This window comes from Dasypus novemcinctus, chromosome 13, assembly GCF_030445035.2.
Source record: "Dasypus novemcinctus isolate mDasNov1 chromosome 13, mDasNov1.1.hap2, whole genome shotgun sequence".
In the NCBI taxonomy this organism is placed as follows: Eukaryota; Metazoa; Chordata; class Mammalia; order Cingulata; family Dasypodidae; genus Dasypus; species Dasypus novemcinctus.
This window is the reverse complement of record NC_080685.1, coordinates 88,910,750-88,982,680: the sequence shown is the minus strand read 5'-3', so window position 1 is coordinate 88,982,680 and position 71,931 is coordinate 88,910,750.

Here is a 71,931-nt window from a genome sequence, read left to right as displayed (position 1 = left end):
ACCAGAAACAGAAAGAGGGCAATAACTGAGATATGTTGCATTTTAAGACATTTATACCCCATTCCAGACTGACATTTGTGACTAAAAGTTCTACCTTAGAGGCACATTTGTCCACTGGAACTGAATGAGGGTGGTAAAAAGAGGGTGCCTGGCCAAAGAGGAGGAGGTGGCTAGGGCAGATTGCCTCCCTGGGTTGCTCAGGTCTGGTTTCATCTACCTTCTGGGATTTGGTGGTTGGGGCAGGGGGAGAACGTCTGTAGGCAGGAAAAAGCAAATCTTGTTTGTGTTGTGGGGAGGGGTGTGGCCTGTCTGACCAATGCTCTTGGCCACATCGGTGTTCCATTTTTGATTTGCTGAATTGTTTTTTGCAAAGTGTTCAACATGTCCTGGCTTCTCTGGGGTCTCCAAATCTGTGGCATTGGGGTATGGAAGGGAGATGCAAAGGTCCACCTTTCCCATGGAGGTATGAAACCTTGCTCACTCATTAGTTTGGGGAGAAGCAAAGGGCAGCACCTTGAGCCAAGATTCTTAGGGTGAGTTGGAAATACAGGGCCAGAATCTGAAACCATGAGTTCCTCTGGCAAGAGGGGCCTCCAGAAATCATTGGTATCTTCAAAAGTCATCTGGCTCTTCCTGTTCATATTCCAGGCAGGAGTAGCCTTGCTGTAACCTGAACAGTAGCTGATCTTGGATCAAGAGAGAGAGATTTCTGGAAAAGTTTTGTATGTATATACTCTTCCCCTCTGGGCCATCACTCCCAATCTCTCTGTGGGGACCAAGCTGCCACCCCTGCATTTTAAAAAAAATTTTATTTACCCCTCCCTCCCCTTCTCAAGATGGTTCTCTCAACTGTCTGCTCATTGTTTGCTCACCTTCTCAAGTGGCGCTGGGAACAGAACCCAGGACCTCCCACATGAGAGGCAAGTGCCCAGTGACCCGAGACACATCTGCTCCCCATGGGCTGTGCACCTGCTGGTTTGTGGCATCAGGGCATTGCAGCAGGGGCAGCATCTAGCTTGTTGTGGCTGGGTGGCATTTGCTTGTCTTCTTTTAGGAGGCACCAGGACCCGAACCTGGGGCCTCCCATGTGGTCGGTGGGTGCCCAACAGATGGAGCCACATCCACTTCCAATCATCCCTGCATTTTTTTATTGAACTTGGAGACTGCAGCAAACCTACCTCTCATCTTGACTGGTCCATCTGCTTCCAGGACCATTAGTCATCCTTTACCTTAGGAAGTCATAATTTACCCTAGTTGTAATCACCCTGTAATCAAAGGCATCCAGCTGTAACTTCTGCTTGGTAATTACCCCAGTGGAGTCAACATGAGACCATCTCCATGCAATGATCAGTCCAACAATAACCAGCCTGTTGTCTTTCTCATGCCATAAAGACTGAAGAACAGTGAACAAAAAAATAACTGTTACTTAGATCTATTTGCTCAGCAATCCCTTAAAAACTCAGTCAAAATGACACTTCAAAGAATTTCCCTGAGTCCCCTCTGCCAAACCCAGGTTAGGTGTCCCTCAGGTCTTCCAAAGTGTTTAGAGTTAACCTGTATTAAGGCACTTATTGGATACTATTGTGATTGCCTATTGCTGTGCTTCACTTCCTCTGGACTCCAGCCTCCTTGAGGACAAAGGCATAATACTTATTTTTGTATTTCCAGCTGCTGGCATGGTGCCTGGCATTCAGGTACCCAGTAATTATTAACAATTATGAAGGAGTGAATCAATGTTTGAATGAATACATGAACGATTGTAAACTGATGCTGGAGGTTTGGGGTAAGCCACAAGAAAGAAGAGCCAGTGGCAGGGAGGCCAAGAAATCTCTTACCTTTTTGCTTTTAAAGCAAGGTACGACATGTCATCTGCCTGGATAGGTTAAACTTGGGCTTTGCCAGGCCTGGGGCAGGGCCAGAAGACCCCACAGACACCAAGCAAGGAAGTGAAGACTACGGTAAATAACTCTCCCTCTAAGAACTCACTGTCTTCTTTCCTCTTCAGTTTCTGAGGCTGCCTGTGGCAGATCAAATGCCAAAATGCTCACAAACCTTTGAAACAGGAGTTCTTGGGTGGAGTCCATACCTACTGTCCTGGTTTGTCATTTGTGGACCCCTGTAAACACAGTGTAGATGGAACCTTTTGATTAGATTCAGTTAAGGAAACTTTGATTAGGTCACTTGATTAGATCACTTTAGGGCCTTTGATTGCATTATGTCGGTGATGTATGACCCAGGTTGGGCCTCTACCCTCTTGCTGGGGTTCTTATATAAACTGAGAACTGGAAGCAGAAACACACAGAAAAAGAGAGCTGCCACCATTTTTAACCCTGCCTTGTGTGAGACAGGACTTCAGGAATAACAGAGATCATCTGCCATCTTGCCTTGCCATGTGGCAGGACACCAGGATCTGCCAGTGGCTATTGATGAGAAAGCATCTCTGGTGGTGCCTTTATTTGGACATTTCACTGGACTCAGAAGTGTAAGCTTTTACCCCAGATAAATTCTCTTTATATAAAATCCAACCGATTTCTTGTATATTGCATTGGCGGCAAATTAAGACACCCTCCATTGAGGTAGTTTCTACCTCTTTGGGAACCCAAGAGAGATAGCTTTTTTTGGCTAAATGTTCTTCGTTTCTACTGAACTCTCAGTTTCTCTAAATGTTTAAGAGTAGTTCAAGTCCAATGCCCTGACCTGTGGCAAGCCCTGTTAGGGGACTGGGCAGAAAAAGGATAACTGAGCCCTGGCTCTTGGGGAGGCAGGAGTTTGTCAGAAGTTCATCGTGTCATCCACCTTAACCCTGACACATATTTTAGTGTTTGATTGGATGTCTTCATATTAAGAGACTATTCACTGATTTGACATAAGATCTATAGTGGTCATTTGCTGTTTTACCTGCTTCCAGTAACAGCACTCTGATTTTTTTTCCCTAAAAATTACTGCTCCTCCATACTTAGAACTTGCAATTTGGGAGCAGTTGACTCCATCTCTGACTTCAGGAATGGGCAAGTCACCCAAACCAGACAATGAGACTCAAATCTGGGGCTTAGGTTGAAACTATTTCCAGTAGAATTGAAGCTAGTAGGGATATACCTAGAGTTGCTGGGGGCCGTCTTGCCAAAGCCTCCCTGAGAGTGGAGCCAACGTGGAGGAAAGTCCAGCTACAAGTCAGAGAGCAATCAGTCCTTACCGCTTCTTGTGCAGCCAGGCCTGGTATGCTTCATGGGTTTTGTCTAGCCAGGTAAAGTTGTGTTTCTTTTAATTGCAATGGAAAAAGTCATGACTAATATTGGACCTGAAGCCCATATTCATTCAAAAAGATGAATGCCTCTTCTCACTCCAGGAGCAAGAGTGAATTTCACTTCCTCTCCACATCTCCTAAGTTATACATTGACCTTTTTTTTGGTTGTTGTTGTAATTCTCGTTCTCTTCAAGATTGTTCCTAGAGTTTGGTTTAACTTGATTTCATAAAGATAAGCATGTTAGAGTGTGCAGATGATGGAGGAAGGGCAAGCTTCCAGTCTTTCTTGATAGTGCAGGTGAGCCTGTCCGGGATCCAGAAGTAAAGCAATGTGCCGAGGGAGCCTTCCGTTTAGGATGGCCTCAGGCTGCATTTAATCCCAGGGACAGCTTTAGGTGGCTAAAATCGGTGAGGGAGCAGCAGTTAATCAATGGCTTGGCTTGTGGGCACTCGCACATCCTCCAGAGGAGGGGTTTCCAACCTTGCATCTTCTAATTCCTGAGTCTGAAGGAGCTATCTTTCCTAACTCCAAACTCTGGGGCACCGGGAGGCCCTGCTCCTATCCTTATTATCACCACTCAGAGGATCAGCTGGGGTGATTTTGTCCACAAGAGCAAAGGGGACAGGAATTTAGCAGGTATTGGTGTCACGCTAAAGTTTACATTTTAAGCAGGTCACATCATTGTGCAGTTTTCTCTACCTTCAAGCCATTGCTCTCAGGCTTTAGGCTAACAGGATCTGACTATTAGGATATATTGCAAATAGATTTTTAGCCTCCTGCCTGGTCCCCAGTTCCTGCACCTTGGCCTCCAGCCAGCCCCAGTTCTCGAGTCACCACTGCGAGGAGCAGAACGTGGGTTAATTACCTCCACAACATTCTTTCCCTCTGGCTGACCTCATCTCCATTTGGAGACACTGAACTTAGATGAGAGGAAGAACATTCTCACCACCAATTACCTGAAGGAGGGAAGCCAAAGAACGTCGCATCCTGGGAATCATGAGGCAGCCGTGCCTGCCAGCCTCTTGTGCCCCCTCTGAGAGCCCTTTCCAATCAGGCAGGGAACCGGCACCTTTCGGTCCCTCGTTTAGCTGTGGCCTAGTCCACAAGTGCCTCCCCAAGGCTGCTGCTCCCTTGAGTGGGGTCCTTCTGCATTTGAACTTCTTCCCAGTGACTGCCACTCCTCATGGACTCCAGAATACTGTCTGCCCCTGATGCTCTGTCCTATTCAGATCAGAAAGCCAGCACCGTCTACTTTCACAATAGCACAGAGACAGTTGTGTTCTCTTGGAGTCAATGCCGAGCCTGTCTGAGAGTTTCCCCAGCTCCAGACTCTGTAGCCACCCCTGCATTGCTGTCTCAGCCTGGTCCCACATGATTATTCCCTTCCTACAAGGCCCATGTCACCTTAAACTAGATCCCCATCATGGAAAGCAGTGAGGTAAAGGAAGAAAAGTCTTCTGGGCCCCCCTTGGGGCATATGCCTTTGTTCCGGATGTGGTTGTGAGACACCAACTTAAGACCTCCCATCCATCCTTGATTGATGAGCAGCAAAGGGCACCATTGCTGGACTGGACTCTAAGAGAAGCGGGACCCTAAGCTCTGATTGCATTAGTCTAATGCTCTAGCTAAGCTAAGTTTACTCATTTATGCAAAATATAAATATCCTTAGCATCGAGTGTATGCCTAGCTTTGTGCTAGCTGCAGGAAGAGTTATGAAAAAGGTAGTTGGGTATAAAAACGTAAACCCATGAAGCCTTAACCAACATCATAAAATAAGAAGTAAAGAGTGAATCAGAAGGGAAGTGCTGGGGGTTTCTAAAGAGTAGAGAGATGGGCACCAAAATTGTCTGGGAAATTCTGTCAGGAGTTGATGTAGGCCTTGAAAGATTTGAGGACCTAGACCAGGCAGGCGTGGTCTCCCAGGGAATGGCTGGAACAAAGGCAAGGAGCCTGAGTTTCGGGGGATTACTCAAGGGGCAGAATAGAGGTCAGCCAAATGTAACAGAAGCAGAGGGTTTTTGTCAGGGGTAGTGGAAATGAGGAGAGCGTGTGACTCTTCTCTCTAGTTTTGGTGAAAATCCAGAACTTGGCTAGCAAAAATAAGAAATAGCATTTCTTGAACCCTTAATATGTGCAAATATCCTTTACACAGATTAATCCTCCCAACAATCCTCTGAAATAGGCATTATTATTATTCCCCCATTTTACAGATTGGGAAACTGAGGCTCAGCATGCTAAAGTCCCAGAACTACATCTCGATTGGAACCAGTGTGTCACCCAAGTACTTGTTTTTCTCACCATGTCCCGCTACCCACCCCACCCCGTCCCTGGCGCGGCTTTCCTGCGGGCCCTGATGACTCATACTCTTTCTTGGCAGACATTGTGGTTTTTGATAACTCAGTAAATGAAGTCATCCCCGATGTCGCTGTTGTTGCCGCTGCTGCTTTTCCCGCCGCACCCGCCGGCCCTTGTGTCCTTGTGCTGCCTCACGGCTCCTGGTTGCTGGAGAGGAACTCTGTGGCTAATGTTGCTTTCTGCTTTGTTAAATCTCTTCTTTGAAAGAACGGAGGCTGGGTTGTACAGGGGCTGAGTCAAGGTGATTTAAGTGATATGCTCAATGTTCTCTAAAAAAGTCTCATGTGCAAGAACCAGTGTTCTTGGATTCCCAGAAGGAGAGCCTTGGGTATAATCTATTGTTCTCATAACCCCTTGCCTCCTGTCGCTTAACAGCTGTTACCCTCTGCTTTGAAGGCTGAGGTCATTTCACGTTCTGGGGAAGAGAAGAGGTGGGCTGGGCTGTGGAAGTGAATAAGAATTTATTTGCTTCTTAAAAAAAAAAAAGAACCAGTGTTCTGCCTTCCCAGGGCTCCCATGTTTATAGCTCTTGGGGCAGATGACATCTTCCCTTTTGTCTGAAGTCTTAAGACTGGTGTGTCAGGACTTTGCTCATCAGTCCCAAAGCCCTTGACCTGTTTCTCAGTGCCCCCCTGAATAGGACATCTCCCAGAATTCCCGGGGTGGGTGTGCAGTTAGGCACACATTGTGTCTCTTGCTGTAGGGGATGGTGGAGGGCAGCAGTACTCAGGGAAAGAGGAGAGGGACATTTACTGACTAGCTCCTCCGAGACAGGCACAGCGTCTTACGTATATTTTAAAGCTTTAATCACAGTAATACAGTATAAGTACTACTGACCTCATTTTGCAGTCAAGGAAACTGACACTCAGGGAGATCAAAGCAACCTGCCCATGGAGGGCAGAGCCAGGATTCACACAGGGTCTGCTGATTCTGAAGTTGTTGATTTTTGCCCCTGTGTCACACCACATCCAGATTTAACTTTACCCTTTGAACTATGGGGAGTTAAGGTACCAAGCATTGAACAGAGAGGCTAGGTATTTCAGGGAGATTAACCTGACAGCAGTGAGTGGGATGGATGGGAGAGAAGCAAGGTCGAAGCTGCGGGACCAGTCGGAGGTTGTTGCGACAGTGTCATCTTGAGGTACTGTGCCACGGGGATGGCAGGAGTGGAAAGTGGGGGCAGATGCAAGGGACATTGAGAAGGGGAGTCCAGCAGCCCATGGCAGCTGCGTCAATGCAGATCTTGACAAAGAAACCCTTTCTGATTATTTAGAGTCCCACTGGGTATTAGCGGCCTATGTCAGGGCCGAGGCCAGCTGTGGTTACTGCTCAAGTCAGCTCACCCAGGAGAGAGAAGGCGGAGGAATGAGTATGGTGAGATGGTGCCTTATTCTGCTGCTTGGCAGGGCTGGTTAGGTTGCCTGCTCTTCTGGGAAAGGCCCAGGCCTTTGAAAGTTCTGTTTACCCATGCAGGAGACCGCATCATGCGTGCTCAATAAACAGTAATTGGTGGTGGTGAGCTCAGAAGCTTCTCTAAAATAGAGAGTGAGCAATCGCTGTTTACGAGCAACTGCCCTCCTAGGCTGCAGGAGGCAAACAGGTCTAATGACTCTTCCTGTACTGGTGGGGAAACCAAGGCTCAGAGGTTATGTGGCTTTCTCACGGTCACTGGAGATCCAGAGAGCAGAGTTAGGATTTAAATACATGGGTTTCGGCTTTGACTCAGAGTCCTGCTGCTTTCCCCAGCTCTTGCCTCTGGTGACAGAGAAACAAGGGGAATTAATGACAGGCCTTCACATGGGTATGGCAGTTTACAGTGTTCAAAATGCGTACCCTCCATTTTCTCATTTGATCCTCGCAGCAACCCCACTGGGCATTTTTATGAGCATTTTAATAATGAAGAAACTGAGGCCCAAAGAATTTAAGGCTACGGTCATTCTAATATAAGTGATAGAGCTAGAAAGCAAAACCAGATATTCTGACTCCAGGTCAACAGCTCTTTCCTCAAGACCCTGAGAATGAGAAAGCAAATAAAGACTAGGATGGCAAAGGGGGGCAACCACAGGTTCAGGCGAAGGCTGGAAACACCTTTGATGTGACAGGAGGGCTTCAGGTTAAACACAGTCAGAACTTCTGGGCAGGAAAGATTGTCCATGACAGGCAAAAGCTGCTGGGCAAAATCTGTTTATTTGCTTGGAAAGTTAGTACAGTTTTTCCTACAGGCAGATGGATGGAAAAGATGACCTCCAGAAAAATTCTTCTCCCCTTCCTACCTGTGGATCTGGTGAACAAAAAGAAGCAAGAGAAATAGGAAATACCCGAGATGCCAGCATTTGTTTTAAGTGCCCAATAAATACCACATTAGATGGGTAGACGGGCTGGTTGGCTGACTGGCTGGAGAGATAAGATTTAGGGAAATGGCACATCCACCCAGGCACACGCCCTTCCCACCCCTTGGTCCTGTTAACAACTTCTGAAGTTATTCTCACTGTCGCCCCACCCCTTAACCCACATTATCTCCCATCCTTTATCTCACGGAAAGTGGTGTTTCGGCTCCAAGAGGAAGAACGAGGTAATAGCATTGAGAGAGGAGCTGGGAAGTAACGGGAAGGTGGAGGAATGTCTCTTTCTGCCTGTCCTCTGGTTCCCCTGAAGTTCCTGAAGCCCTGTCTCGGACTAAGAGTCAGGACTCCTGGGTCTGGTCCCTGGGGAACCTCAAGCTGCTCTTGCTAGAGGGGAACAACCTGGAACCAGTTTTACAGTTAGGAGCCAGACAAGTGAAGTGCTTAGGAGAGGTCAAAAAGCCAAGAACTTTGCTTGTTCCCTGCCCACCTTTCGGGGAAACATCAGCAGTGGGACCCATCTCACACAGGGAGGGTAGGGCCAGAGGGCTGGATATGTTGGTACAGGGCTGCCTGACGCTTGGCTCCCTGCCCAGGCTCTGCCACCACTTACTACCAGTAGAATTAGAAACTCCAGCCCCCAGGCTGCATGGAGGTCTTTTTCTTTTTTTAAGATTTATTTTATTTATTTCTCCCCACCCCCTCAAACTCCGTCTTGTTGTTTTGTGCTCTCTGTCAGTTTGTTGTGTGCTCGTCTTCTTTTTAGGAGACACCAGGAACCGAACCCGGGACCTCTAATGAGGGAGGGAGGCGCCCAATGGCTTGAACCACCTCTGCTCCCATGGTGATCTTTTAATAGAGAACTCGTGAGACTGGGTGCCCTGACCCTGAGTTCTGGTGCTCGCTCTGTCACTGGGTGTGTCCGGTGGTCACACAGCATCTGCACATTGAAGGCATTCACTAAATAAATGTCTGATGAATGAGTGAATAAGTGAAATAATTAGCTGTGGTGTTGGGCGAATCATTTCATATTTCTGGATCTTAGTTTGCACATCTGTACATGGGGATTATAATGCTGGCTGTTTCCTTCTCCCAGCTACTCCCCCCCTCCCCTTTAGAAGTAAATGAATGGGAAGATATGAATGGTAAAGTTCTGGGCCCACACTGAGGACAGTACAGGACTTGACCTTTGAGCCAGCTCCCCTACTTCTGCCCCTGTGCACCTGCTAAATGCTGACCAGCTCTCAGGTCACCCCAGCCTGGCTCCACGCCTCTCAGAGTCACATCGTCCTCTTCCTTGAAACTTGACTGATCTGTGCGCCATACCTTCCGGGACTGAACTTAGGTCAACATCCTAATGATACCATTTACCACTTATTGGACGCTTACTATGTGTCAGGCACTTGGATCATTGTCTCCTCTAATCCTCACAACAATCCTCTGTGGAGTTGAGAGGAGGAAGTATCTGCCCAAGACAACCCTGCTCTAAGTAGTAGAGCCAGGATTTTAGCCAGTGCTCTCTGATGCCACAGTGGGACACTTGATCTTCTATTCAGGGATCCCGGTGGCCAGTGGTCAACCCAGCGGGGAGTTTTGTTCCCTGCAGCGAAGAGAATACAACAGTTAGAGATGAAAGATCTGGGTTCAAGTTCAAGCTTTACCACTGACTAAACTAGTTGTCCTCAAGCAAGTTTCTTCAACTTCCTGTTTCTCTGTCCTGATCTCATGATGGTGGGGATACCACAAGGTATGGTGCGTCCCTCAAATGTTAGGTAAGATTTTTAGAGGGGCTCTTTTGTAGGTTTTGTTTATCATAAAGAAATGGCTGTATCTGTGGGATTGCAAAGACCATAGCAGGCTGGTGAGATCTGCTGAGCAAAGGAGTCCCCAAGTTCCTCAGGTCACATCATGAGAAGGTCTGTTTGCTCCATCTGTCCTTAGGCTCTATCCCCAGGTCCTGCGGGCCTAACCCACAGCAAAGTCCTAACCTGCCATGGACTGGCTGACTGGCTGCCCAGGCTCCAGACCCATTCTTACAAGTTAATTGCAGTTCCCTTCTCTCTCGAGGCGCTTACAAGTCTCGGGGAAGAACTCTCCAATTGTACATGGAGGTCTGTCCCTGCCTCTGCTCAGCCCAGGGTCTGGGGTGGGTAAGGAAAGAAAACAACTCAGTTATATACTTATCCCAGCTGAGCCTCTTATGGAAACACTGACAGACCCTTCAAGACTAGACGCCAGCTCCAGCGCCAGCAGCGCCTTCCTCAACCCCCAGCTCCGAGCTAAATATAGTTGCAGGAGGGAAGGTGGTGTAGATGGGGGGGGGGCTAAAGGAGAGGGAAGGAGGAAGTCGAGAGAGAATGGGGAGGGGGGAGAGGAGGGAGAAAGACAGGAAGCAGCAATGATGTGAGAGAGAGAAATAAGGAAAGGGGAGGCAGAAAAGAAATAAGAAATAAGAAGAAATTAATAAGAGGCAAAGAGTTGCAGGGGAAGGGAGCTGAAAAGGGAGAGCAGGCAAGAGAGAGCAATCGAGTGTCTGGGGAATAGAAGTGAATCTCAGCAGCTCCTTGTGAAGGCTGCTAGCTTGCGAGGTGGGGGCACTCTGTGATGGCAGAGGTAGCCCAGGGCTAGGTAGGCCCCGTCTGACTGGCCAGCCCAGTGATCAGGGTAATTGTTTATCTGCTGCAGTGATGATTTGAACAGAGAGCATGCTTGCCCAGACCCCTGCCTGCCTCCCCAGGCCCGATGTCAGCTAACCCCGAAGTAGTACTTAAGGCTGCTCAGGGTCCCGCCAGTCGGCCAGCATCCTGGGGCTGAGCATGGAGGGTGGAGCTTCGTGGTAAAGGTGGTGGCCGTGTGTCCTTCAGGCAGCTGTGGGCAGGAAGAAGGCTGGGCAGCAGTGAGAGCGGGACTGTGGTACAGGCCGGTGGAAGCCCTGGGCCGGAGCCGGGTCGGATGCCAGGTACGGCTGAGCCCGGCAATGACAGGAGGGGTGCTGGAGCCCCAGCCCGGGGGAGGAGAACAGGTTCTGCGCCCTGTTGGGGAGGTTCCCTGCGTTTTGGCCTAAAAACGAAAACCATGCAACACCCTATGAAACCAGATTTGTTTTCTCGGCAGCTACTTTTTTTTTTCTCTATTTTTTCAATTTTTAAAATATTTTAATTATCCTCTTTTGGCAGCTACTTTTGAAGCTCGGGCCCTTTGGTCTCTGAGGGAGGAAGGATGGTTTGGGGGAAGGAGGAAGGGCCGAGGGTGCTTCCTGCTCTAAGTCGGCAGCACTGCGTAGGTGCTCAGTAAACCTCGGGGCTGGAGGCCTGGAGAGCCCCGGGGAAAGCAGGAGACTGGATCTTGCCGGGCACATCCTCTGCCCATTCCTTATTTCTTATGGGCTCAGGAAGGCAGAAATGGGCAGGAAAAGAAGGAAGAAAGACGCCAGGGAGGAGATAAATGAGTCTTGTCACCCTTTCCCCAGGCTCCACGGGAGCGGAACAGTCCCTGCCCTCCCCGCGGGAAGAAGGAGCCGGTGGAGAGGGGGCTCTGCGCGAGCCTCCGTCACCGCGGTCCCCCCCCAGCTGGGGAAGGGGCGGGGAGGAGCTGGTGGTGCCTGCAGGCTGGTGCTTTCTTAAAGGCGCAGGAGGCCCTTGCTGGAGGGTCTGGGATCTGCGACACAATTTGACAGCTTCTAGTATAAAGAGGCAGGGAAGCTCAGGCCTCCGACAGGGAGAACTGATGTCGAGGGATTACGAGACCCTGAGACCCGAGCTTGGGTGAAGGCAGGAGCTTGGGGTTTCTATTCCTGGAGTCCTCAGGGACAGCTTCTCTGGGCTTGGCTGGTGGTGGCCCCTCATAGAGCTGGCAGGCGAAGTGAAAGTTTGCATAATAGCTAGGCCTAAATTTGGGGGATGGGGTGGAGGCCTGGGTACCCAGGAGGAGGCTGACTATAAAAGTACCTCTGCTCCAGGCTTGGGGTCAGGAAACACATTAAGCCACTCCCCCACTGGGAGAGGGTTTACCCCGGGCCCAAAGTCCCAAGGAAAAGAGCCTGAGGGAAAAGGGAGACAATGAGGTGCTAAGACAGCATCAGAACGTGGTGGCTAGAGGAGTGGGAATGGGAAGAGAGGAGAGGAAAGAAGCGCTGGTAAATGGTGGAAAGTTAGGATAAAGGTGGACGTGAAGCGGGCAAGTGAGACAGGGGACCGATAGATGGATCTGGAACCTTGCACAGAAATCAATAACCCCTAGAGGGCTGCTGGAAGACCTTCCCCAAGATTCTGCCATGCAGAACAAAGACGTCCTCTGGGAGCCAGGAGAAGCCCCGGACATTCCCCAAGGACTTTATCACTGGGCCTTCAGGGGGATTGATGGGTGGGGTAATCAATCAAAGCAATAAACAGCTGGGACTCCTCCCCTGCCGTTAGCAAAGGGGTGGAATAATTAACAGTTCAAAAGGTGGGTGTGAGGCCCGACTGCTCTCTCTGGCCTTTGGACCCCTGTTCCTGCCCTCTGCGCCCTGCTCTCGCCGTTTTTCCTCTGCCATGATGGCCATGCAAGTAAAACCTGGGCATTTATAATCTATAATGGGAACTGTACTCTGTAAATCAGCCCGCTTTATCGCTCTCCAGCCCCTTCCTCGTCACCTGGGACCCATGGTCTGTTATTTTCTCCATTGCTCGTCCCTCCCTGCCTGAATAAATTACTGGCCTGACTCACCCGACGTGCTCTTCAAATGCATTTCTGCAGCATGGTCAAGAACCTAGACAAAACCCAGTAACAGAAGGGCCAAGGGATAAAAATCAAGGAAAAGCAAGAGGGGTGGGATAGAGAGTGGGGGAGACAGAAAGTGAGGGGAGGGGGACAGAGCCCCTGCCTGACAGAAGAAGAGACAGAGCCCGTGGAACAAGGGGAGGGCAGGAGCACAGAGAGGGAGAACAGGGGGAGCCCCCAAGAGCAGGTAGGTGTGATGCGGAGGGATGGGGAGGGGCGGGGAGACAGAAAGCCCCTGAGGCCCCGTGAGTGGGCAGTCGGGCAGGGAGGGGGAACGTGGGAGGCCGGCCAGGGGAGGGAGGGCCCTCGCTGCCAGCCGGGGAGAGATCGCTGTGTTTTTCCTCCTTTTCATTTCAGTCGCTATCAATAATACATTCCCGAGAAGCCGCCTTTGACAGCAATTAAAAAAGCATTTATGCTCCCTGAAAGAAATCGAAACGATTTCCTCCCACCTCCCCTCGCTTTCTGGGCAACAGTCTCTAGCGATCATCTCCCTGGTGGTGCGAAGTCCAAACCCGGGCCACGCTGGGAGGGCACGCAGCCGCCCTCGACTCCCGCCCCCTCCCCAGAGGTAGAATAGCTCCTGTTTTATGCCAGCCTCCGGTGCGTAGGTGGCTGGGAAGAGAGGGGCGTATGCCAGAGCTGGGGATCTTAAAAGTGGCATAGTCAGAAACCTTTCCTGATGACCAAACCTCAGTGAGGGAGGGCGGGGGGCACCTCTTCAGCTGGCTGGCTGAACAGAGACCCTGCCTCCTTTGCTGAAAGACCACCAACTGGGAGTCTGAGCTTTCCAGAAGAGGGTGGAGTAACTTGAATTCAGCAGAACACCTACTACGTGCCAGAGCCTATAGGTGGGACAGTGTTTCAGTGATGAGTAAGGCAGGGTCCCTGTCTTTGAGGAGTTAAGTACCTGGCAGGAGAGAGATATACATAGGACTAGGATACAAAGATAGTGTAGGGAGGCATTAGGGAAAGTAGTAGAGGAGGAGGAGAGAAGGGGGAGGGCAGGTTAGTGAGAGAAGGATTGGGAAACAAGGGAAATAATCATTGCTCTTTCTTCAGTACCTCCACGAGCTAGGCTTTGTCCTGGGCACTTTAGATACATTGTCTTATTTACTTGAGTCTTCACAGTTACCCTACAAGGAAGCAACTGCTATTCCTATTCTCTGTTTAATTGAGGGGAACACCTGAGGATCAGAGAGGTTAAGTGACTTGCTTAAGGTCACACAGCTGATAAGTGGCAGAGCCAGGATAAAAGATACCAGGCCACTCTTTTCACCCTTCTATTCTGCTTCACATTGGGAATGCCTGGCTGTGGGAATTTCACTCTAGGAATTTATCCTATGGATGTCCTTGCAAATGTGCAAAATAATGTCATATGCAAAATTTCTCACTGCAACATGGTTTTTACCAGTAAAAGATGGAAACAACATAAATGTCCATCAATAGGAGACCTGTTAAATAGATAACAGGACACTGCAGTCATCAAAAGAAATGAGTAACACTTACATATTGACAAGGAATAAAACACATTGTAGTATAAAATGCAAGTGCAGAGCAGTATGTATACTGCCATTTGTGTATAAAGGGGTATTTATATACATTTGCTTATTTTGCATATCGTGTATTGAAAAGGATATACAAGAAACAGGTCACCTCAGCTGCATCTGGGAAGAATGACTACATGTTTGAGGATCAAGAGTGGAAGGAAGACTTTTCATGGTCATTCTTTAGTAACTTAAGATCTTTGAACTCTTCGAATATGTTACCTATTTAAACTAAAGAAATAATAAAATAAAAGGAAAATTCCTGGCCTAGGTGAGGTGCAGTCTTAATGAGTAGGTAGGTGGAGATAACAGTTTGTGGGCTGCCTGTGTAGTGGAGACGCTGGCATTAGAAAGAACTGGGTTTGGATCTGCGTGCTGCCACTTACTAGCTCCAAGTTTCTGGATATGTTACCTAACCTCTTTGAGTCCCAGTTGGCTCTTATGCAAGCAGGGATGCACTTTCCCCATGGGGTCGTATGGTGAGTAAGACACGTGATGATGTAAGCATGTGCTTAGCAGAGTGCCTGTCTGTGCTAAGGGCTCGATGCCTGGCTGCTGTTAACCCCGGGGGCCCTGGAAGAAAAGGGGAGGAGAGCCTGGATACCACGCACATATGGTCAAGTGTAGAAGCCTGGCTGATTCCTGAAAGCCTCGTTGGTTATACCTGTGCTGCTTGGCCACCTCTGGTGTCATCTGAGATGCCTGTGGGTGGGAGCATATCAGAAAGGGAGTGGCCTCGACGGCAGCAGCCCTCTTGCTGGGACAGAGTTGATTTCCTTCAAGATCTGCCCTGCTGGCAAGGACAGTTGAGGGCAACCCCAGCCCTGCCTGGGCTCAAAGGCCATCTCAGTCTTTTCCTTTCTTATGCGGAGCTTTCAATAGTCCTCAAAAACTTTTCTACCCAACCCAAAGGCAGAAATACATCTCCTGGTTTGTGAGAACCCACAACAGAAGGAAAAAGGGAGAATGAAGTTGGGTGCCATGAGAGATGGGGATGTCAGAAGACCTGTGTCCCAAAGTGAGCTCCAGATCCATCACTCCAAGTTTCCTTATTTGTGCAATGGAGATACACCTGTGCAGAGCAAACATGCTGGAAGCATTGCATTAGCATGGAAGGAGGAAAGCTGCACAAAGCATGCTGTTGTCATCTTAGGAGGTGTATTAGTCAGGGTTGTCTAGGGAAACTGAATCAACAGGAGATATCTGTCAATAGTATGAGATTTTATTAGTCTCTATTCCAGGTTCCGGAGGCAGCCTGCAAACCAGGGCCTCCGATGAAAGGCCAATGAAGGTCCTTGATGAGTTTCCAGGAGACGCTGGCTATCCAAAGATGAGCTGGAAAATTCTCGCTGAAAGCTGAAATCACTTCCCCTTTTAAGGCATTTAACTGATTGCATAAAGCATCACTCATTGCTGACAGCAGTCTCCCTGATTGATGTAGATGTAATCAGTCATCTATGAGTAAACTCAAAGTCCATAAATGTCCTTGTATTATTATTATAATTAGCCCAGTGCTTGCTTGACCAAACAATTGGGCACAATTACCTGGCCAAGTTGACACATTAGCCTAATCATCACAGATGGTTTTGAGACCAATATTTGTAGAGACTGGTAGAGGGGTAGGCAAACCCTTAAACCAGGCCCCTCAAACCAAAACAGAATTGACCAGGGGTCTCAAAGGAGCATGATGGGAGCATGGCAGGTGCTGCTTCCGATGCAGGGTGGGTCTGTGGGCAGGCAGGTGCGTAGGAGGTAGTCAGAGGGACTGAATGGGCTAGCTGCAGAGATCCCAGTGGGGCTTTTCTCCACTCACTCAGCAGTCAGAAATGGGTGTGTCTTTACTGGTTCTGCTGGAAGTTTCCAAAAGAAGACAATGCCTGAATGGCCCAAGCCTTGAGAAACCTCTAGGCAGATGTAGAGGACAGAGATCATTCAGGCATTCAGCAACACCATGGATCAATTTATGAAAATAATTGTGAAAAATGTCCAGGATGGATCGGCCATCAAGCCTGCTGTCAAGAAACTTGTAGTAAGGCAGAGGAGATAGAACAATTCACAGCACACAAGGCTGTATATTCCTAAAAGGAAATGACCACTGCGCCCATTGACTGTGCCTGCCTGCGAGAATTGAGGGAATGTGGGGGGAAGGGAGAAAGTGAGTCCTAAGGGCCAGGGAGACTTAGCCAAGAGGTTTTCCAAGGAAGACTGGAGCCAAGGGCCCTGCCCAGGGGAGGGAGGCGTGGCCCAAGTGGAAGGTTGCGTGTCTGCTAGGAGAGTAAAGGGTAATGGGCTGGAGAGGAGGGGACTGCTCATGGTGCAGTGGGCCCCTCGGGGACAAACGGGCCCTCTTCAAAACTCCCTCCCAGCCGGCGGCTGTGTGGCTGGCTGCCTTACATGCCAGGGGGTGAATAAGCTGTTTATTCTTCTCCCCTCAGCTCTTCCCAGCCATTTCGCCCAGCCAGGGAGGTGGCACATCCAGCCGCGGGGGCGTGAGGGGCCACTCCTGGCTGGGGATGGCGGCCCCAGGCTCACGTTTGCCCCAACCTGAGAGGCCAGCACCTGCGCCTGGCACGTCTCTTTGCCTGCTTTGTGGCTGAGTTTAAAGCCTGCCCACAAAGGGGACGGCGGCCCTGCCTGTCCGCTGCGCTTCCCTGCCAAAGTCGGCCTGGTGGCGTCCCGTCAATATCGATGGTCTGCTCAGCTGTGGGGCAGGGAGAGAGGCAGGGCGGGAGCGCAGCCCTGTCCGTGAGTGCCGGGGGGCGTGGAGCACGGAAGTGAGGGCTTTGGGGGGATGCCAAAGACGGACAGAAGCGCTGCTCCCGCCTCTCCCGGGGGGGGGGGGGGGGGGGGGGGGGAGCCGAGGCAGGCAGCTACCTGCCTGGGGAGCCTGGGGTGGACGATAACGCCGAGAGTGGCCCAGGGCGGTGAGCAGCCCTCGGCGGTGTGCACCCAATCCCGAACAGTGCTCACCTGGGGGAGGAAGGCTCCGCACTGGTGTTCGTGGTGCTTTGTTCCTGTAAGCTAGGGAGAGGTGCATAGGAGTTCATTATATTAGCCCTGGCGTCTTTTCCGTATGTTTGGATAGTTCATAATACATTTTTTCCACAGCATGTTTTTATTTAGTGACCTTGAGAGGTTGAGTCCTTCTTCTTGGCTTCAAGCAGGACTTCAACTAGTCCATGGAAACTGGTGATGTTCTAGTCCAAGTTTAAAGGCTAAAGAAGGGAGTCCAATGATCGCAACCCAAGCCGTCCCGTCCTGCTACCGGCCCTTCCTCCAGCTTGGTCAGGGGAGGGTATTTCTCTAGGGGAGCTGAAGTTCCTCACTGTAGGAGGAGAACCTCCGAGCCGGGCTGTGGGCGGCAGCCTCTGGAGGCTCGCCGCGTCCCTCAGGCATTCTTCAGCGGCCTCCTCACTGCTCAGGTCATGCCTGCCGTTCCTTCTGACCGAACAGTCAGCTACGGAGGAGGCGCCGGCCTCCTCGCAGGGGAAGGGGGCCTTGGGGAGACGCACGGACTCCCGACAACCTTGCTGCCACTCTCTTGTCCTCGTTTATTCCCATCTTCTCGTGAAGAACCTGGGATTTAGAGCAGACTAATTTCCATATGATGGGAGTTGATGGATCCAGATTTGGTGACCAAGATAAAGGAGGAGGGAAGCAGATTTGGCCCAATGGATAGGGCGTGCACCTACCACATGGGAGGTCTGCAGTTCAAACCCCGGGCCTCCTTGACCCGTGTGCAGCTGGCCCATGCGCAGTGCTGATGCGCGCAAGGAGTACCCTGCCACGCAGGGGTGTCCCCCTCATAGGGGAGTCCCATACGCAAGGAGTGCACCCTGTAAGGAGAGCTGCTCTGCGTGTAAAAAGTGCAACCTGCCCAGGAATGGCAACACACACACAATAAAAAGAAACACAGATTCCCAATGCCACTGACAAGAATACAAGCGGACACAGAAGAACGCACACTGAATGGACATAGAGAGCAGACAGTTGGGGGGGGGGGTTGCGGTGGGAAAGGCAGAGAAATAAATAAAAAATAAATCTTAAAAAAAAAAAAAGGATGAAATGCCCTCCAGTCTCAGTGACTTGGACATAACCTTGGAGCAAAGGGGCACTTACTTCCATTTCTGTAGGGTCCGGTCGACCTGGAGATTCAAGACCAGGTGGATAAGCCTCCAGGGAAGGCTAGTAAACGCAGCCAGGCTGCAGACTCTGTGGGGCGGAGGCCTCCTCTACCATGGGGCATAGTGCGGAGCACATAGCAGGCATTTACGTAATGCTTGCTGAACGGCTGGCCGGGGAGGGAGGTCCGCACAGGCAGGAGCTGGAGAACAGGCTGGGGTAGCGTGACGCAGAGGGAACTAGCTGGGAGGTCAGCCCTGGCTCCAGTCTCAGCCCTGCCACGTGCTGTAGCTGTGTGACCTGGGAAACATCACGCCACTGTCTCATCCGGGCTTCCCTGGGGGCATGGATGCTAGTGCCTACCCAGGGGTCTTACAAAGCCAGGTTCCCTAATGCACAGAATGCCACTGGCCCATAACAGGGGCCAAAATCCTAAAGTCCGTGGTCGCATCCTGCATCCTGGATGCTTCAATTCATGAGAACATTTCTGCAAGCTCTCGTGGAGATGCTCATACGACTTTTTTCCTTGTCTTTATCTCAGTGTTTCTGGGCCGGTCAGTTTCTGATTCTGTCACATCTCCTTTTGCTCTTGTTGGTCTTTATCTTTCTCCCCTTTCTCTTTTTCTTCTTTGGTTAGGACTTTTTTTTTCAATCATAGCTTTCTTTCTGTCACCTTCCACTCCAGCCTCCCACTCCTTCCTTATTTTCCTCTTCCCTTTCTTTTCTGACTCGGGTCCCTGGGGCCTGACAGCTTTCCCTGGCATTCCATGGTTTTCTTTAGGGACTTCAAGGAAATAAGCAAGAAGTGCCTCCCACCTCTGAAGCCAGACGGGGGCTGCTCTCCACTCAGGCCATGCCGGGAATGAGACAGTCATTTCTGGGAAAGGCTTTTAACGCTTGGAACCCATATGGCCCCAGCCCTATGTCACTGCTTCTATTTCCCAAGACTTCTGTCTCCATCAGGGTCTTCTGCTGTGTCTTGAAAACCATGTACTCTGGGCGGTGAACTGCTCGACCCTGCACACAGGATTCCCCAGGACCCTGGAGGGAGGGGAGTTGTCTGGTGGACCAGAAGCCCCATCCAGAGGGAGAGGCAGTGCTCACTTGGGACAGACCTGACGCCGATCCAGAGAGCAAGCAATAAATGGAAACTGATACAGTATGATTTTCCTCCATGAGTGCTGACGAGCACCACCACCTAGAACAAAACAGACTGAGTCAGAGAAGATTTCTTGGGAGAGGTGAGTATGGGGCAGGGATTGAAGAGAGGTGCTGGGAGGACCCCCAGATAGAGAATCGTAGCCTGGGTCTGAGTGGGTGCTTCTGTGCGGGGCTCAAGGATCTGGTTTGACAGGCTGGAGCCAAGAGCCATCAGGATGAAATGAGATTGACTGGGAAAGGGCAGAGGGAAGGCCCATCTCCCCGGAGCCACTGGGCAAAATCCAGGGATGTCAGGCCACCAGTCAGCAGAGCGGGCAGCGACTTGGGGTGCCCGTGCCATTCGCTGCCTGGGAAAAGTGCCAACACTGACTCCACCAGCCCTGAGCCCGGGCTAGACTGCTCTCTGGGAAAAGCCAACCCTGTAGGAGGGAGGGCAAGGTGGGGTAGAGCGGAAGGTGTGGTGTGATTTCACTTGACTTACAGTAGGAGGGGAACGTCAGGACCTACAAGTGTCTAGCTCTGCTTTTATGAGTGTATGTGCCTATCTCTGCACCTGAAAAAAAAAGTGTTTTTGTAAATCTGTGCTGATGGGAGGGTAGTGTGTGTGTGTGTGTGTGTATACGCAAGTCCCAGGGCCACATCCCTATGGTTTTTATTATCAGCTCCTCCAGGTCCTTCTCAGATTTTCCCTTTGGTGGCCTGAGGCCCAGGGCAGCCCTCCCACTGAGCTGGGGTCTTTGAGTTGGCTGAGTTCCATGGCATTGCGCAGCTCCTAAGAGCCCTGGGGGAAATCACTGCAGAGGACCGGCCGGATCCGCTGAAGAGAACTGGCTTTCCTGTCTGCCTAGGCTGCGGGAAGGTGGGGGGGGCGGGGAAGAAAGGGCAGGCGGTTGTTTAGGGGTTAATTCATTGACGTTCATTCAACAGGCATTGTCAAAAAAAGTCTTTTGTGCTGCGTGCTGTGCCTAGAGTTGTGACAATGCAGGGAACTCCTCATATCCCCAGTTTCCCTGGCTTGCTCCTGAGTTTTTCCTTTTTCAGAGAAGCCCAGAGGCTAGAACTGGAAGGCCTGCCTTTGTACCTTTCCATCTTCCCTGCCAGCCTTTTCGTCTCATCCCTCCCACTCTGCTACTGTAGCACCCAAGCCTGGGTCTGGGAGAAGACTACGATGGCCTTTGGGTCCCTTGAAGCACTTTGGAGCAGGGGAAAATGGTCCAGCCTCCCACAACAAGCTGGGAAGACAAACACTTAGCATCGCAGGTCCCTGTGTGGCACCTTCCCCTCTGTCTCTCCCAAAGAAGGGCTGGCTTGCCCTGGATGAGAAGAGTGGTCTGCATGAGGCCGGGCTCCGGCCCTTTGCCCGCCTGGTAGCTCGCGATTCTCCACACGAAGCAGCTGGGAAAGCAGAGACCAGAGTTCTGAGGCTGTTGTGATGAGGTTTTGTCTGTTCACTTGGCGGGGGAGAACTGTGGCACAGAGGAACACTCGCTGTGAGTTCTCGTCTGTAAAAGCAGGCAGGTTGACTGAGGTGATGAATGCTTGACGTGTGATTATGCTAAAAGCCATTGCGTACACACTTTGGATGGATTGCATGGTATGTGATTATATCTCAATAAAACTGCTTTAAGAAAAAAAAGCTGATGGGGCTGGGAGTCGGTGGCCCAGGAGCAGGCTGGCAGGGGAGTAGGGCTGGGTGTGTGATTCTTCTCCCATTCTCTGCATATCAGTCACTGTTCACGAAAGAAGTGTTCCCACATTTTCTTTTCTGTTGTTTAATTTTGTGGGCCCTTGGGTTGCTATTATTTCATTTTGTCTGTAAATCTCCCGTGTCTCTCCATCCTCTCAGGCTGGGGATTCCCTAAGGGCAGGAGCAGTGTGTCACCAGCATGTCCCAGCCCGAAGCCTCTTTACCTCCTCCTTGTCCTCCACCTTCCACGGTTGGGGGGTGTGGGTTGTACATGGTTTTCGCTGATTAGAAAACTTTTTTCCTGCTGCGATTGCCTGGGCTTTGAGTAACAAAGAGCAAAATCTTCGGGTAGCTTCTTCCTCCACACACCTCCACAGTGTTTTATGAAGATCTCAAGCCCCCTTAAACGTCTGAGAGACCACAGAACATAAGCACCTGCTTTCTCTATCAGAGTCAGGAACCCCCAAGAGATCAAGCAGCTTAGTTAGACTCACAATCTAGGCGGGGCGAAGTCGAGATTCAGAGGCCTAGTCCCTGTGTCTCCAGTTCTCTGCTGAGTGCCCCTTTCCTATTTGGTGGGATTTTAGCAAGTTGGAAAAATGGCTCAGGGCGTCAGTAAGAGATATTGAAACAGCTCAACAAAACTCACTTGTTGGTTTGCTTTGTTTTGTGTGTGTGTGTTTCTTTTGCAGTCAGTTTGCTTTCTCTTGCTAATGAATTGTTTTTTGAATAGAGGGACAGGTCAGGCAGGGACTGTACACATACAGAAAAGAGCATACAGAAAAGAGCCGCTGATCCACCTGAAGGCAGGCTTCTGAGCACTATAAAGGGAGATGAAGAAATGGAATCAGAGGAGTGGGGAATGACACCGCACGGCAGGCAGGGAATGCTGGGGACGGGCCTGTGAGTGTGATGGGTGGGCTCCAGTGGGGAGGCAGGGGAGCCTCAGGATGGACAGGTCACTTCCGGCTGAGACAAAGAGCCAGATGACAAAGACACACTTCACCTGATGGAGCAGCAGGCTGACCGAGGCTCTGGTGGATTGCACACATTGGCAAGAGGGATGGGGACTCTCCAAAGCAGAGAGCCACCGAATGATCTGGCTAAGTAGGGCTAGGACAGCAGGTCCTTGGTCACTCAGTCTCCAGCTTCGGGGAATGACACCCCTCAGGCTTTTAGAAGTAAGGGCCCAGAAGGGAGAAGTAAATCGGTGCTGAAGAGGGCGAGGAGGGGTGCCGGGGCAGGGACAGACGCAGGCGGGAGGCCACCGGAAGCCTGGGAGGTGCAGCAGGGGAGTGCTGCACCTGTCTTCATGAGCACTGAGTCAGCCGCCAAACGAACCCATCCCTGGCACGGGGAGTCTGCTTCTCCCTTCTTGGGGTGGGGTCCACCTTCCTTCCTGGCCCCACTTGGGGTGGTGGTGGGTAGTTCCTGAAAATGGAAGATGATGTATTTTCTGATTATTTCAAAACATTAACTCCTCTCCCACCCTCTCACATAAGCAACCCCCCCCCCCCCTCCTTATACCCCTTCTTCCCACATGCCCCCTTCTTCAAAAACAAACATTGGCTTCACATTTTCTTACTTTCCCCAGGATTGGGGAACAGAAAAATAACTTGTTAAGTGCTCAGAATCCCTGCGGGAGGCCGGTGCATTTTGTGAGCTGGAGTTATTGTTACCTCACATTAGAGTTTAAGCTTGCTGTCATTGGTATCTTTAAATCGATGGCAATGCATAAAGGCCTCATCCACATCAATGGAGACATCTGTGGGTGCTCTGAACTCAGGGGGGAGAGATCCATTAGCAGTCAATGAAGAGCAGGAAAGGGGCAGAGAAGGAGGCGGCCAGGGCCAGGGCCTGAGCTCAGATGCCAGCTGCGGGACGGGTGCAGGAAGAGGTCCTCGGCTTCTCGTTTGACATCTGCCAAGTTGGCCTCTTGGACCTGCAACCTGAGGGAACTGAGAATTAGCGAGGCTGCTGTGGTCACCTTGCTCAGCCTTCATCCCAGCCATGTTCCCAGCAGCTGAGGCACTTGTGCAGGACCCTCGTGTTTCTCAAGGACATCCAAACAAGTGGGATAATCTGAATTAAAAGCTGGGATTGGGGGTGGTGGTGAGAGAATTCCAAGGATATTGTCCCCTTTCCAAACAGAGGATGAGATGTGTGACTCTCTGACCTGAAACCAGCCAAGCTTCCACAGTTTGAATTTTTATGAATCTTATTATTATCACTGATGTTATGAATGATTAAAAAGGCTTTTGAATTGAGGTATTGTCCAGCAGAGACAAGGAAGGGAGGGAGGGAAGGAGGAGGGGAGATTAATATTTATTGAGTACCTACACATATCAGGCATTCTGCTTGGAGCTTCCACACCCTTTATCTCATGTAGTTTAATCTAGATGACTTGCAGTCTGAGGTTAATGCCTTCCTTCCCATCATTTCTCCCTGTTACCTTCCCTCCAGTTTGACATCAGGAACTCAAGTCAGTATTCCCCAGGAATTCCTGTCCTCAGGGGCTGTCTTGATGCCGCAGCATACAGGGAACAGGTTATCAGCATCCCCTGGCTGGCGCTGACTCATGTCTCTCCCAGCTGGGAACAGAGCAAACAGGGGCAGCTGGAGACCTTGTGGAATGGGCTGCATGTTGGAGGAGGAAGAGGAGGAGGAGGAAAAGCTTGACACTTCTTGCCATTTTCTCTAATCAGCATGGCCATCCTTCCTCTGGGAAGGTGCTGGGCTGGCATCCCAGGCTCTGCCCATTCTTTTCCCCCACTGGCAGCTGAGTGGAGGTGGAGCCCAGGGGCTCCCTCTCCCTTTTCCTCCCCAGGCTTCAGTTCCACCTCAGGGGGAGCTCAGGAGCTGGGTCTCAGGACTTGTCCAATTCTGACCTTCTGTGATGAGCAGTAGAGTGTAAGGGCCCTGGAAGCAGGGGCTTTTCCTGTTTTGTGCCTGGGACGGTCCCTGGTACAGAGTAGACACACCTGACCCCCTTCCCCCTGGGAGACGCACCTCTCCTAGGTAGCCTGTATCGCTCTGCCTTTGGACTTGCTTCCTGCAACAGTGAGGGAGACCAGATGGAGGAGCTTGGCTTTTCGTTCACAGCTTCCTTGGGGCCCTGGCTTCCCAGTAGGCTCAGCTCCCTGCTGTGGGAATACTAGCCTGTCCCTCCTCCAGTGTAATAGAGGGGGGTCAAGGAGAAGGTTCTCCTAGGCAACACCAAATGTGGCCACTCAGGCTTGGCATTGCAGAGTTTGCAGTCCCAGGAGGCAGCGGGTGGGGCGGGGAGGCTGGCATCGAGCTGCATGAGGTAAAGCTGCAGATGGGAGAGAAGGCAGAGTCTGCTTTAGACCAAGGAGAGCCTGCCATCTCCAGTGGAGGTTTCTAAGTTACCACAAACAGATGTTTCCCTTCAACCCCACAGAGTCTTCAGAGATGGCTGGGTTAGGGTGTAGTAAACTTAGCTTCTGGGAGGTTTTGGGAAATCCCCTCCCCTCCCAGAGGCTCGGTCACCAAATGGGGAGAGACCATGGTTCACTCATCCTCCCTGCCCAGGTCGGGATTTGTGAAGCATGTTGAGCCCCCAAGAAGTCAAGGCTCCTTGGACAGGAAGAGTCCTCTGGAGGCCATCTAGGCCATCCCTCTGCCTCAGCATGCCATGGGCCTCCTGCTCGGCAAGTTTGTCAGGGAGGGAGCTCAGTCCCTTCCAGCATCATTCTGTCTTTCTGCTTTCCTTGCAAAGAACCCCCTACCCCTATGACCTGCTTCCTCTCTTCTCAGCCGGGTGGAGGCCTGAGTGAGGATACAAGTCTGTCCCGTTGTGCAGTAGTGCTCACCATCCTGGAGTCCCGGTGGGCATGAGTGCTTCATGACTCAGATGGAGAACCCAGAGCCAGGGCCCCAGGCTTTGGCACAGAGCAGCCCTCAGATCCCAGAGCCCAGCACCACGCAGAGGGGCCAGATAGGACCAGAAGGGCTCCCTTTCGCCGCTGGCAGGCGGGACTCTTCCCCTACAGAGCTCTAGGATCAGCCCTCATGTAGACAGAAAGAAAGCCTGGCTGCTCTCCTGCATGGTCTGCTGGAGTTGCTGCCTCAGAAGGAAAATGGGTGTTTGTTGGCATTTCCCTACATGTCACCCATTTCACACCAACATTCAGGAAACTACTTCGGGGCACTGCAATTTCTCTGTTCAGTATTAGCCCTCCTTAGCACCCCCCACCCCCGTTGCCACCCATTCCTCTGCTCCAGTGGGGAGGCTCCCTGGGCTTCCCCCCTTTTGCACCTCCCTTCTTGGTAATTCACAGGGCCTGGAAGGCATCCTGCCAACCAACGGCCAAAAGGCAGAGCAGGCAGCTGTGGTAGTGCCAGCAAAAGGACGGGCGATTAAAACAAAATGATTCATCTTGGGAAGGAGTGCAAATCGTTTTCCATTTACAGGAATCAGGGCTGGGCTCCAAACAGCCTCCGTGGGCTTGTGGGGGAGACCGGAGTCTGGGCCATTGACCGTTAAGTAATGAGCTCTGCTGAGTGCTCCCTGCTGACTCCAGGGAACGGGGATCTGGCTGGCCGGGTGGGCGGGTGAGCAAGGGAATGGGCAGGGCAGACCAGAGGCCCTGGGGATCTGGCACCCTTATTCTTGGAGACCCCCAGAAGCAGTCAAGGATTCAGGAGCCCATGAGGTTATTTAAAGAACATTTGTTGAGTGTCTAGCCACAGTGCAAGGCTCTGGGGAGTAGGGTGTGAACAAGGCTTCTTGTCCTCAAGGGACTTATATTTAGTTCAGAGGCAGGTAATCAGCAGGTTACGGGGAGAGCAAAGAATGTAAGCACTGATTGAGAGGGCAGAGGACAGAGTGGGGGCCCAAAGTGGGGAGAGGTCAGTTGCCTGGTGGGGGGTCTCAGGGAAGGCACCATGCACCTCGCTGGCGCTGGGTACTGGAGCTGAGTAGGTGTCCACCAGGTGGATCAGTGTGGGGGCAGCAGAGTAGAGCTGGAAATTCATCCAGAGCGGTGACCCTAAGCAAAGGATTTGGGACAGAGCCTGCTTGAAAAGTTCCAGGATTTGAAGTCTGCCTGGGCTGAGCGGGGGAATGTGATAGTTTGAGTCTTTTGTGGGCCCCAGAAAATTATGTTCTTAAATTAAGCCGTTCCTATGGGTGTGAACCTATTACAGGTGGGATCCTGTGATTAGATTACTTCAGTAAACCCAGGGTGGCTCTTGATCCTCTTCCTGTGGTCCTTTCTAAACAGGGTGAAGCTGAGAAAGAAAGGCTGTAGAAACGGACAGAAACTTCCAGGGGTCAAGTCTAAGGATAGAGATGGAGAGGCAGGTGGCGCAGGGGCTAGAGCCAATGGCTGGGGCATAGATACTGATGGATAAACAGCACGTGCAGTGAAGTTCACTAAAGTCAGGGGAGGGAGGGAGAGAAGGATGGATAAATAAATACTGAATTCTTACCTCAGTTAATCAAACATTTATATTAAGTGCTTACTGCATGCCAAGAGCTTACTGGGGCACTGAGGAGATAAAAATATGCACACTCCTTACTTTGAGTGGTTTACAGAGCAGTGAGGGAGACAAATACAAGACAGGGAGGGAAATGCACGTGCAGACAGGACTGGAGTTCCAGGGTCTGGGAATCCCAAGGAGCTTGGACTGAGCCTGGGGGCAATGGGGAGCCACTGAAAGGGTTAAGGCAGGGGGGTGATGAGGTCAGGTTTGTGTTTAGGTCAGGTTTGCACTTTTAGGCAATCTCATGTCATTTCCTGCCTTCAGCAGCTCATTCCGCTTTGGTCCTCGCTCATGCCGTTTCCCTGGCAGGAACCCCTTTGCACCTTTCTTTCCTTGTCTAATTCACCCTCAACAGTGAGCTCCTCCAGGCTAGGAGTGCCCCTTTATTGTGTTCTCATTGCATTCTTTTTCTCAATTGCATCCATGCATCTACTAAACAATTTAAAAAACTTGGGTTTTGTATTTGTCTCCCTTACTGCTCTGTAAACCACTCAAAGTAAGGAGTGTGCATATTTTTATCTCCTCAGTGCCCCAGTAAGCTCTTGGCATGCAGTAGGCACTTAATATAAATGTTTGATGAACTGAGGTAAGTATTCAGTATTTATTTATTTATTATTATTATTATTTTTAAAGATTTATTTCTTTTTATTTCTCTCCCCTTCCCCCCCACCCTAGTTGTCTGTTCTCTGTGTCTGTTTTCTGTGTCTTCTTCTTTGTCTGCTTCTGTTGTCAGCGGCACAGAAATATGTGTTTCTTTTGTTGCGTCATTTTGTGGTGTCAGCTCTCCGTGTGTGCGGTGCCATTCTTAGGCAGGCCGCGCTTTCTTTCACGCTGGGCAGCTCTCCTTACAGGGTGCACTCCTTGTGTGGGGGGCTCCTCTATGCGGGGGACACCTCTGCGTGGCAGGGCAGTCCTTGCACGCATCAGCACTGCGCAGGGGCCAGCTCCACATGGATCAAGGAGGCCCGGGGTTTGAACCGCGGACCTCCCATGTGGTAGACGGACGTCCTAACCACTGGGCCAAGTCTACTTCCCTTCAGTATTTATTTATCCATCCTTCTCTCCCTCCCTCCACTGACTTTAGTGAACTTCATTGCACATGTTGTTTATCCATTAGTATTTATGCCCCAGCCCTTGGCTCTAGCCCCTGCTCCATCTGCCCCTCCATCTCTATCTATCCTCAGACTTTGCCCCTATGAGCTCCTTCTCCTTGATGCCTTCCTCCCTCACCTTCTCTTCTGCTTCTTTCCTTTTTAAGGTGCTATCTTGCTAGCCTCCCATATCTTTCCATATGCTTCTCTCCCACTGTTTTTCCCTGTGGGGGCCACTCAGGGCAGTTCCAACCCACACCTGGCCCAGGTGTCTGCAGCAGGACTTCACATAATTACCTTCACAATAGGGCCTAATGATTGTGGAGCATTTTCATCTCAACCCACACAGTTCCTGATTTACAACAAAGAAGCCCTCACAGTTACAGTTAGATACGCCCCCAGGCCCCTCCCTTTGGGGAAGAGGGTCACTTGCTAACAGCCTCTTTCTCTCTAATTCTTGTAAACCTGAGGAGCTAGCTCTGCTCCTTGGTCCTCCCCAGCACGCTGAGGCATTAGTAGAGGTGTGTACCAGGTGCTATGGGAGCACAGAAGGCCGTGCCTGAGTGTGCCTAGGAGGAGGAAGGTTCCACAGAGGTGACCTTTGAGGAATGTGTGGGAATTGATGAGGCAGACTAGGGAACGGTGAAGTGGACATTCGAGATGCTTTTGATTGCCCATATCTGAGCTGCCTTCCTATTTCAGGGGGTGGGGAGTTCCTCATCACGTGAGCCTTGGTGGAGGTAGGCTTCTGCCTTCTGCTACTCTTGCTGGAAAGGACAAGTCCTTTGCCTCCCTGCTCCCCAGCAGCAAGGGCAGGGGTGGGGTGAGGGTGGGCCCAGGGACCTGAGCTCCTTCAGTTCTGTGAAAGGGCAGGTACAGTTGGTGATCATTCAGAACAATGGTGGTGGGTGTAGAGCCCTTCAGCAGCGAAGATCTAGTCTGGTGGTGGGGTGGGGGGCGGTCTGCATTGAAGGGCAGAAGCAGCAGCACGCCCTAACCATTTGCTTCCACGCCATGACCTCAGGAGCTGCTGCTCCAGCCTTCCCATCAACTCTTTTTTTTTTTTGAGGTACCAAGGTTGGGGATTGAACCCACGACCTTGTATGTGGGAAGCCAGTGCTCAACCACTGAGCCATATCGGCGTCTCTTGAGTTGCTTGTTTTGCTTGTTTGTTCCTGCTTTTTTTTCCAGGAGGCACCTGGAACCAAATCTGGGACCTCCCATGTGGGAAGAACGCACTTAACTGCTTGAGCCCCGTCTGCTCCCCCCAACTCTTGAGCCACCAGAATGTAGCTTTCCAGAATATTCCTTTTCTGCTTAAGTTAGTGAGACTTGGCTTCTGTTGTTTGCCACCAAGATTTTAGGCTATTCTGGACTGGGAAAAGCCCTGAGGAAGGGGGGCGGGGAACATGAGAGAGTGCTGAGTTTGGGGAAGGGCAGGTGGAGTGATGTAACTGGAGCCCACGGGCTGGCAAAGGAAGAGTCTTAATAAGAACCTGGAGGATGGGTAGGGGTCCCGGATGGACAGCCTTGTCAACCAGCCTAAGAAATTTGCATTTCCACCCAGAGGAGAAGGGCAGCCATTGAAGTGTTTAAGTAGGGAGGGTCATGGTGAGATTTGTACTTTTAGGAAGATCACAGGAGATCAATGTAGGCTTGGATGAGAGCAGAGCTGCTGCCTTCCTAGTAGCCCCTGGGCGAGATTTAGAAAAAGGCTGGTGCACCAGGCAGCCATATCCTGCAGGAAGCACTGCTTGGCTTGCACCCCCTCTTTGGGGTACCTTGAGCAGGGCCCAACAGTTCCAACAGTCTCAGCAGCCCTGAGTTTTAGGACACAGCACTATCTCCGGTCCTAAGAAGTTGACAATATTGCCTCTACTTTGTCTTCTTCTCCTTACTTTGACCCCCTTCTTTCCCAGCCAGAGAGGCTGCCTCTCTCAGTCCCTGATTGTTGAGAAAACCAGGCCACTTTTTTAGCTGGTTCTCAAGGCATAACCCTTCATTTCCTGCAGAAATTACCTTTCTAGACAAGGACCCCACGCCAAGATGGTTGTGCTAGTCTCTCTAATTCCCACACCCAGAAATCTTCCAGTGAATTTTCCCTTAGGCATCTGCTCTTTAATTCACTCAAGCCTTCCAGGAAAAACAACTGCCTAGCAGCTTGGCGGATCATTTGGAAGGTCAGCTGCATTGGTGAGTGCCAGTGTGTTGAAGGAAGGGTTGGGACCCTCTGCCCTCAGCCCCTAGGCCAAGATGCACCGAGAGGGCCAGTTAAGTGTCAACACTCTGATTCATGGACTCCAGAATCTTAATGTCAACAGAAACTTTGGGGTCATTTGGCCTAAGCTCCCTTTCTGAGTAGGAATATGGGCTCCCAGACTCTCCTTGAATATTTCCCGTGATGGGGAGGTCACTACTGGACATAGCAGCTTATATCTTGGCTGTACAGCTCAAATCATTGAATAGTCCCTTCTTTTATGGTGACTTTGGTTCTAATTCTTGGGTTTTGGGGTAATGGGAAGCTACAACATTGTCAACTTTACAACCAGTTGCCTCTCACCATGCAATTTTTTTAGCCAATTCCCTGCTTTTGAGTGTCTCAGTTCACTTCCGGGACATCTGGAGAGGCTGAGTCTAGTGTCCCTTTTCACGGAGAGTGACCTGAACAGGGTAGTTAGGTGACTGTCGCAAGGTCAGGCGGTACTCCTGACTTCTGCCTTTGAGCTTCCGGGTCATCCATCCCCTCCCCTTTGTCTCAGAGGTCGTTCTTCCTCCTGGTAGCCTCTCCCTGCCTCCTAGTCCTCAGCCCTAAGGTGGCCTGGGCTTGTTGGCTCTCTCTGGACCAGTTAAGCCTAAGGTGGCAGGGCGCTGTTGGAACGGGTGGGCTTCCCAGGGCACCCAAACCGGCGCCAGCTCCCCGGGGCTCCGCAGAGAGGAGAATGGGCTGGTGTGGGCGTGTGGCTCTCTGGGGGAGTGTGTGTGGGGCGGCTGGTGGAATTTTTTCCCTATTTGCTTTTCGTTTTCTCTCCTCCCGTTTGGTTTGGCTGGGCAATTGGAGGCTGCGGGTATGTGGGTGGGTGGTACGAGCTTGTGTGCGCGCGTGTACAGCCGAGTGGGAGGGCGGCGGAGCGGGAGGCTCCAAGATAGCGGCCTCTCCTTGCCTACCGACTTGGGCTCTGACAGCGCTCCCACTGAATTGGCCTTAGAAAGTTTCCTGCCTTTGACAGGAACAAAACCAGAGCTGCAGATAGGTTGTGCGGTTCCCTTGGCAACCCCAAAACACGGGTGGGGGAGGGGACGGTGGGAACCGGAGAGAAGGGAGTGATTTGCCTCCACCCCTCGGCGTCGTCCCCCCCCTGCTCCCCTGGAAATAGCTCAGGAGGAGATGCTGAAGCGGTCCTAGCGCTCCCCTTCCCTGGCCCCCGGGAAAGGGGGCGGAGCGCAGGCAGCCGTGAGAGAGCAGGGTGCCCTTCAGAGACAGGGAAGCAAGAAAGCGGGCTCCAGAACCGGCTTTCTAGAGGAATCCAGCACCCTTTTATTCTGTCTTCACGAAGGTGACTGGTTCCTTCAGTGTCTTATCCCAGCAGCTTTAAGGGCTCTCCCCCTAAATCTAACCCCGGGCACAGCAGATCCCCACGCTCTCTGCCTCAGAGGAAAGTAACAGGCAGGGAAAGGAGGGTGGGTGTCTTCCCCTCCCCCTGCCCCACCCACTGAACCTTGGGGCTGCTCCATTCCTAGAAGGCAGGAACCAAGTCGGGGTGGAAAACTGAGACTGTTCATTAAGAACAAAAGAGGTTTATTAGTAATTAGCGAGGCTCTCTCCTCTACTGCAAAATCCTCTCCCTAATGAAACTGCCGATGGCTCCAACTCTCCAACCAGCTCCCTGGGCCCAGTAAGACCCAGGCGGGCAATTCTCCAAAGCCCCCTGTCGCTTTCCGAAAGTTTAGAGGCCTTTGGGTCTTATTAACCCTGTCCTCCATCTCTGATCCCTTCTCTCGGACATTACAATTCCTTTACCTGAGAATCATGGAAGTTCTAAAGACATTTTGGCATTCATTTTCAAACCAGGCATCCCCGATGCTACCCTAGTCCTGCAATAAATTTCAGGGTGGACCAGGCAGCCTGCCCTTGGCTCAGACACCAGGGAAGGGGGCTCTTGCTGCACTTGAAGCCTTTTCTTGGAGGCACGTTGAATGTTTTTAGGGTGCAGGTGGCAGGCAGGAGAAGAGAGCTGAGGGCGATAGGGCCCCTGGACCATGTGCTCGCACAGTCTCTCCCAGTGAGTCAGGCTGGAGGCTCGAGTGGGGGAAGGGGCTCTGGGCTAGGAGCGCAGAGCTCGGGGTTCATGTCGGGCACAGCCTCCAACCAGCTGTGGGTGGGAGGAGGACAGTCACGCTGCTGGTGGCCAACAAAACATTGACGCTCATAGTCTGACGCTCACTTGAGTGTGGGCAGGGGCAAGGAAGCAGAAGACCTGAGAAATGAAACAGGCTGTTGCCATAGCCATGAGCGATTGCTTCCTGAGCCTGAGTCTGGCCCTTCCCTTCTCCCTCAGTGCCTGCCTGGTCCCTACCTCCCAGGGATGCATTTTTCACTGTCAACTTGGCTTTCTGCCCCCAGGGAACCAAAGAACCCCTAATGTGGTCATTCTGCCTCCTCCCCCATCAGCTACCCCAACCCATTATGACTCAGAGGAGGGAGATCTCATTTATCACTACTTCCTCTATTCAATTGCTCTAAAAGCTCTTTCTAATGTGGTCGCCCCCATTCTGCCTCCCCAGTAGGCCCCTCCCCAGCCCCCTCCACGGCAAAGCTTTAAGGCATAGGCCCTTCATCAGACTTGCCATCTCCCTACCCCACGCCCAGGGGAGAGAAGACAGTGGCCCACTCCCCTCCTTCTGGCTCCCAGCTCTCCAGGCAGACAACAGAGCTGAAATTCCACCCAGAAGAACAGAGAGGATGGTTCTCGAGGGTTGCTCTTCACCCCTGCCTCCACCTCCAGCACTGAGGAGGGTTAAGGCAGCTTTGAGAACGTGATGAATTTAAAATGTCTTAGTAGGTAGCTAAGAGCCGATTGGAGGGGGCAAAGTATCCAATGAGAAGGAATGGAGTGTGAGGGAGAGGGGGAGGGAAGATGACTCAGGAGATCCTGGCTTATTTCTAAGTGGTAGTGAAATCATGTGTGTTGCCATCAGGGAGAACCCAGCATTGGTCCCTTGGTCTACAATGGAATGTTCTTCCCAAACATCATGTACACATATTGGGCCCTATTTAAAGGAAAGGGGCTTTCCCAGGTACCTTCACAGGAGGAACCTCGTGGTAGATTGGATTGTCTAAACCGGAGTTTAGATGTGTTTTTGGTCTTGGTCTGCATTCTGGTAGGTGTGGACCCATTGTAAATAAGATCTCTTCAAGATGTTACTTCAGCTAAGGCGTGGCCTGACTGAATCAGCTGGGCTTTAATCCAGATTACTGGAGTCCTTTATAAGCAGGGTGGAAGTCAGACGGAGAGAGAAGCCAGGGGGAACAGATAGAAGCTGGAAGTCAATGGAACCCAGAAGAGAAAGGAGAGGACACCGCCATCTGCATTTCCATGTGACTGAAAAGTCATGGTCCAAGGAAAACTGACTGCCAGCCCCAGAAAGCCACAGTCTTTGGGGAGAAAGCATTGCCTTGCTGATATCTCGAATTTTGACTTTTCCTAGTCTCAAAACCCTGAGCCAGTACTTCCCATTGTTTATGCTAACCCATAGTATGGTATTTGCTTTAGCAGCTAGGAAATGAAAACAAAATGAGAACAGTGAATAAAAGGGTGCCTTCGCCACGTGGACACCATGCTTTGGGGATTCTCTGCATCTTCTATTTTGAGTGCTGGGATCTTTGGTTTTTGTTTTTTTTTAAAATTTATTTGTTCTTATTTATTTATTTTTTAATGTTACATTAAAAAAATATGAGGTCCCCATATACCCACCCCCCTCACTCCACTCCTCCCATAATAACAACCTCCTCCAACATCATGGGACATTCATTGCACTTGGTGAATACAACTCTGAGTACTGCTGCACCACATGATCAATGGTTCACATTATAGTTTACATTCTCCCCCAGTCCACCCAGTGGGCCATGAAAGGACATACAACGTCCAGTTCTTTGGTTTCCCTTAACCTCTTGCCTAGCAGATCGCGGCTTCTCTCAGGCCAGAGAGGCCACTGGGTGTTTTCTGTGATTGGCAGCAATGGTTGAGAAGTGGGCTGCTGGAGGATGCTTGGCAGACAGCCACTGTCTGGCCTCATAGCTTATCCTGAGCCACTGAGGCCATCTGGGAAAGCAACTGAGCACAATGAGTCCAGAAAACGTGAGTAGATGTGGAGGTTCACAGAGGCGGTGGGTGATTCTCCGGCTTGGCTCAAGTCCACACCAAGTGGATGCGGGAGGCAGACCAAATTGGGGTAGTATGTGCCTGGGTGGGTATGAGAAAGCAGAGATTGAAGGGCATCTCTAACTTCTCAAGAGGCTCTACTGGGAAGTTCTGAGGACACTAAAGTTTGGGCCAGTCAAGTAGGGCGTGAGGAGTGAGGGCACTCTGGGGCTGAGGTGACTGGGTACCTCTGGATCCCTTCTGCCCAGCTCCTTTTTATTAGCTTCCTAGCATTGCCATAACTGTTTACCACAAAATGGGTGGCTCAAAACAACAGGAATCTGTTCTCTCAAAATTCTGGAGGCCAGAAATCTGAAATCAAGGTGTTGGCCTGGGTTTCCTTCTGGCGCTGCTGAGGGATAGTCTTCTCCACGGCCCTCTCGTAGCTTCTGGCAATTGCCAGCAGTCCTTGGCATTCCTTGGCTTGTAGCTTCAACACTCTAGTGTCTAACTTTGTTGTCACTTGGCTTTCCTCCCTGGGTGTCTCTATGTTCTTTCCTCTTCTTATCAGGACACCAGTCAGTAGATTTAGGGCCTACGCTATACCCAGGATGATTTCATCTCCAGATCCTTGACTAATTACATTTGCAATGGCTCTATTTCCAAATAAGGTCACCTTCTGAGGTTCTGGTAGACATGAATTTAGGGGAGCATTATTCAACCTACCACATGCCTTAAGTCTACCCTTACACCAGAGCTCTGGAGAAGGGGAAAAAGACTCCCACAAGTTTGCTCACCAAGTCCACTTGTTGAGCTGCTGATCACAAGGTCAGCATGATCAGAGGACACATCAGAACCTAAAGTTCCGGTCCACCTCCCCATCTCCTTGCTATTCTGAGTTTCCTCAGAAGTTACTAACCTTCTTGGGTAGGAATGCTCCTTCTTCATCCGAAAGAAAGGCAGACATCCAGAATGTTTCCTCAGAAAATAAACTGCCCTCTGAGCTGCATCTAGTTAGCTGGACTAGCATCTTTCATAAGCCTGTCTTCATCTATCTTGCAGTAATTCAATTTTATTTCCTCTTGGTCTGTCCTCAAGGAAACTTGGAGAGAGTACGGCAGAGACATTCAGAAAGTCTGGGATGAAACAACCCACCCAAATGGACAGATTTTGGATTTTCTCTTTCAACCATCTCAGCTGGCTATTTGTGCCCCTCTCCTGCACATCCCACTCCAGGTTTGGTGAAAAAACTGAGATGTGATGCCCTTCTCGCCTCATAGCCCTCAGCCAACCCCATCGCCCACTCTTCTGCACTATTACTCTTTAGTGAAAGAGAAAACAGGGAAGGCAAGCTCCAGGGAGCACGGCCATCAGTCACCGTAATGATCTGGAATCAGAAATCATTATTGTGATAAATTGCCTTAGAGCTCCCATCACAAATAGTGCTGCAGAAGGGAGGGAGATACAAGCTCTGACTGTGTTTATCTCCTTTTGGCATTTTAGGAGGAAAGTGGCCAGCTTTGGAGTGTTAGGCTTCCTTCTTCAGAACTCGAGAGTGACAGGTAGTTGAGAGGAAAGGGGGCTCTGTAATTTGAGGGTTTAGAAGCTCTCTGAATCCCAGCATTCTTACTGTATAAGACTGCCAAGGTCTAGGTTAAAGAGACTGGGGGTATGGTATAAGGGCAGATCATGCCCAGGCAAAACCCAAGGATGGAAGGGCACAGAGGAGACTGGAGCAGGGCCCAGGGAACAGGAAGGAAGGATTGAGGGACCAAGGGTCACACCATAGGTCAGCATTTAAGCTAGAATCTGGACCCAGCCCTGGTTGCTGTGTGTCCCTTCCAGAAGCATGAATTTCACGTCAAATAATCTGACAACTACCTTGATCTTCTAGGCTCTGCTATGAATGTCATAGATTATCTAATTTGCTCCTTACAACACCACTGTGAGGTGTTATTATACACATTTTACTTGGGGAAATGAGGCTCAGAGAGGTTAAGTCATTTGTCCAAGGTCATACAGGAAGGGTGCTGGAGTCTGGATTTGGGCTCAGTTTGTCTGACCTCAAAGCCAGTACTCGTGCGCACCTTCCAGTACAATCTCCTTTTCTTCCAGCTTATGGACTGAGCTGAGGAACTCCAGAGCTGTGAGTCAGAAAGAGGGGAGACAGCATAGATGGGAGCAGGAGAAACTGTGTTGGGGCAGCGGTAGCCTTGCTGATGGAGAAGAAGAGTCTTCCGGGGTTGGTACTGGCCGTGCAGATGGCAGGGGAGGGAGACCAGCTGAGTCACCACATTCAGGAACTTGACAGCCGTTGGAGACATGAGGCTGGCCAGGAAAATTGATGGGGTAATTGACTGGATTAAAGTGGTCCATTTCCTTCATGGAGCCCCTTGTCCCAACTCTCTCCCCCAAGGGAAGGGTCCCTTATTTCTCCCAAGTTTATTTTTGCTGCTTTGATGCACAGAGTTAACTATATTCCTTAAGTCAGTGGTCTGTGTTTTATTTCATTGTTTCCCACCCTCATTCTTCACCCTCACTCCTCTTGCCCCTTGGCCATAGACACTTTGGTGTATCAAATATATATTCTTCCAGTTTACCTTCCATATGTTGATTGAAAGATATGTGTACACTTGGAAAAGTATTCATGGTATTATTTTGTGGGGGTATGTGTTCTTAATTTACAAAATTGGTTTGTGCTCTATATCCCATTCTGCTTTTATGTTAATTCAGTGGTAGTTATTTAAGACCTTGTGTGCTGCCATGCATACTTTATACAACATAGTATTCCATCATGTGCACATACCACATTTACTATCCATTCCTAGGATGCTTCTAACTCCTGGGCACAAGAAACAGTGCTGCAGTGACCATCACATCCATGACTCCTTATTGACCTGTGGGGCTTTCTCTGGAATGAGGATGCTAGGTCATAGGGTGTATGTATCCACCTTCTCAACCCCTCCTAACACCTCACAACCCTCTTACAGCATTTGTGTTCTGCTTTTTAATTCCTAATTACATCTTCATTTGTACATGTCTTATCTCTTCTACTACATCGTAAGCTCTTAAGGGCAGAGATCATGTTTCATTCATGTTCGTCATCTTCACAGATCCTAAAGCACATCTCTTACATGGTTGGTGCACCATAAACATTTTTCAATTGACTGAATTAGCATCCCCTTTACCACTGGAATGTAAATTTTTATAAGAGCAATAGTAGCTGTGTTTTTTTCACCTTGGTATTTCTAGTACCAAGCTCAGGACCTGGCACTCTGTGAACTATTTAATCTTTTTTTTTTTTTTAAGATTTATTTTTTATTTATTTCTCTCCCCTTCCCCCCGCCCCCCCAGTTGTCTGCTCTGTGTCCATTCACTGTGTGTTCTTCTGTGTCCACTTGTATTCTTGTCAGCAGCACCAGGAATCTGTGTCTCTTTTTTGTAGCGTTGTCTTGCTGCGTCAGCTCTCCCTGTGTGCAGCGCCACTCCTGGGCAGGCTGCACTTTTTACATGCGGGGTGGCTGTCCTTACAGGGTGCCCTCCTTGTGTGTGGGGCTCTCCTACACAGGGGACACCCCTGTATGGCATGGCACTCTTTGTACGCATCAGCACTGCATGTGGGCCAGCTTCACTGCACGGGTTTGAACCTTGGACCTCCCATGTGGTAGGCGAATGCTCTATCCATTGAGCCAAATCTGCTTCCCATGTAAACTATTTATTCTAAATACCACCATATGCTTTCTGTAGACTTGATGCCTGGCCTATTCAGACATGGCAAAATAGGACAGTTAAAAAGTGAGCTTGACTGGAAGTTAGGAGATCTAAGTGCCATATGACTAGTTCCATGACCTTAGGCAATTTGGTAAATCTGTCCTCAAACCTCAGTTCCCCTCTGTATACAATAGGAAGAGTCTGGTGACTTCTTACTCCTACCCTGGACTTAAGTGAATGACGAGTGAGTGGTATCCATTCATCCATTTGAGAAAATTGCTGGGCCAGGCTGGTATTCCAGGAGGAGAAGATGGACTGAAGGGAAGGTGGAGATGGTGACTTAGCTGAAGAAGATGCCATTCTTCCCTTTGATCCCCTCTTTTATTCCCCATCACCCCATGTAGTTTGTATTTATCAATTCCTAGATGTTTGTCACTGAAGATAGAAGGTTCTACAGCAGAATTAAGGATTTTTCGGAAGATCCAGAATATGAGTCAAGAGAGAAAGAGAAGAGAGCAGCCAAGGGAAGATTAATGGTCTGCAGTAGCAACTGGGGCAACAACTAGATTCCAAAGGATGCATCCTACATGTCAGGTTGGAGGAAAGAAGACAAAGGGCAAATTAGTAGCCCACTGTTATCTCAGAAATATGGGTGCCAGGACTGACCAGGGGACCCTGCCATTGCCCACCTGGAGATACTTGTTCAAGGAGGGGTTACTGTGGTAGGTGAGGAAAATGATGTGGACTCAGGCTACTCTAAAGAAAATTCAAATGGGACAACAGAGGAAAGTACAGGAATGGATGGGTTTCCAATCAGGATGTAAGAAAGTCATAACTGGGAGATGTTTTGGAAGTAAAAAAAAATCATCAGCTCTGGGAAACCAAGGACAGTGAGGGGAAGAGTACACCAATGCTGGTGGCCATGGTAACCTATCTGGGCTCAGCACTAGATGCTGGGAACACAATGGTGAGGGGACTGAGTTAGGACTCAGTAGTCCTGAGTTAGGACTACTGGTGATCAGAGTTGAAGATAGACTTACTCCAGGAGACTGAGGAAACTGCCAGCATCTTAAAGGTTAGGCCTGAAACTGGCTGTCTTAGTTTGCCAGGGCTGCTATAACAAACACCACAAAATGGGTTGGCTTAACAATGGGATTTTATTGGCTCATGGTTTGGGAGGCTAGAAGTCTGAAATCAAGGTATTGGCAAGGTCATGCTTTCTCCTGAAGTTTGTAGTGTCCTGGTGCTGGCTTGCTGCAATCCTTGGGGTTCCTTGGCCTGCATCTCTGCCTTTGTCCCATGGTGATATCTTTAGTCTTCTCCTGTATCTTTCTCTTGTTTCTGACTTCTCTTCATCAGACCTCCAGTGACGTGAATTAAGGCCTGCTCTGATTCAGTTAGACCACACCTAAATAGAAGATCCTATTCAAAAATGAGTCCACACTTTAACTGATAATAAAATTTCAAAAGGTCCTATTTACAAATGGATTCACACAAGAACATGGATTAAAATTAAGAATGTCTTTGTTCAAGTACATGAGTCAATCTACCACACTGGTAAAACATCATTTCTGTTGTGTTTTATTGGCCAAAGCAGTCACATTCCAGCCCAAACTCAAGGGGAGTGACAATAGGTCTCCCCTCTTGATGGGCAGAGGGTCAAAGAGCTCTTGACCACTTTTATTCACCCATACCTGCTACCAAAAAATTATCAGATTCAGCTCTTTTCCTTCCCACCCCCTCAACACCAGCTCGTAACCTACAGCCTCCCCCATTCCTCTCATCTACTTTAAGCACAAACCATTCCTTCTGGTTTCTGCCTTTGACTTCTCAGTCCCAGCACATTCGTCACCATCCTCCCAGGGCCCAGTGCCCTGTTCTTGCCCCCTCCACCTCAGTCCCTCCATTAGCCACTCTCACAGGGCCGTTTGGACCCTCCTCTACTGTAAATTTCATCTTGCAAAGTCCTTCCCCTCCCTTCCCCACATGAAATGCAATGTTTCCTCTGATTCCATCTGATTTTCACCTTTTACCAGCACTTTCTAGTGGCAGCTGCTGCTTCCATCATGAAGAGGACTCAGATACCTCCTTGCTCCCTATCACAATTCCAGGCTATCTGACAAAACAGTATGTACTTGAAATTAAATTATTTCATTAAAGTCTCTCCATCCAAGTGGAGGCTGAAGATAGAGATATAATTAATCAGTTGACAAACATTTATCAATGGAATATCCAGTCCAGCAGAGAACCAACCACATATCAGATAATCAGTACACAGCATGTGACTAGCAGAAATGAACAAAATGCTAGCTTGCACCAGTCAGTGAGCTCCTTGAGGGCAGGGGCCAAGTCTTATTCATTTGTGTCTTTGCAGCCCAGAACAAAGCCCCCAAAATGTTAAATGCACGAGTGAATAAATGATTGAATGGTTGCATGCCTATTATGGATAAAAACATTATTTCTAGAAAGCCAACTTGGTTAACTAGACTTCATACAAGTCTTGTAGACATCCTCAAGGGAGATCAAGAATTGATGCTCTTAAAAATTTTTTTGCTATTTGGCTATCTGCTTATTCTCGCTTTTCTCTATCCTGGCTGATGATGCCCATAACTCCAGAACCTTCTCAATGACCTCAGCATCTGACTCACAAGCCTCTTGCATGCCATGCATTCCCTGACCTCAGTCTTGATAATTCAGTATCTATATATAGCTGTTTCCTTTCTAGCTCTGACCTAACACTTCTTGACTTCAGGTTGCCTTTTTGAGTGCTCTTGCTAGCCAACTTTCCAGCCTTATCTTTTATGATTACTTCTCACATTCTGTATTGTCACTTGACTGTTGTTCACGTTGAATGGGCACCATCCCCGTAAGCCAACATCCCATCCATTCTTCACAGTCCAGTCTACCTCCTTCATAAAACTTGTCTGATTTACACCGCCAGATGTGATTTCATTCCCGAAACTTGCAGAGAATCTTAGTTGTTATTCTCTTTTGGTATTCGACATATCTGCCTTCTAATGTTTTTATGTACGTCCTTGCCTCATCTTCTCTACTTGGATGTAAGTTTTCATAGAGAGGAGGCCGTGCCTTACCCAGCTCCCTGTCACACCCCTTCATAACAGCACCCATCACAGAGCAGTGGATAAATATTATTTTGTCTCCCCAGCATCCTTTTTTTTTTCAAGATTTATTTTATTTATTTCTCCCCTCCCCTTTCCCCCTGCTGCCTGCTCTTTATGTCCATTCTCTGTGTTCTTCTGTGTCTGCTTGTATTCTCATTGAGTGGCTCTGGGAACCAATCCTGGGACCTTCTGAAGTGGGAGAGAGGCGATTGCTCTCTTGTGCCACCTCAACTCCCTGTTCTGCTACATTTTCTTATTTTCTCTCCTGTGTCTCTTGTTGCATCGTCTTACTACGCCAGCTGTCCACATTGGCTGGCACTCCTGCGTGGGGCAACTTTCTTGTGCTGGGCGGCATTCCCACGCAGGGCGGCACTCCTGCACAGGGCAGCATTCCTCTGTGGGCCAGCACTCTGCATGGACCAGCTTGCTGCGTGGGCCAGCTTGCCCTCACCAGGAGGCGCTGGGCATCAACCCTGGAAATCTTATATGGTAGACAGGAGCCCAGTTGGTTGAAGCACATCCATTTCCCCCAGCATCTTTTCTTTTGAGGAATCCTCCTTCTTCCATCTCTATATGATCAAGTGGAGTTGTTAATCATGGTGCCCCCACCTCCATCACCACTAAGTTGGGCAAAAGATCAAGCTGGCCAATGAGAATGCTCCATCCTTAGAGATAGCTGTAGGCACAGGTACATGACCTAAGCTGCACTAGTTAGCATCCGCTTTAAGGTTTGCTACGTGTTCATGTAGAGAAGGGCCTTTCATCCTCCACAATGGAAGCTGGAGGGATGATGTAAGTTGGAATTATTTGGGCCATCTCTCTTGGCCTCATGCAAGAAGTTATTTATAATAGGGAGGAATGAGACCTATCTTAGAAGAAGCAGAGGTAGAAATAATAGCTAATATTTTGGAGTGTTGACTCTGTGTCAGACCCTGTCCCAAATACCTTGTCAGAATTCTTGTTACCCCTCATAAGAATCCTATGAAGTAGGAACTATTATTATATTCATTTTACAGATGAGGAAACAGGGACACTGAGAAGTTAAGGCAAGTTGTCTAAAGTCACCCAGCTAGTTAGTTGAAATCCCAAGATTTCAATCCATATCATGGGACCTCAAAACTCTCATGCTATGCTACCTTATATGTAGCCACGGTGACCATAAGTGAGAGAGAGGGATGGATTTGTTAATTTATGAGCAAGAACTGGCAGCTTTATTTCAGCTTCTGAATCTAGATGTGTCTACAGCCCGCTGACTCATGCTTTTTAGTTAAATAAGCCAATGCATTCCCTCTTAACATAGTTTGTGTATCAGTCACTTGTATCCTCCTGGGTTCATTGAGGAACAGGGCATCTTAGAGATGGAGCACTATTTCTGGGTTTGCCTCCTGGCACTAACCCTTACTTACCACCTAAACTTAGACAAATTACTTGACCTTTTAAGTCCCTGGAGGTAATGACCTTGACTCTCAGGGTGGAGGGGAATGTGACTGGAGATGAGATTACACATAAATGCGCTTAACACACTGCTAAACACAATAAGTACTCGATAATTGTTAGATCTCTCCTCTCCCCTTTTCCCTTATATGAGTAGCTGTTCAATAAGCATTTATTGAATCGAATTAAATCCTCGAGAGGCTGCAGGATGTTGCCTGAGCTTGAAAGCAGCTGTTGCTGCGGTCTCCACTCTTGGCCAATCAAAGTTCCTCAGTCTGGGGGTGTCTCCTAACAGCTCTATCTGGTCATTTAAAAAAAAAAAAGCTTCTGCCCTCCTCCTGCCTCCTTGATAGCCAAATCCTCCTTGGCTTCCAGGTCTCCTTTTTCCAGAAAACAATGCTTGTCAGCAGTGACCTCAGAGGTGCACTGGACTCTCACGTCCCGTTTTCCCCCTTCCTCTTTCCCTCTGTATCCAACTCACCAGGTCCTACTGATTGACCTTCTAGATACTTCTCAGACCTGCTCTGTCCTCCTTACCCCAATGGACAGTGCCCTTGCTGAGACCCTCATCCTTCTGGATGTTTGCCAGGGCCTCCTCATTGGCCTCCCTCCTCCAGCCTGCCAACCCCGCTGTGCGGCCGGAGGCACTCACGGGAAGGCCAGCGCACCACTCTTCACCTAGAACCCGCCACTGCCTATGGGATAACGGTCAAACCCTTAGCAGGCACACGGCTCTCCGCACCCTGGCCCCCACCCAAATCTCCAGCCTCGTCCCCCACCTGGCTGTTTCATGCTTCCGTGCTAGCCTCCTGCTGTTCCTTCTGCCTGGAACACCCGTGTCACCTTCCCACTGCAGCCTCCACCCCCAACCCTTACTCATCCTCTAAGACTTCACTCCGTTTGTTTGCTTTATTCGTTTTTTTCCCTGGAAAACTTCCCTGAATTCCCACCTCCGCTCCTGGGGCCAAGTGCTCATCTCTGTACTCCCACAGCAACTGGACATAATTTTGTCTTCTCAAGTATCATTTTATATTGATGTGATCACATCACGCATCTTTCTTGTGAACTCTGAGGCTAAGGGTAGGTCTTACTCATCTTTGTGACCCTCGTACCTTGCAGTGCTCTGTACCCGGTCGGCCCTATGCTGTAGACAACATCTCCAAAGCTCCATGCATGGGACCAGGAGGAGAAAGACAAGAGATTACATCTCCTGCGGACTACAGTCCTGATTGTCATGTATTCCCCTGCCTGATTCCTTGACTCCCAGACCAGGCTTCTCTAAAGTGTCAAACGCATCAGCCTTAGGGTTGGGTTGAGAGGGGCGGTTGTTCCTCACCTTCTGAAGTGGGAAAGGGGTACTCTCCTCTAGTGGTGGAAAAGGGGGAAAAGAAGAATTTTCTCCAGGATCCTAAATGGTTGTAGGATTGTTTGTATAATTGTGTAATTCTCCATACAGCTTTGCATGGATGATGCATGAATAGGTAACCTTTGCCTACCTTAAAATAGCCTCCATCTTGGTTTTTAAAAAGTATAAAGTTATTTCATTACATCTAAATATAGGCAAAGAATCTGTACGGATGCATAACTTAAGCAAATACATGCAAATCCCTTGCATACTGGTGGGACCGAGCGATCCCAACACTTTGTCACATCCCCAGCCCCTACAGCTCCTCCACTCTCTCCCGCTGACCTTGAGCAAATCACTTAACCTCGCTGAGCCTTAGTCTTCTCCCTGGTCAAGTGGGCTAGTAATACCCGTCGAGCCTACCTCACAGGGCCGTTGTGAGGGTCGGATGGAAAGAGGAGCAAGAAGAGGGCTGTGCTGTGGATGTGGCTGTTCTTTGCACACAGCACCCCTGTGCCAGGCAGGAGGTGGCACCTGGGAGGGGTGGGGGGCAGGGCCACCGTGGGAGGTCATGCTGGGCAGGCCTCCAGCTGCTCTCCTGGGATTTCTGGGGTTTCGTTCCTCCATAATTCTCATACTCCCCCTCCCCATCTCAAATCTGTTTCCCATTAAAAGAGAAATGTGTTCTCCTCTCTGCCTTTCTTTCCGCCCAGCTCCCCAAGCTGTGCCAGGCCCAGCTCTGAGAATCAGGCTGCATCTGCTCTTGCTTAAGGCACCCACTAATTCAAACCAAAGAAGGCGGGAGGCAGACAGGCCCACGGGCCACCCCACGCTCCCCCGGCTTGCCCTCGCTCCCGCCTTTCTCCCTGGATGGAAAATTTGGCCTCAGCCTGCCCTTGTGACTGGAAAAAGCAGGGTCAGCTCATCAAAGCAGAACAGGGGTTGTTAGCGAGCTTTCCTCTTTCAGAGGGTGGTTAAGAAGGCGTGGCTCGGGGAAGGGATTACCCGGCCCTGGCCAGGCCCAGAGGTTGGGGGCAGGGTGGGTGCTTCAGAGGGAGGAAAGGCCTGCCCAGGGGCAGGGAGAACTTTACGGGGGGGAGAGATTGGAGATTAGAGATGGGGGCTGGGGGGTCGTGGATAGGAGGGAAATGTGGTGGATTCAGATTTGCTGCCCGAATTGGGCTGATCCAAGAGGGAAGGCCAAAGACAAGTGATTGCTCTTGCCTCCTGGAAGATGCCCAGGCCAAGCCCACTGTCTTTTCTGATCCCTGGGATGAGGAAGGAAAGAGGAAGCAGTGTGTGCATCTGTGAGGAGGAAGGTCCTGGCTGTGAGGGGCTGGCTGGGGCCAGCTGCTGAAGGGCCCAGTGTTCCTGCCTCAGTAGCTGAAGGAGGTTGTCTCTTTCAAGGGACAGTTGTGAAACAACCACAGGAAAATCCGGGCTGCCGTGTTGGTGTCTGGATTCTCCAGTGGTGTGGAAGGGCTATGGGCAAGGCCTAGAAGATGTACTGGACCAGATGGGAGTCACTCAGACTGGGAGACCCCACAAGGGGTGGGGTGTGTGAGGGAAAGTGTCAAAAGCTCAGTAGGCTGAGGCAAGAAAAGGTGGTGATGGCGTCTACAGCTTCCTCCCCCAGCCCCTCGGCACAGTGTTCTGTCCTTGTTCTCTTGCCCCAAGCTTCTCCACATTTCTATGCTACCTTTAGAGTCCTGAGTATTCTCAGGGATTAACTCTGGGAAGCCATGGCTTTCTGTACAGGGAAACAACAAAAACAACAACATGGCAAGGCGTGATTTTTGTCCCCAAACGTCCATTCATTCCTTCTTTATTTAGGATTTCGGTAAAGTGCTTGGCTGCTTAGCTCAAGATGACATTTCCCAGCTTCCCTTGCAGCTAGCTGTGGCCTGGTGATGACATTTTAGCCAATAAGATATGAGCAGAAGGGATGTGTGCTACCTTTGGGTCATACCCTAATGTTCCACTTCCCTTTTCCTTCTTCTCACTGACCAGAATGTGGGTGTGATGGCAGGAGTGAGAGCAGTCATCTTAGACCTTGAGATGGAAACCACATGATGAGGATGGCAGAGCAACAAGATAGGATGAGTCTGGGTCTCTTTTACTGTGAAACTCCCAAATTTGCCCTATCCCACTAATGCTTAGAAGGGATGTTAGAAGGGATGAAGTAGAGAGAAATAAACCTCTGTCTTGTTTAAGCCGCCATTACTTTGACCTTTGTTACAGCAGCTGGCATTGTATCTTACCTAATACAAATAACACAACCAACAGTTATCGATCCCTTACTATGTGTCGGCCCCTGTTCTGAAAGTTTTATATGTATTATTTAATTTGATCTTTATCACAACCCAGTAAGTTGGTGAGAAAGATGGCTGTCCTGATTCTCTTAAACATCCCAGACTTCTTTCCTCCTCTCCTCCCTAACCACAACCCAGGCCAGGTCTGGTTGTTGGGCACTAGCCCAGGTACCTGCCCTCAAGACCCTTATTGTTTCTGCCATCTACTGGGTAATAGATGATGCACACATGAACCAACTTAGATTAAGACACAGTCCCCGCACCCCAATTCTGCAGGGAAGCACAGCAATACAATTCCCGTGGAGTCTCAGTAACAGCCACTCCCTGATGGCTGTGGTACCAGATTGTTGGCAATGATCTACCACCACCCTTCCTTCCTGCTCAGGAATTCCTATTATAGGCTAGTAAGTCTCAGTGACATTATCAAAGATGCAGTCTTGAATTTACTCAATTTTTAAAAAATGAGGTACCAGAACAAGGGATTGAACCCTGAACCTCATGTGTGAGAAGGCTGTGATCAACCACTGAGCCACATTGGCTCCTCTCTAATTTACATTTTAAAGTGCATATTCCTTGCAAAAAGAATTTTAAGCATTAATAGTAACAGATCTCTTGCTTCACCCTTCACACGTGGCTGAGGTAGGCCTGGTTGTCATGACACTGCGGTACAGATCCACCAGCTGGAGGAACCACTCAGTGATTGGTCAAGCCTCCATCTGCTTTCCCTCCCAGGGCCTGCAGCACCACAGGGGAAGGATAGTGGAATGCCAAATCTTCAGCATGGACAGAACACAGAGACGTCATTAGAATGGACATCTGTTGGTTTTGCCCAACCAACTATCCCTTCCATTTTCTGCTTTTAGGATATTGCTTTCTCTTCAAGGAAGTTTCTACTGCCCCATTCTACATAATCTGTGAGGGTTTGCCATCCTCAATATCTGTCTTCTCTGAAGATTAGGCACATGACCTAAACTAGACTATAGTGTCTCCCCTGGAACCCTGTATTATAGCCCAGACAAGATGGATGGCAGTTAAGACTGACTCATTTCTCTGAATTTTGAGTAGAGTTTATGTAATTAACAAGGTGAAGCAAATTCAAGGTTATCCCTAAAACGCTGTCACACTCTCTCTTGCATTTCAGTATACTCTCTTGAAGGGGTGACAGAAGAACTATGCTACAGCTAACTCATAGGACGCTGTATGTACCTTGCGTAATGGGTGTGACCCTGGGCCCTGTCTTTCCCAGGCATGGTGGCCTACATTTTCCTTTAATTCTGGGAGTGCCACAGTAATCAGAGCCAGCCACATTACACAACCCCAAGGAGCACCATTCACATGTCATCTTGGGAGTTGTGCAATGAGGTGCCCTTGCCCAGGAATCTTCCAATAAAATCCCTGTTGCTGCTTAAGTTAGCCCAAGTCAATTTCTGAGGGTTACAGCAAAAGAACCTAAATTGAAAAACTTTTTCAGTCATTCTCCTGCCACCGAGCAACACTGCTCTCAAGCTGCCAAGGAACCAGATCTGCTTTCCTTTTCTCTAAAATGCCCCAGGTATAGAGTTGTCAGGTTTAGTAAATAAAAATACTCTAAGATGCACAGTTAAACATGACTTTCAGATAAACATGAATGGATAATTTTTGAAAAAAGCATGGCACGTGCAATATTTGGGTGCCTGTATTGTATCTGGCAGTTCTACTCAGTAAAGAAAATGATGCCCCATCTCTTAGGTTTGATCAAATGGCATTCACCCCCGTTCACCCTGTTCCACACAGGTAAATGGTTTCTTTAAGAATGGATATATTATTTACCAGATGATTGGTACAGGGGCAGGCACTTGAGAAAAAACGAGCCAATCAAGCCATTCCTGGGCTTTTCCAGACAAGAAGAAAGAACTAAGCATTCTCAGGTGATGGAGTTTGGAAAATATTAAGCTCAGGAGCTATTGGCAGCCTTCATTTCCAACAAATAACTAGCACTGGTCTTTACTGAGAGAGAATAAATTGAACACGCAGACAGAAGCAGAGAGAAGCAAGGGAAACAGTCTGACTCTGTTCAAATCCTGGCTGCCACTTGTTTGTGTGTTTTTTTAAGATTTATTTATTCCTCTCCCTCCCCTGTTTGTACTTGCTGTCTGTTCTTTGTGTCCATTCACTGTGTGCTCTCTGTGTCTGCTCATCTTCTCTTTAGGAGGCACTGGGAACTGAACCTGGGAACTCCCATGTGGGAGAAAGGTGCTGACTCGCTTGATTCACCTCCAGTTCCTGATTTGTTGTGTTTCTCTTTGTGTCTCCTCTTTGTGTCTCCTTTTTGTGTCATTTTGTTGCATCAGCTCACCATGCCAGGCTGTTGTGTCAGCTTGCTGTCTTGCTTGTCTTCTCTAGGAGGCACAAGGAAATGAGCCCAGGACCTCCCATGTGATAGGTGGGCACCCAAATGTTTGAGCCACATCTGCTTCCCTGACACTTGTTCTTGAGGCCCAGCTGCCTCACTGCCTTTGCCATGATTTGGCTTTTTAAAGCATTCTTAGATTTGATGTATTAAGTCTTTTTTTGTCCAAAGGTCCAAAAACCAAATTAATACAAAGGGAGTTCTGGGAAGATGGTGTTGGAGTAGACAGGGTTCAACTCTCTCACATAAACAACTGAGAAAGGTCCAAAAGCTGTCTGAGTGAACTGCTTTGGGGGTCAGCAGACCAGGACGGTGCTGCACAACTCCCAGGAGGGTGAGGGACAGAATGACATAGAACCCAAACCAACAAATATGTATTACTAAACTCCTGCAGCAGCTGGGAACATCCCCCACCCCCCACCCTCAAGACAGTAAGCCAGGATAAAACCCCTGGCTCACTGCAGCTGACTGAGAGAACAGACCTCTTCCTCCCTATCAGCTGTTACAAAGGAAGCAGGAGGGTGAGATGAGGGCTTCTCTTCAGTGAATTAAGCCAACAGAAACTGCTTTGAATCTCGGCTTTGGCCAGACCAGAAACACAGGAAAGCAGAGAATGAAAGAAGCACCTCTGTGGAAAGCTTTGCTTATGGTTGCCATCTGCTGACTGGCCAGGAAATTGCAAGGAGGAAAACTGCTTTTAGGTCTCTCTTTAGCTTCAACCCCTGGGAGAACAGCTGCTCTCCATTAATGAGTCCATGGCCCAATTTTGGTGACTTAAGCTGGACAATTTTAGAAGACTTAGAATAAGTTGAACCAAAAGTCAGGAGAGTCAATGCGGCTCAGTGGCTGAGCACCAGCTTCCCACATACAAGGTCCAGGGTTCAATTCCCAACCCTGGTACCAAAAAAAAAAAAAAATCAAAGAAGAGCTAGGAAAAAAAATACTAGGCAAGAGAGAAAAATTAACCATCAGAGTAAATTCACGAATATTCAGATGCCTAGACATCAGCAAAAAATTAGAAGCCATACTTGGAAACAGGAAGAGATGGCCCAACCAAAGGAACTAACCAAATATCCTGATGTGATACAGGATTTAAGACAGTTAATGATAATCACACAAATCTCCTAAATCAATTCAAAGAATTGAAGGAAATATGACTAAAGAGATAAAGGATATTAAGAAGACACTGAGCATAAAGAACGATTTCAAAGTCTGTAAAGAAAAGTACCAGAGCTTTTGGGAATGAAAGACACAATTGATGAGCCTAAGATATATTAGAGGGAAGCAGATGTGGCTCAAGTGATAAGACCTCACCTACCAAATGGAAGGACATGGATTCAATCGCTGGGACCTCCTGGTGAAAAAGAAGGAGAGAAAGTGTGCCTGCATGGTGAGCTGAGTGCCTGCATGGCAAACCGAGTGTCTGTGCTGTGAGCCGAGTGCCCTTGCAGTGAGCCAAGTGCCCACACAAGTGAGTCATGCAGCAAGATGATGATGCAACAGAAAGAGAGACAAAGGGGAGAGTCAAGGTGAAGCATGGCAGAGACCAGGAACTGAGGTGGTGCAATTGTCAGGGAAACTCTCTCCACATCAGAGGTCCCCAGGACTGAATCCTGGTGAATCCTAGAGGAGAAAGAAGAGAAGAGAAAACAAAAAGAGAAATAGATACACAAGAGCACACTGCAAATGGACACAGACAGCAAAGACAGCAGGGCAGGGGAGGGGGAAGGGAAGAAAAAGTACATTAGAGGCACATAACAGCAGATTTTAATTGCTTGAGGACAGAATTAGTGATTTTGAGGACAGAACATATGAACTGGAAAAGACAGGAGAAAAGAAGGAGGAAAGAATGGAAAAAATGAAGAAGTCACCAGGGTATTGAATGACAATGTGAAACACACAAATATACCCATTATCAGTGTCTCAGAAGGAGAAGAGAATAGAAAAGGGGCAGAAAGAATATTTGAGGAAATAATGAATGAAAACTTCTCAACCCTTATGAAAGACATAAATATCACTAGCCAAGAAGGATAACAAACCCCAAACAGAATAAATCCAAATAGACCTACTCCAAGACACCTACTATTCAGAATGACAAATTCCAGAGGTAAAGAGAACATTCTGAAGGCAGCAAGAGAAAAGCAAAGCATCACATACAAGGGAATCACAATAAGATTACATGCCAACCTCTCACCAGAAACCATGGAGGTGAGAAGAAAGTGGTATGATGTATTTAGTTACTGAAAAAAAAAACTGCCAGCCAAGAATTCTGTATCCAGAAAAACTGTACATCAAAAATGAGGGTGAGTTCAAAGTCTTCACAGACAAACAAAAACTGTGAGAGTATGTTACCAAAAGGCCAGAATTACAAGAGATACTAAACGGAGTGCTGCAGCCTGAAAGGAAAAAACAAGGGCAAGAGACTTGGAGAAGAGGGTAGAAATGAAGATTATTAGGAAGGGTAAATTAAAGGTTAAAATGACAGACGATAGTAAGCTATGAAACAGAAAGCCTAAGGACAAAAAGGAGAAAGTAAGTAATGCCTTTATAAAAATACCATTGAATGTTAATGGCTTGAACTCCCCAATCAAAAGACATAGACTGATAAAATGGATAAAAATAATACGAGCTATCTATATGCTATCTACAAGAGACTCATCTCAGAAATAACACAACCAGGTTGAATGTTGGAAAAAGTTAATCCATGCAAATAGTAACCAAAAAAAAAAAAAAGAAGTGGTATACTGATATTAATATCGGACAAAATAGATTTTAAGTGTAAAATTGTTATAAGGGATGAAGAAAGTCATTATATATTAATAAAAGGGTCTATTCACCAAGAAGAAATAACTATAATAAATATTTATGTACCTAATCTGGATGCCCCAAGATACATGATGCACACATTGGCAAAACTGAATGGAGAAATAAATGTCCCTACAATAATAGCTGGAGACTTCAATACACCAAATTAATACAAGTTGCAACCCTTATTTCATTACAGTAGAGTAAGCTGTTTAGTTTCTGTCTTCCCACGATGTCTCACTCTTCTTGGCCTTCATGGCATCTAACCTAGCCCCTGGCAGATGATAGGAGAGCAATCATGTTTTAAATAAACCAGTCAATGACTCCGTAGGCTTGGAGATCAGTTGTGTAATGAACATTTGACTGATTTAACTTCTTGAGAGAAACTCACTGCATACCAGGAAATTTTCTCACCGGCTGACTGAAAATCTCTGGAATATAAAGCATCTCACACCCCACATAATGTCCTGTTTGTGGGCATGTGTTTGGAGGGACAAGGCTGTGGTGCATTTATCTGCTTTTGTCCAGGAGAGTCAAGAAGACTTCATGGTAAGATCGTGTTTGCTGAAACAAGCTGGCTTCAAAATGTAGCCTCCTTGCACGCTGCAAGGATTCCTTTCCCACCAGATGAGAATGGAATTGGAGCAAGCCCTGTTGGGCCCTTCTAAAAAGGCCATGGGCAGATGGCCCTGGCTCTCCACATTCATACCCAGGACAGCTCCTGAATGGCAGCAGGAGAGCATGGGGCAAGGTCCCTGTGAAGCAGGCCAAGGGCAGGGCCATCAGGAACTCAGGGCTCAGACATTGTCTCTGACACTGTGTGTCCTGCTGGGCACTGGCCCTTCTGATACTGAACAGAAGCAGGTTCTTTTCTCCTGATGTATTTTTAAAGCCTATTCCTGAGACACCAAGGTTTCAAGGAGAGACAGAGATTTATCAGTTGTGCAAGCAATGAAGCACAGTGACCTTCTTGTCCAAAACTGCCTCCCTGATTGGCAGAAATTTTAATATTTTATAACATCAGTGTGCTAATGAATCAACAGATGAATGGATAAATAAAATGTGGTACATACATACAATGGAATACTACTCAGCTTTAAGAACTGTCCCCTGCTCCCACCCTGCCTTTCGCTTCCTTACACTTTGCCCGCCTGTTCCTCGTAACCCCTCTGCATTATGGCCCTTCTCAGCAGCAGTTTGTGCTGCTGCCTCCCTCCGCCCCTCCTCCCAGCCACTGTTGTCTTCCCCCTCCCAGCCGATCGCTGTTCTCCCCGCCTCATTCCAATCGCCCTCGTCCTGGGTCCGCCCCGGCACAGCCTCGGAGGCAACCCCCCTCTGCCATCAATGGCTTGCGTCATAAACCGCAGGTCCGCCCTTGCCTCTGCAACCAATCCTCAGCTGCCCCGCGGACATGCCCCTCCCACAGCCTCCCCGCCTCCATGACACTATAAAACCTCATGTACTTCCCGAATAAAGTCAGACCTGCGCATAGACCCCGTCTCCGTGGTTTTTCTTTCATCGAACCACGCGTCCCCCAAGCCTTGAGCCGCCCGCTGCCGCCCCGGTCCGGCCGTGGCGTAGGCCCGATCCCCGGCAGCGACTCGCCTGCAGTGACCCGCCTGCAGTGCCGCAGCGGCGGCCAACAGTTGGCGCCTGAACAGGGACCCCAGCTACGGCCCCTCGTCTAGCCAGCCCGTTGCTGAACCTCGCACGGGACCCATCGCCGTCCTCCCGTGCCGCCGCTCAAGGTAGGGACTCTCCGGCGTTGCTCCCTTCACCCCCCTCCTGAGCCCTTTGTCGCGATGGGGGCCTCCCTCTCATCCCGTCAGGTTCCTCAAGTCCGCTTGCTCGCGGCCCTTTTAGAGACTCACCACGTGAAGGTCTCTCTCCGTCAGCTACAGCGGTACTGGGACCTTCTCCTACCCCTTAATCCTTGGCTCACCACCTGTGCTCTCTGGAGCCCAGAGACCTATGAACGTCTAATTCAGCGGGTGACGTCCGCTATGGAGCACGATCGCAAGCAGTTTCCCCCCGGCCTTATCCCGACCCTCGTCGCTATCCGCGCCTGTCTCCAAGGTGTGCCCTCCCCTGCCTCTGCTCTCGCCTGTGAGCCTAGCCACCCTCTCACCTGCGATCCTGATGGAGACGACGATACTCGCTCTCTGTCCGCCCAGCTAGAGGCCGCGCTCGAACTGGATCCCCCCACAGCCTCCGATCCGAATCCCAACCAACATGGCGACCCCCCGCCTTCTTCCCCCCCCACCGCGTCCTGCAAACAATGCCAACATGGCGCACCTCCTCCTTCTTCTTCCTCGGCGCCCTCTTCCCGCCTTTACCCACCTCTTCCTGTCTCGTCGCCATCCGGTCCCGTCCCGGATGCCTGCCGATCGCCATTTTCGGCTAAACCAGCAGAGCCTCCGGTGCCATCTTGGCCTGTACCTGGAAATGACGTGGCCACTCCGCCATCTTGGCCCGAGGCCAGAAGTGATGTCAGGCGTGACGTCACCGTGCCGCCATCTTGGCCAATCAGAAGCACCGTTGCCGCCGCGCCCTCCTGGCCGGCGCCCGGTGGCACCACCAATGCCTCACCTTCATGGCCCGCTTCACCTCCCGCCTGCTCCAGCAATAGCGGGAGCATCGGGAATCCTCCTCCACCAGCGTACGACACCGCCTTTCTCACCTCCCCCACTCCGCCTCTGGCTCAGATGTTCCCCCTCAATCCCGCTCGCACTCCGCAGAACCCACAAGCGTGGGTCCCCTTCTCTCCCAAAGACATCCAAATGCTCCGCAACGCGATCAAAGAGGATGGCCTTGCCAGCCCTCATGCCCAAGACATTCTCGAGCGTATGACCATCCCTCGCTGCATCCCTTACGACTGGATCTCTCTAGCCCGAGCGGTTCTCTCCCCGGGGCAATTCATTGACTGGCGAGCCCATCTCGGTGTCCTGATCGACAGTCAGATTGCCGACAATGCTCGTCAGGGTGTGCATTACCCTGCAGACGCATTTCTCGGGTTCGGCCCTTACGGCGATCCCAGCGCCTACACTGCCACCCCGCCTGGGTTTTTCATCCAGCTCCGTGACTGTGTTTTTCGAGCCTTCCGTTCGTGCGCCGCGGCCGCCCCAGAGCCCCTCGTGAAGCTTTTCCAAAAACCCGAGGAGCCGTTTAACGAGTTCGTAGCTCGTGTGCAGGCCGCTGCAGAGAGGCGAGTTGTCGGCAACGCAGCCCGCGAGTCCTTCGTTAAGGACATCCTGCAAGAGGGGGCTAACCCAGCTTGCAAAGCCATCATTCGTCCCCTTCGTGACAAGCCACTCCAAGATTGGGTCCTCGCATGCTCCGGAGTTTCTGGGCAAGCATCTGCGCTTGCAGCGGCTATTGTCGCGGCAGTTCAAACAACCAACACCTGCTTCCGCTGCGGCGAATTGGGCCACTTCGCTCGTGAGTGCCCCAACCTTCCGGCTCCGCCGCAACCCGTAGTCCAGCCTATGGTGCCACCACCGCGCCCTGTTCCTGCCGCCCGTCCGCCCTCCACCCCCTGCCCGCGCTGTGGAAAAGGGTATCATTGGGCCCGCGATTGCCGTGTTCCGAGACAGCCTTTAAACGGGCAGCGGGGCAAGCCTCAGCCCCGCCACCAAGAGGCTCCAATCACCCCGCGCCAGCCCCGCCCGTAGGCATCCACTGGTCCGTTCCCATGTCGCCCGCTTCGCAGCCGCGCCTCACCATCAAGGTCAATGGAAAGTGGATGGACGGCCTTCTTGACACCGGCGCCGAAATCTCCTGCATCCCACTTTCCCAAGCTCGTGACTTCCCACTCACAGCCGGACCCGTCATCATAGGCGCCACAGGCCAGTCCTCCTCGCAACAGGCGGCTGAAGATCTTGCCTGGCATGACACCGATGGACGGTCAGGGTTCTTCCGTCCCCTGGTTCTCAGGGATATCAAGCAAGTCCTTTGGGGGCGCGACATTCTTCACCAGTCAGGCGCCGTTCTTTTTACTTCGCAGCCATCGCTGCCCCCCCAATAGTTTTGGCCGTTGCTCGCGTTCGACCTCCAGCACCCGTTCCTCTGCAATGGGACACAGAGGAACCCATTTGGGTGGAGCAATGGCCTATGACTGCCCCGAAACTAGCTATTCTTCAGGACCTCGTGGAAGAGCAGCTCCGTGCTGGCCATGTTGAGCCCTCCACCAGTCCATACAATACTCCCATTTTTTTCATCATTAAAAAATCTGGCAAGCCACGCCTCCTCCACGACCTGCGAGAGGTTAACAAGCACATCAAACCCATGGGCTCTCCTCAGCCCGGCATGCCTCACCCGTCAGCCTTCCCGCGAGATTGGTATGTGGCAGTCCTCGACATCAAGGACTGCTTCTTCTCTATCCCCCTGCATCCGGATGACCGCCCACGGTTCGCCTTTACTGTTCCCCAGCCCAACCACCACCGGCCTGCCAAACGGTATCAGTGGAAAGTCCTCCCCCAAGGCATGAAGAACAGCCCTGCCATCTGCCAGCTGTTTGTGGCTACTGCTATTGAGCCCTTAACCTCCGAGGCCACTATCGTGCATTACATGGATGACATCCTTGTAGCCCATCCGAGCGAGCCAAAACTACAAGCTATAGTTGCCGGTCTTCTCTCCAATCTGAAAGATATCGGTCTTCAGATCAACATAGAGAAAGCCGTTTTCCACCCACCGTTTCAATTCTTGGGCTTTGAAATCTCGGAAACGGTCACGCCCATGGCGCCGCTTATAAACGTCCCCAAAACCGTGACGCTCCATGATCTCCAACAGCTTTGTGGCCAGCTCAACTGGCTGCGCCCGTCGCTGCCAGTCACCACACATCAGCTGCAGCCTCTGTTTCAGCTTCTTCAGACCACTGGCCCACCATCACAGGCACCCACAAAGAGGGTCACCCTGTCGTATGAAGCAGAATGCGCCCTGAGCTCTGTCAACTCTGCCCTAATGGACTGCTTGCTCCAGCGAATAGACCCAGACAAGCCATTTGCAGGACTCGTCCTTCCCACCCGTGGGACCCCCACTGGCCTCATCTGGCAGGACGGTCCGCTCCTGTGGGTCCATTTAGCTAAAAGCAAGCTTCGCAGAATCACCCCCCAATCCATCCTGTTCGCGCAGCTCGCCATCGCCCTTGTTGAGCGCTCCACCCACCATTACGGGCGTCATCCAGATGTCATCATTTGGCCCCTTACAACTCAGCAGGTCACTCACTTGCTAAAGGACTCCATAGATATGCAGGCACTGTTCCTCCTATTCTCCGGCCCATTCGATAATCACTTCCCCCAGCACCGCCTCATACAAGGCCTCAGCACGCTCCCCGTCGCAGCTCCTGACCATTTCCCGTTCCCGTCCTCCAAGCCACTCCCCAACGTCGCCATCGCCTTCACTGATGCCTCCAAGCACTGCTTTGCTGTAGTCCTCTACAAGCCCAACTCCACACAACCCCTCTGCCACGTCCGCCGACATAGCAGCTCTGTCCAAGTGGCCGAATTGCAAGCCGTCACTCTGGCTCTCCGATATCTCCAGGACCAGCCAGTAAATATCTTCACGGACAGTCTCTACTGCCTGCAGGTCTCTCGTATCCTTGCCTTTGCGGCCTTCCTGCCGCCTGCTAGCATCGGCAACCGGGACATCAACCTGGCCTTAGCTGACCTTCAACTCCTCTTAGAGAGGCGGCGACAACCCTGGTTCGTTGCCCATATTAGGAGCCACTCAGGCCTCCCAGGCCCCTTGGCTCACGGCAACCATCTCGCTGACCAAGCCGCCCAAGGTGCTTCCATCAATGCCCTCAGCCCTGCAGCTGCCGTAGGAGACATTATCAACCAGGCAAAGACCTTGCATGCGCGCTTCCATCTTGGTGCACCCGCCCTCCATCGACTCCTCCCAGAACTTCCCATCGAGACATGCAAACATCTGGTGCGTGCGTGCCGCTCCTGCGCACCTTTGCTGCCCCTGGGGCCACTCCAGCCCCAGGGTGTCAACCCGCGCGGATTGCGGCCCAACTCTAGGTGGCAATTAGATGTCACACATGTCGCTTCCTTTGGCCGATGGAAGTTCCTTCATGTTGCCATCGATACGTTTTCGCACCTCTGCTACGCCGTCGCCCTCCCGGGAGAGTCTGCCAAGTATGCCACTCAAGCGCTCCGGGAAGCCATCCTCTTCATGGGAGTCCCCTGGGACATAAAGACAGATAATGGCCCCGCCTATCGCAGCGCCGCCTTTGCCGAGTTTGTGAAGCTCTACAACATCACCCACCACTTCGGCATCGCATACAACCCGCAAGGCCAAGGGCTTGTTGAAAGAATTCACCAAAACCTCAAGATCCTCGTCCAGAAGACTAGAGAGACTCAACCCCGCCTCACCCCACGTGAAACAGTCACGCAAGTGCTCATCCAGCACAACCTGATGACCTTTGACTCTGAGGGGCTTTCGCCCGTCCACAAGCACTGGGGGCCCTCTTACCGGCCCACTCCAGCCCCTCTCGTCCTCTGGCGTGACCCTCTCACTAGCAAGTGGACTGGACCAGCGCCCCTTCTCACCCAAGGGCGAGGATTTGCCTGCGTCTTCCCGGAATCCGCACCCCAGCCTGTCTGGATCCCTGCTCGTCTTGTCAAGCCCTTCACCCCACACGGCCCTGCCGATCTTCCACCTCCCGACCCCCCTCCCCCTGATGACTCCCCCCTGCCGTAATGATGGCCCTTCTCCGCATCTCACCCCCCCCCGTGAGGTCTTTCTCCTCTTGTCGTTGCAGATGACACCTCCAGTTGCCCAGTCGAGCCCACCTGAGTCTGCCCCTCCTGCGCCATCACCCGCAGGGACCACGCCAGCTCTCTCCCGCCGCGAGCGACGTCGACGTCGTCTTCTTGTCCGCCGCTTGAGCCATTTCTCCCTTGAAGATGCCTCCATCGAGCAGCAAATTCTCCAGCTTCTCCGTCGTGCTCGCGCCTCCCCTGCCCGGCGCCCTCCTACCACCCCCTGCCTCCTACACCTTCTCATCATTATGCTCTCCTTAGCCTCCTCAGCCCAGGCCACACCCCTTTGGGCCGCCCTTCTTCAACCGCCTGGTTTCCTCTTTCTCTCCCCTCACTCCCCCACCTTCCCCACCATGTACTCCCCCAACTGCGACTTCCTCCCAGAAAGCTGTGACCCCCTCGCCCTTCCTGTCTCCTCGTCGTTGCCAAATGTCTCCATCCCTATTCCCCTCCACGCCTTGCAGTTCGTCACCAACCTTTCCCTGTGCGTAAACCCCCGCAATAACTCCTGCCTTTTTCTCACCAATGCCACTCTTCTTGACCTCTCCCCCACCTCCCCCCTCAACGTCGACTCCTCCTTTAACGCCTCCGCTCTCAATGTCACAGGTCCCTGGCTTTTCCCCACCAACTCCGCCCCCATGCCCAGTTCCCACCCCTTCATGCGGCCCCTCGTCCAGCCCTGCCACGCCGACACCCTGCCGGCCCGCCTTCCCACCTTCCCTTGGACCCCCTGCCTCTACCCCACGCCTCGCATTGGTGGCCTCTTCCACGGAGCCCCCTGCAACATCTCCGACCCCCACGACCTTACCCCCTGCTATGCAAACCCCTTCCAAGTTTCCCCCCTGGTCCCCCGCACGTTTAGCGTCATGTCCCTGTGCAACCCCCACACCTGCTTCGATCTCCGCGCCCTTACCTGCCACCCCAATTGCCTTGTCTCCCACGCCAACGTCTCGGTTATCACCCATACTGTCTCCTCGCCTGCAACCCCTCCCCCCAACGTCACCTTCACCTCCACCCCGTTCGTTCGACACCCTTACTATTTCCTTTTATGCCCCCCTCCTTCCGAATCCACCCTCACCAACTGCAGCCTCGCAAACCACTGGAACTCTTCCTTCCCTTCCGCCTTCCTGGTGATGCAGCCCCGCGTTGTGTGGCTCCCCGTTGACTCCCCCGACTGGGTTGCCCCCCAGCTGGTAGATTTCCCCCTTTCTCGCCACCCCCGAGATTTTGGCATCACAGCCGCCATTACTGCTGCCGTCCTCGCATCCCTCGCAGCTGCCACCACCGCGGCGGCGGCCCTTGCCGTCTCTTCTGGCGCTGCCTCCGCCGTCATCAACGCATCCACAGCAGCAGCCCTTGCCCTCGGCGACCAAAGCAACATCAACTACCTTCACCACCAAGCCTTATTCAACCTACAGCAGCAAATCGACCTGCTCGCCGCTGACGTTGCCGCCCTCTACGACATAGCCACCACCACCTGTGATGCCCGTTGGCCCCTCTCTAGCTTCTGCTTAACCCCCCACCCCGTCAACTCGTCGGTGACCGCCCGCCTTGCACTACGCCAATGGATGTTTTCCTCTTACAACACCTCCTTCCTCAATTACACCCACTCCCTCCAGCAACACATCCTCACCCTCGAATCCATCAAGCCCCCAACCCTCTCAGCTTCCCTCCTTAGAGACGTGCTCCAAAAATTCCTCTCCCTTTTCCAACCCTCCAGCCTTCTCCTCTATGCCTTCCTTTTCCTCCTTCTCCTCCTCCTCCTAGGCCTCGCCTGCTGTATCCGCAAGTCCGTTCGCCAGCACCGAGAGCGGCAGAGGCTCTTGGCCACAGCTGTCCTAGTCCTCTCCCAAAGCCATCCCCTTCCCGAGGAGGCCCGGCACGCCCAGGTGTGGCTCACGGAGGTGGCAGGAGGCGGCCATCGATAGGGCCCATCGTGGTCGCCTCGAGCTGCGGGCACGGGTTCCCTGCCCTCCGCATGGGGAATCGGGCATTTCAGCCGCCCTCCCCTCTGCTCACGCCCCCCTCGTGCCCCCACGCCCCCTGCCGATAGCCCCTCCTCATTCCTTTCTCTCCTATTTCCCCTCCTCTCACCCCCCCTCATCTTTCCTCCCCACAAAATGTCAATCCCGCAAAACCTGTGCGTTCTTATTTTCGAAAGAGGGAACAATTGTCCCCTGCTCCCACCCTGCCTTTCGCTTCCTTACACTTTGCCCGCCTGTTCCTCGTAACCCCTCTGCATTATGGCCCTTCTCAGCAGCAGTTTGTGCTGCTGCCTCCCTCCGCCCCTCCTCCCAGCCACTGTTGTCTTCCCCCTCCCAGCCGATCGCTGTTCTCCCCGCCTCATTCCAATCGCCCTCGTCCTGGGTCCGCCCCGGCACAGCCTCGGAGGCAACCCCCCTCTGCCATCAATGGCTTGCGTCATAAACCGCAGGTCCGCCCTTGCCTCTGCAACCAATCCTCGGCTGCCCCGCGGACATGCCCCTCCCACAGCCTCCCCGCCTCCATGACACTATAAAACCTCATGTACTTCCCGAATAAAGTCAGACCTGCGCATAGACCCCGTCTCCGTGGTTTTTCTTTCATCGAACCACGCGTCCCCCAAGCCTTGAGCCGCCCGCTGCCGCCCCGGTCCGGCCGTGGCGTAGGCCCGATCCCCGGCAGCGACTCGCCTGCAGTGACCCGCCTGCAGTGCCGCAGCGGCGGCCAACAAGAACGAATACCTATAAACACATGTGATAACATGGATGCATCTTGAGAACCTTATGTTGAGTGAAGCAACCTGGCATTGAAGGACAAATACTACATGACCTCAATGATATGAAACAAGTAAACCAAGCAGCCTCAGAGAGCTAGAGACTGGATGATAGGCTTAAAGGAATCTGGAGGGTAGAGGAAGGTTGAGAGCTGACACCTACCTGGGTGAAATCTATGATAAGCTGGAGGTAAGTATTTGTACAGGGAAGGGATAAAATGGGGCATAGGGATACCTCTGGGTGGGGCTTTGTGGGCCTGACGGGGGCTAGGGATGGGAAGGTGGGGGAACATATGAACATAGGAGATTGTCAGGTATGTGGTTGAGAGTATAATGTTCAGAAAATTTTTTCAAAATTATAATAAGGAAGGTTACCTATTTAAGATGCTTAAAGGGAGAAGCGGACTTGGCCCAGTGGTTAGGGCATTCGTCTACCACATGGGAGGTCCGTGGTTCAAACCCCGGGCCTCCTGGACCTATGTGGAGCTGGCCCATGCGCAGTGCTGATGCGCGCAAGGAGTGCCGCGCCACGCAGGGGTGTCCCTGCGTACGGGAGCGCCACGCGCAGAGTGCGCCCCATAAGAAGAGCCACCTAGTGCAAAAGAAAGTGCAGCCTGCCCAGGAATGGCTGCCCACACTGAGAGCTGACACAACAAGATGATGCAACAAAAAGAGACACAGATTCCCGTGCCACTGACGACAACAGAAGCAGACAAAGAAGAAGATGCAGCAAATAGACACAGAGAACAGACAACGGGGGGGGGGGGGGGAGGCAGGCAGAGAGGGGAGAGAAATAAATAAATAAATCTTTAAAAAAAAAAGATGCTTAAAGGGGAGAATCTGGCACAGGACAGGCTTCTAGGGAGTGTGTGAGTGCTCATTTTGTCATAGTGGGTTATATCATTGGATGGAGACCCATACAAAAAAAATGAAAGTATACCCACATCCTGGGGAGGACTGATGTTCTCAAATAGAGGGAATTGTGTCTCTCGAGAGAAATGGTGGCTCCTAATGTATTAGGGCGGTTGAGCATGTCAAGCCCTCAGCATTGTTGCAAGTATCTCTGAACATGGCCCTTCAAGCAAAGAAGAGTGATTGTCACCAGGGGCCCTGAGGGGAGAGGGAAAGAGGTATCGAATAGGTGGAATCAGTGTAACTGTGGGGCAATGGAAGTGTTCCACAAGGTTATGCAAGGATGGATATAGGACATGTTAAATTACACCAAAAATGTATAGGGGCCTATAGGCTAAAATGTAGATCATAATGTAAAACATAAGATAACTAAAAATTTAGAAAATTGTATAGTCTAAAATATAAACCACAATGTAAACCCAAGTGTAACCTTGTTTGAAAGCTATTATCTCAATATCTGAATATCAGTTGCAGTAAATATAGTATGAACATGTGAAAAGATTATTGTTGGGGAAGGGACAAAGCATCTGATGTTAAATATGTGAGAGTACCGTACATTGTATATATGAATTACTGTGGTCTAAAACTTTTGTGGAGACAAGCTTAATAATTAGAAAAAAAAAAAAGAAAAAGAAAGGACGTAGACACTGAGGAAGAGATGGAAGGAGTTGCCTTGCCAATGTGCATACAGGGCAACACTTATTGCAGTGATGGAAGGGAAAACATCAAAAACAAAGCTTTGTCATTTTTAAATTTTTTGATACCCCAATTTATTTTTACTTTGATTTTTCTAAATTAGTATGTATTCTATATCTAACCTTTAAACCCATCACTATATTCCATTTTACTATTAATGGAACCTGGCAATATATTGGGCTTCATTTTCGGGGAGGTTTTGGACCACAGAGGGGTTTGATGGTGGTGGGGGAGGAATACTGGTGTGGGATGTTATTGGTGGTGGGGCGCATGGTTGGCAGGGAGTTCTCTAGGGCATGTGTGCAGGGTGCATAAAAATGTTTGGATATTTTCATAGTGGTTACAGTTGGGAACGATGGCTGGGTGAGTGCTGAGTTCCTGGCTGGGGGAGCTCTGTCATATTGCCTAATGAAACAGTAACAATCCCCCGAGTGCAATGGCTAAGACCAATAAGGAAGGATGGTCCAACAATGAGCCCTTGATGCTAATGACTATGCTTGTGAGTCTGTGTGCCTGAAATAAGAACTAGGCCTAGAGCTGCAGGGACCCTAAGACTTACCTCCTGGGAGCCTCCATGTTGATCAAATGTGGCCAGTCTCGAAGCCAAACTCAACATGTAAATGCACTGCCTTCCCCCCAGCATGGGATGTGACTCCTGGGGATGAGCCTCCTTGGCACCGAGGGATTACTACCAAGTACCGGCTGATGATGTGGCTGGAGAACAACCTTGAATAAAAAGGTCAACTCAGACCACCAGAATATCTCAGCCTACATGTAATATCAGGAGTTAAAAATGCTTTTTGACCTTGAATAAAAGGGGGAAATGGAAAGGACAAATGAATTTATATGGCTATGAATCTCCAAAACAGAGCCAGGAGATCATCAGTGGGGTCACCCTTATGCACACCTCAGCAGAATCCAAGAGACAGCTAAAGGAGATACAACCCCAGGTACTGGTTCTCCTGAGAGCTACAGAGACCCACAGGTTCTATGGTCATGGCAGATGGACTTCAGTGCCATGTCAGTTGGCCCTACTTTAGAGTTTGTGTTCCTCAGTGTGATGGAGTTGGACTCAGATGTGATCTTTGTTCACAAGCCTCTCCTGTTACTTTTACCGGACCTGTGGTTGGCGCTAGGTTTAGTATATCCTCAGGGGACCTGAATCTCTGAACAGTCCATGTGATAGCCAGGGCCTGAGCCTCAACAGACTTGCAACTCCTACCCTCTGGTTTATTGGACTTACCGCAGCCAGCTAACAGGGAGGTGAAGAAGGTCAACCACCACACCAGGGAGCCAAGAATGCCTACAACTGCAAACAGGAGAATTGCATCCATCATCCAAGTGGAATGCACCCTCTCGATATAGAGGTGGAGTGGACATAACCATCCCAGGGTCCACAGAATGGAGGAATAGAGTATGGATTACAGTGGACTTACTGATATTCTATTCTGGAATTATTGTGATTAGTAATGGAAGTAAATGTAGCATTGAGATGGAGAAAGTGGCCATGGTAGCTGCTGAGGTTGGGGAGTGGGAAGAAGAGATGAGATGTGGGGACATTTTCAGGACTTGGAATTGTCCTGGGTGGTACTGCAAGAACAGTTATTGGACATTGTATGTCCTCCCATGGCTCACTGGGTAGACTGGGGGAGAGTGTAAACTGTAATGTGGACCATTGACCATGTGGTGCAGCAGTGCTCAGAGATGTATTCACCAAGTGCAATGAATGTCCCATGATGATGGAGGAGATTGTTGTTATGGGAGGAGTAAAGTGAAGGGGGTCGGGGGGTATATGGGGACCTCATATTTTTTGAATGTAACATTAAAAAAATAATAATAATAAAGCTAATTCCTGAGACACCAGGGTTTCAAAGAGAGACAGAGATTTATTGGTTGTCCAAGCAATGGAGCACAGTGACCTTCTGGTCCAAAACTGCCTCTCTGATTGGCAGAAATTTTAATATTTTATAACATCAGTGTGCTAATGAATAATTGGGGTGGAGCTGGACCCAGGTTCCTTCATCAATAAACATAAAGGGATTGAACAAACTGGGGGTGGACCCCAAACCAGGGGGAGTTACAAAGTTACAATCATTTTCAGAGTTCAAGGTTCTGAGACAGATTACAGAGTAGAGGTCAGTCTTAGGATTTTCCATATGGATGTTAAACAGAGGAGGGTGGAGTGATTACTTTCCCAATAATAAACTCACACAAGGGTGAGCTCAGTCTAGAATTACCGTCACAATAGTAAGCCTGTACTAGGGTGAGGTGAGGTCTAGAGTGAGCTGGCTAGAGGGGTGGGACCACTCTAGCCAGCTGCAGTAATTTCAGGTATTAACCTTTTACTATTTTATAGTATAAAGGAACCTATATAATGATTTAGCAGGCATAATTATTTGTTAATTCTTAACCCTCAGTTATAAGGCCTCCATCTCTGTTTATAAAATTCCCAATTTTGAGGATAATCTGGGCATTGGATCTTTCTGGCTTCTTCATGGTGAAAAGGGGTTTACGATATTATGGCCTAAAGAGGAAACTGGTTGTCATTTTGACATCTAGGTTCCATGCCTTGTCTGGCATAGGAATAATTCAGAGACTTTCTGAACAATAAACTTAACACATAAGTTGAGAACTGTAAGTTGAAATAACTATGTTACATTGGGGAAATGATTTTGTAGCTTTTCTTAGCCATAGTTCAAAGTATTCTTTTGTTGGGCTTAGCCTACTGTGGCTTTTTTTCTCCCACTACCTGGTTGAAGCCTGTGTAAGAGTAACCTCCAGAATGACCTCTTGATTCTGAAATCTCTTAGCCATTAGAACTTTATTCTGTCATATTCCTTTCCCCCTTTTTGGTCTAATTCCATGTTATCAGGGAGGCCCATCCCTGAGAATTTTCAAGTCCTGCATTGCCAGGAAAGATCTCTGGCAGTTAAGACCCACGTTGCCAGGGAAAAGTTTATCTGTAGAAGTCCTATCCCATGTAGGAAAGGTGATGAGAGTTTGCCTAAAAAGACAGGCCACATTTACTCCTTACAGAAATAAGTTTCATGAGTGCAAGTGTCAAAATTGAGGTCTCGGCTTGCTAGTATGTTTCTTTTTCAAAGGTTTACCTTGCAGAGAGTTCTACCCTTTCAATAAGTTGGGAGCTCCTATTGTTTACTGTTTGAGGGAGTAGTAGGAATTTCCCACGTGAAGAAGTTTATTATTTCTACGTTTTTCCTAGTCCTTAGGGAACTTTGCAAATACCTTTCTAGCTTAGGTCCAATACACTTTGAAATGCATCAGGGTCTTTCAACTTTGTACAGAATATCACAACTTCATTCACTCTTTTAGGCTCCATGTTTAGCTATACTTTTAAAATAAGCTGACTAGTCAAGTTAAATCAGATAGGGCTCCACAGAAATATAGAGAATTTTATTGACAAAAGAAATTTTTCTTTCTGGTCTCCATAGTACTTAAAATTTTAAAATACTGATAAAATTACCTTTTCCCTTGTGTCCTGATTCTCCTTAGTCTTTAGCCCCATTTACCTTTTAACTGAAGCCTGATCTTTTGGCCTCTTTAATTGGGGTGATCTTTTAGCATTAATGCCTTTTCAGCACCTTAATTACTGGTTAACTTTACCTCTGAGTTCCAGGTGTCATATAAATCCTGAAAAATATTCTAGGGCTCTATTAGGTATACACAAAGAGTAAAGCATCTTAGGACTTAGAAGTAACAATTGGAGATCAGCACTCAGGTATAAATAGGACTTCTACAAGTGCTTAAAATCTAGGCCCCAATTTCCTTAGGAATATTTTTAAAAAGTTGTTTCTAGAGATCACTAACTACAGACTATAGTATGAATTTTGTTTCACTTTACTTTTACCAAGATTGTTAATCAAGAGGTAAAACATAACTTATAAACTCTTGCCTTGCTTTTCCTTTAAAGTCCCTTTCGTCAACTATGGGGTGACTGCATGCTCTTTTACTGAAGCATCAGAGCAAAACAGTATAACAAATAAGAGATTTTGGTTGTTTTTATAGCATCACACTTTTCTCTGAATAGCTAAAACTATAACCAACAATATCATACAGATCAGTATTAGAATAGAATAAACAGCGAGAACTTTGAAGGTCTTCAAGAATTTTATACAATTTCCAAATATATAAGTAGATTACACATTTAATTTCTCCTTCTTGTTTTTTGTTTTAGAAAGATACTGTTTACCACTAAGAAATGTCAGCAGTACTGGAGGAAAACTATTTTTCTAGTACATTTTACAAGAACCTAAGATTCCCAACAGAATCAAGATTATCTTCCTATTACCATTGTTATTACTACCTTAATATAATTACACGCTTATTGGAACATTAATATCCCAACCTTAATAATATATTATTAATACTTTTAGCAATGAAGGTGATTCCTTAAAACGTCAGAGTGGTGAAAGTATTAAGATCTTTGCAAGTATTGAGTGATTTCTCTTAGCAGTAAACACAAGTCTGCATGTTCACAAGAGTCTTAGTAAATCAGTGCTGTGGTTATGCACAGTATTTTATGACAAACCAGTTAAAAAAAAAGTTTAACACCTTGATAAAAATTCTGATCAGAATAAAATGTGTCTAAAAGTTAAAACATTGTCAAAATAACATCCTGTTTAAACTTTTCCATAGTTTACACAATATTATATTTTTCAGTTTTGGAATATATTTTTCCATTATGGATTAAAATATAAATATATTGATAATTAATTTTAATAAACATACATATTTAAGCACCTCACTTTTTAAATATATATATATTTTTATTTTTAAAGAAGCTTTAGATTACATAAATGTTACATCAAAAATATAGGGGATTCCCATATACTCCACCCCTACCCTCCCGTACTTTCTCACATTAACAACATTTTTCATTAATGTGGTACATTTGTTACAATTGATGAACACATACTGAAGCACTGTACTAGCCAAGGACTATAGTTTACATTATAGTTTACACTTTGCCCTGCACAATTTTATTGGTTTTGACAAAATGTAAAATGGCCTGTATTCTATCATACAGGACAATTCCAATGTCCCAAAAATGCCCCCATGTTACACTTATTCTTCCTTCTACCTCTCCTCAGAACCTCTGGTGCCCACTGACTTTTTATCAATGATACAAGTTTTTCTATTGCTAGAGTAATAATAAGTCTACTTTAGTCCATAATTGTTTCCCACCCTTAGTTTGTTCATTCCCCAATCTTGAGGATTTGGGGATGGTGATGCCCACCCTGTCTCTGATTGAGAAAGGGCTTAGACCCCATGGGAGAGATGGATGGAACTGTACAGCTTGCAGTTGCAGACATTGTCTACTTCTTGGGGTGGGCATTGTCCACCATTATCCTTTTCTTAGTTGTTCTGGGTGAGTCCAATGAACTGGTGAGTAGGTGTTGCAACTTGGCTGAGATTCAGGGCTCGACCAGCATATGAACAGACTGAAGATCTCTGGAACATATATTTAACAAGTATAGTGCTAATTATAGGTTCAAATAAAAGGGACAGAAGAACCATGTATAGGGAAATTAAAAATAAGTCTAACTCTGTTACATTGGGGAACATATATTTCAAAGTTAGGCCCATTGACAGGGTGCTGAATTCCTGAGATTGTCTGCCCTGCCTATGGTATCTAGATGTCTCTAGAGACCTCAGGAGCCCCACTATTTGAGGCACTGTTGACTGCGACAGTCAGTGAGACTCTGTTGAGACATGCATGAGTGTAACCTCTTGAAAAACCTTTGGACTCACTTTGAAGTCTCTTATCCATAAAAACTTATTTGTATTTAATATTTCCTCCCTTTGGTCAAAGTCTTTTTCCAGATTCATCGCTAGAGGTGCTTCGTAATAATGCCAGGGAGGCTCATCCCCAGAAGTCATGTCCCACACTGGGGGGAAGGTAGTGTATCTATATGCTCAATTTGGCTTAGAGAGAGGCCGCATTTGGGCAACAAGGAGGTTTGCAGGAAGTAATTATTAGGCAATATATATTAGGCAAAGCATCTCACATTTTACAAGGCAAAAGAACAAATTATTTTGTAACCTTGTGCAATTAATGATATACTTAAGGGTTTTATTAGAATATTAAAGGTTATCAGGTCTGAACATTATATTTAAACAGGCCTCTATTTATCACAATGACAAATAAGTCAGTAGAATAGTTTGGGGAAGGCATAGCATTCAAACTAGCAGTGATTCTGTATTTTTTAAAACTGTTAAGGATATTGTAAGGCCAACATAAAGTGTGTTAAGCCATTCTGATAAGGCACAGACTCTTTGTTCTTTATATGCTGATCATTTCAAAAGGACTTTTATATTTTTTCACTTAGGTTAACAATTTGAGAAAACCGTGTTACTTTAACATAGAGGGAAAGTCAGTCTTTTAGTTTTGCACAGTACACTACTCGGTAAGCAAATTCCAGTTAGCAAAGATCACAATAGAATAAGGTAGTGTCTGACGGATTTCTCCGCTATGAAGTTATTTTTGTTACCAATATCAACGCATATTTTTTTACTTAATACTGACTTTCTGGAATAGTAAAATCCTTCATTTTAGAAAATGCTTTTACAACTTCCCAGAACTTGTAATTTCCCATAACTTCTTTTAACCATTTAGAACCATATAGACTATTTACTTCACCTTATGACAAAATTTCACCTTTAAATAAGCTTGTTAGATTACAGTCAGCAACAGACACAAAATTTACTTTCACAAGCCCTCTACAACTTTTCGTATCCATTCAGATCTTGTCCTGCATATTTCTACCCTGCTTTTATGAAACCCAACCATCTTGTTTTAAGACAAAGCACACTCCCTTAAACAAGTTTTCATAAGCTTTCTACTTCTTTCCATACTCACTTAAGTCTTGTCTTTATCCCTCATTCTACTCTGTGAAAACCTAGTCATTTAACTTCAGGCAAAACAATTATTTTTAAAAGGTGTTGGTAAAAATAATTTCATTAATTATCATCTTAAAAACTTAACAGACTTAATGGTAACTCATTATTTGGATAAACCTAGGGAGATTACACCCACATAGAATAAAATTAAAATAATGATATTTTACATAAGCAATGTCTTTTTTTTCCTTTTCCTTCATAGGAGGTTAAGACTTCTTTGCTTTCATAATACTTTAAAATTTAAAAACAACCCCAAAAGCATACTGACTATAAGGCTCTGAAGAATATAGTATAATTATTTTGTTTGTTTTAATTAATATTTAGGAAAAACTTTTCAGTGCTTTCAAGAAAAGCTTGCTGAACCTTTTTACTTACTGAAATGTGGCAATTAATTACTCTCATCTCAAGGCTGTTAAAATTTAATTGGGGATTATAGGACAGATTATGTAAAACAGGGTTTATATACATATATGTATATATATATGAATACATATATCTCTCTATATAACAGAGTAGGTATACCCCTGTGGCAGTACAGTGAAGGTCTATTGCGGGCCTTGTTGGCTAAAAGCAAACTGTTTCTGGTGGTCCATACTAATGGCAATTGAGAAAAAAAGCATTTGCCAGATCAGTAACTGCATATCAGGTACCAGGGGATGTGTTGATTTGCTCAAGCAATGATACCACATGTGGGACAGCAGCTGTGATTGGAATTATCACCTGGTTAAGTTTACAATAATCTACCATTTCCTCCAAGATCCATCTGTTTTCTGCACAGGCCAAATAGGAGAGTTGAATAAGGATGTGGTGGGAATCACCACCACTGCCTCCTTCACATCTTTGATGGTGGCATTGATCTCTCCAATCCCTCCAGGAATCTGGTATTGCTTTTGATTTACTATTTTGCGAGGTAGGGGCAGTTCTAGTGGCTTCTACTTGACCTTTCCTACCATAATAGCCCTCTCTCTACAAGCCAGGGATTCAATGTGGAGATTCTGCCAGTTACTGAATTTATCTATTCCAATTATGCATTTGGGAACTGGGAAAATAACCACAGAATGGTTCCAGGGACCCACTGGACCCATTGTGAGATGGACTTGAGCTAAAACTCCATCAATCATCCAACCTTCAGAAGCCCATACTCTGACTGGTGGACCACATTGACGTTGTGGGTCTCCTGGAATTAATGTAACTTTTGAGCCAGTGTTTAATAATCCCCAAAATGTCTCATCATTTACTTTTCCCCAATGCACAATTACTCTGGTAAAAGACCATAGGTTTCCTTGAGGAAAGCTGAGAGAAAGATTAACAGTGCGAATTTTTGACAGTATAGCAGGATCCTTCCCCAAGGGAACTTGGCCTTCTCCTCATTCAAGGGGCTCTGGGACTGTAAACTGTCTTAAATCTAGAAATTGATTAAAGGGCCATGATTCTCTGTGTCTATAATTCATTAAGATTTTGTTCACCTGACCTAGAACTCTTCTGCTTACACAGATCAAGGAGTTTAGTAGACTGTCCATCTATTTCACTTCTAGGTACCTCATGATCTATTAGCCAACGTCATAGTTCTATGCATCTCAGACTCTTGATTGCTCCTTTGAGTTGCCATTCATTGCAGTAGGCATGCCCACCTTGTCTTTGGTGATTAACTGTGGATACTTGACTCTTCCTAGCCCAAGATCCAATCAACCCATAATATTTAAGGATTCTAGTTCCGTTACATCAGTTCCCACAGTAATATCTGGACTACAGAGAAGAGCTACCACAGAGCTCTTCAGGGAAGATGGAGTTAGTATTACAAACCTCATAGCTGCGTCCTCTGGACATTGCTGGGGTGAGTGGGCAGGTCTTAAATGGTAAATCCATTCTACCATTCCAATCTTTTTAATACTTTAAATTTCTTCTTCTACCATATATCAGAGTAAACTGGGCATCTCAACCTCAGACATTTTAGGCCATCTCCTGATCCATGTTTCCATCAGCTACCCAAACAAACTGTTAGAGTCCTTTTTTTTTTCCCAAAAGATTTATTTATTTATTTTTATTTCTCCTCCCCCTCCCCCCAGTGGTCTGCTCTCTGTGTCCCTTCACTGTGTGTTCTTCTGTGACCACTTCTATCCTTATCAGCGGCATGGGAATTGGTGTTTCTCATCTTATTGTGTCAGCTCTCTGTGTGTGCAGCACCATTCCTGGCTGAAATTTCTTTTGTGCTGGGTGGCTCTCCTTACGGGGTGCACTCTTGCATGTGGGGCTCCCCTATGTAGGGACACCCCTGGGTGGCAGGGCACTCCTTGCGCGCATCAGCACTGCGCATGGGCCAGCTCCACATGGGTCAAGGAGGCCCGGGGTTTGAACCACAGACCTCCCTTGTGGTAGACGGATGCCCTAACCTCTGGGCCAAGTCCGCTTCCTCCATTCCTTTCTAATCAATGCCTTCACTTTAACAGCAGACACCCTGTGAAATTGAGATCTTAGTTTCCTTTTTAACTCTGCTATTCATACAATAAGACTCTGAGTCTGGTTTTCAGAGGTCTTAAGTCTGTGGCTGCATGAAACAAGATTTTTTTTCAGAGCACACATAGAAACT